Consider the following 60,833-nt stretch of genomic DNA (forward strand, 5'->3'; position numbering starts at 1 on the left):
TTAGTTCAACATACTGGAAATCTTTGTGGCTTTCTAATTTTTGGCATAGGGAAGACATTGTTTCGGTGCACCACCAAATGTGTGAGTGTACAGCAACCATATTTTCTTTTGGCTTTCAAAAAGGACTTGAAAAGGATTGTTCTTCAAGTAGAGCCAAACCGAGTCATTTATTGAATGTCTTTTTCCCTTCTAGAAGCTTTATGTTGTTTTTAAAGAGTTATATTTATTTTTCTCATTTATAGATTGAATACTAAAGACAATGAAAGAACTGGTTTGGGCTACTTTTTGGATCCATCAACTACAGAGGAAAAAAACATAAGAATAGCTAGAGTTCGCACTTCTTTTACTTAAACCAGTATTAAAGATTGGTGTTAAAATGGTGTAAAATTTGTGCAATTAAGGCAAGAATTGTATAGTCCCCTACAAAAGGGGATGTCTTCCTTCTATGTGAAGTTGTCATTGCAGACTATTCCCTGCAGAACAATCAGAGATTTAAAGCTCTGATGAATGGCTGTTTTACAGAGTAGGTGCTTTCCTTCCAGCTTTATCTTTTTAACCTTTGACATTACTTAGATTAGTCAAAAGCAGTTTGACCCTATTATTTCAGGAGAAATCATTGGTTTTCTTTATGACAAATTATAGATAGGTTAAATTTTCAAGAGCTGTTAAGTCCCAGGCTCAAAAGTTACTTGGGCATTTTGCAAAATTTAACCTAAATCTTCTGGGGTTTTTTCATTTCTTAAGAGTTCTTGCAGATAAGGACCCCAGAGCTGATGCTTCATCTTCAGTTTTATTTTGCACTTACAGCATTATATATTTTTTTTAAAAAAGTTGCAGCCTACCCAAATTACACTTTAGTCTAGCAATTTAGTGTCCTTAGGAATGCACCAAATTATCTTAATCCCATTCTTCAATAATATATTACTACCTTTAAAAAAACACTGCTAGCATAAAATTGCAAGTGTACAAGAGGGAGTTAAAGAATAAAGATGTAACAGTTAAAGCAAAAAAGGAAAATTAAACAAAACAAAACTAAACTGTATTTATTTTACAGTACGGTAGTGGGAACCAAATTCTGTTCTTAGTTAAACTGGTGTGTTGGTTAGAACTGGTAAACACTTATTTATTTATAATCAGAGCTTGCTTTACCTCACATCTGTGCAGTAACTAGCAGAGTTAAACTGATGCAAAGCAAGCTCTGATTATAGATAAATAGCTACTGCCTGATGTGGTATTGACAGTGTCTTCACTGAAATAAATTGTCCTTAAAACTATTTTTTGCTGTAAGACACCGTTTCAATCAGAAGTTTTTTCCAAATCACACTAATTAGAACAGTCATTTAACCATCATTAACAAGGTACATATTTCCAGAATTTGTTACGAGAGATGTTGTTGTTTCAAAATGTATTTTATATTTGTTACCCGGTTTAATAAAATTTAAAAAGCAAGTAGATATGATAGTTCATTAAGATGTAAAATGGTCAAATACTCTATTTTCATTTTAGAATGTCATGCTTTTAATTACGTTGTTGCTATTTAGTACCGGAGAAACATCTTATTTTCTAGGTCAATGTTTCATATTTGTGTTATGATTAAAACAGTTTGACATTTTGAATAAAAATATACTAATTCGTTGTATTAATTAAAAATAATGACCTAAAAAAATGCTTCCAAACTAACCTAAAGACGTCAGCACAGTGAGACATGACCGTTGTGTCATATTGTCACTATTAATGACATTTTATTAAGCAATGTAAAAATGTACATAGAAATGAAAAAAAAAAATTAAGAACAATTTTCATTTTTAAAACTCTGTATATGAAATCTTCAGTCCACAGAAAGGGTCACAGATACTTGGGAAGACAAAACCAACTTTCAAAATATTGACATTTCCTGTGAAATGTAAAGGGCAGCTTTTGCACAGGTAGATATTTGTTCCTTTTAAACACGTTAGCCTTCTGCTGCCAGAGCAGGGAGAGGGCAAGTATGCAAGAGGTGAAATCCCAAAACCTTTGAAGTTTTGCCATAGATTTTTAATGATTTTGTTCCCAGGGTTATTCATTTGTACATATAAACTGCTAATACCATATAGTTAATTAAAAGTACCGCAATTTTCATAAATATGTATATGATATATGAAAATTAATGGTCTAGAGAAATGAGAAATAATAAACGAAATTATAATAATTATCTCTCCTGAACCAGTTCAGACACACAGCTCACACTAGTTAGAGACACCAGATTCTACTCTGTGTCATAGGGCAAAATATTGAAGACAAAGTAAATAATCACCAACACTTTTGTTCCTGACGAATGCAAAATAAGAATTAAAAAGACCACAGACAATAAACAGCGGTTATTTCATTTCCAGTTCTGTATGTTCCTTTTTGTAGATTTCATCATTGAATTTAAGGCTGCAAGAAAGCATCTGCCCTTTGAGAGGACCTCATAGGCAACCTTCTTCTCCAAATTAGTAGTAAGCCCTGTTTTAGTATGTCACGGATCAGTAAAAGAGCTTATAGATGGACATCTATTTCCATTTTAAATTTGGCGCCATAGGTTATATTCTAGTTTAAGCCCAAGAAACGAATCAATGGGAATACTAATGTGACTTTCCCTAAGTCCAGTGTCCCAAATAAAGTTTCTACATCATCTATGTCAGCGCGTTTCTGATTTTCATTGTGAGACAGACAAATCAATTCCCATCAAGAATCTTCTATCTAAATTAGATCCCGTTATTTTCAGTTTACCTAAAGCTGTGGCATGTCTCGTCTTGAGAACTGCATGGTTTCAACAATGTCTTTCAAAGATATGTCAGCCCTCGATGTTTCTTACATTTCACTGTCTTTAACGCTCAGATTCAAAACTGGAAACAGTTAATCTTTTACTCTGTATAGGGCTTTCATAACAGTTCAAGTGGCTTTATGGACGGCTGTCATCCTGCAAACTACCATTGGGGAGCTATTGATCTAGTTACTTCGGTCATTAGGAAGAGAAGCTGCTAGTATCTTAAATTAAAATAGATCTTTGATTTCCCGCTAAGGCCTCTGACAAAGAAATTTACTTCAATTCTTTCGTAAAATTTTACAACTTTGTCTTCCCGGTGCAAGCTGGAGCCCTGGTGAGGCTGTCATTTGAACTGAAGCTGTATTGCAGCCTCTTTTGTTCTCTCCTCGGCTTAGATGCCTGCTTGCTGCCTGCTGGCTTGCGGGAGCGAGCGGGATGGCTTGTGGTGACAGCTGTAAAATTGCGGATGGGAGCAGAGAGAGGAAAAAATCCCCTGTTCAGTTAGGAGGGTTCGTGGTTTAACCCCAGCCGGCAACTAAGTCCCACACAGCCACTCACTCACTCCTCCCCAGTGACATGGGGTAGGGAATCAGAAGGGTAAAAGTGAGAAAACTCGTGGGTTGAGATAAAGACAGTTTAATAGGGAAAGCAAAAGCTACACACACAAGCAAAGCAAAACAAGGAATTCATTCACTACTTCCCATCGGCAGGCAGGTGTTCAGCCATCTCCAGGAAAGCAGGGGTCCATGCAATGTAAAGGGTACTTGGGAAGACAAACGCCATCACTCTGAACGTCCCCTCCTTCCTTCTTCTTCCCCCAGCTTTATATGCTTAGCATAATGTCATATGGTATGGGATATCCCTTTGGTCAGTTGGGGTCAGCTGTCCCAGCTGTGTCCCCTCCCAACTCCTTGTGCCCCCCAGCCTACTCGCTGGTGGGGTGGGGTGAGGAGCAGAAAAGGCCTTGACTCTGTGTCAGCACTGCTCAGCAGTAACGAAACATCCCTGTGTTATCAACACTGTTTCCAGCACAAATCCAAAACATAGCCCCGTACTAGCTACTGTGAAGAAAATTAACTCTACCCCAGCCAAAACCAGCACAGAGGGGGTTTATATCTCTCTGTTTCCATAACTACACAGAAGGAGAAAAACATGCTTCTTTCACGCTCGTCTAGATTCAAAATTGCCTGTTGTCATCCTTTCATAGGTTCAGCACCTTTGCAGGTTGATCTTAGTAGCATTTTTGGATTATGAAATGATTGTGAAATTTGTATATTGCCTTCACATTTGAAATTTTGACTTAATCACTGTGTTTTCTGAGGTATCCCTTTGTTTGCATTTGTATTTGAAATGTTTTAGCCAAGTCTTATCAACCATCTTCATTACGTGAAAGCCATTCAGCTCTCAAAATAGTCTTTATAAGCTTGCTTAATTCTTAGAGAGCCCATAAATTTTAATACTCATTAAATAAATCTTTGTCCTTTAATCTCAACACACTTCTTAAAAGTGTCTTTTTTTTTTATTCTGAGTTTTGTAAGACAGCTACTTAAACACGTCCTGATAACTTGTTCCTCTCCGAGTATAAACAACATTTGCAGTTAAATGGTTTCTTACATTATCGGCCAGTCACAGCTCATATTCTCTTGCCGTACTGTACAAACTCACTATTCATGCAACATGGATACTAGGAAGTGACTTTGCTAGGATTTATACAAAAATACTTAATATTAACAACAATACCTTCCAAAAAGTTTGTTTAAAAATCAAGATTTAAAAATCAAGGTTTATTCTATTAAGGGGAAACATGAGTTAGGCAGAATTGAGGAGGACATTTTAGAAAACATTTCCTAAACTGCTACAACACTGTTAAACTATAAAAACTTTACAGTGCTTCTAAAAGAAGGAAAAAAATAAATTATAGTGTCTTTCACATCTTTAGGACAGTATAATCTAGAGATTTGAAAATGTTATAAGTAGGGAGATATTCAAAGAAAATCTGACACAAATTATGCCTTTTTTAACATATGATACCGTGTTCCTAAAGCTAAAAACCACACGGAAGTTGGAGGGCTGTTTCTCTGAGACCAAGCTGCCTCCCCAGCTGCTCCTTCCTGCTCCCTCCTCCCACTTTCCCCTGCTACCACTGCCAGTTTTTCTGCCTTCAGATGTCTCTGCAATCGTGCCCCAGCTCATGGAGCACAAAAAATAGCTTCTTTATTATTTTTTCCAAACCTGTTGTCATTTTGATTATGAGGGAAGTTAACAGCCTTGTATTTATTATTACTATTTCTTCTGTAACCATGAGTGGACATGAGTGGAGCCACTGACACATGCTGAAGCTGTAGAGCAGGGAACCAGTTGTTGAAGAAGAGTTGTTGGGTCGCGGAGTACCCCGACGGAGGTCCTAGAGTTGACTGGCAGTGTTTTCATTCTTTTATTTTACATTATTTGATTACACTTGCCTATTCTGATAGTGTAATGAATCACTGGGTCTCATTGTGGAGAAACAATCTGTACCAAAAGAACAGTTCTCTACTGTATGAGATGCCCACTAGACCAAGAGATGCTGTCACATGCATTTAACCCCATGCATAACGTATGCCCAGTACGAAGCCATCCACTGAGTGTATAGGCCTAAATACTTGGATTTAGTACTTTATTATTTTTAGATGATGTATAATATCTTCTGAAAGGGTGAGATTTCAATGCCAAAGATTTCAGCTAGTTTTATTTGCTTTCATTAGGCATCATATACTGCAGTATATGAATGTTAGAAAACAGATGCGTTACTACTGGTCAGTAAAGATGGATTTATTTCAAAGAATTGTGTTGATTACACTTATGTACATTTTAAGAAAACATTAAGTCCTGCCCCTGTTGAAACTGCCTTTGTTTAAAATGGGCAGAGGAACGCCCCCACTCCTTGCTAATTAATGTATGTTAAGTGCTTTGAAGTCGTTGATTGTCAGGTGTTACATCTTACAGTTGGTTGTTTTGTTTTTTTTTTTACTATAATACATGCAATTTGTCCTGGATGCATCACTGATTTATTTTCAGAAACCTGTCTTTTCTTATTTTCTTATTTTGGAAAGCAAGTGTTTTGTTTGCCGGCTGTACGTATGCACACGCCCGTGACTGATTGCTGTTAATACACAATTCACAGCTTTTGTTCTTACACCACCAAAACTGGTCAGCGTTTGACTATTGCTGACATGTCGGGGAGCCTGTTGATTACACTATCGGTTTCACAGATGGGTGCTTCTTGTTCAAAGCCTTCAAAACTGGGAAACGTTTAGCTAATGCCTTGCACTACATAAAGAGATCAAAAAGGTCTAAAAGCTTTCTGCTAGTCTTCTGCTACAAGCAATTAGGATAATACTGAATTTATCCCAGATCACGTAGTAATAAATATTTTAGCCTTCCCTTAAGTGTGTATTGATATTCAGGGCTGCCTGCTGGTAAATAAAACAATCAGAACTAAATTTCTCTTTGAATCTGGGCTATTCTGCGTTTCCAGCACTCACAGATTTTTTTTCCTTCTTTTTCTGCCTGTCTCTGTCTCTCGTTTTGTCTCCAGAGAAAATTATTGTCTGCCTGGAAATCAAGTTACAGTGCTAACTGAAATAGTGGCATGTTATATATGGAACAGGGGGCCAGGCTGGCAATTTGCTGGGATCCCTTGGGGTTTGTTTGCCTTGGCCAATATAGAACAGGCTGCAGCCAACTTTATATTTAATCAGGGGTGAATCCTGAAAAAAAAACCCAGCAGATCCTGGTATAGGAAGCTGCATCTTTATGCATCTCAGTGGGTATTTTTATGCTGGATCCTTTGGTCTTGCTGCTTGTCCTTGCATGGATCACAGCCTGTGTTGGAAAACTAGAAATCAGATTGTCTCCATATTTTTTCTCATTCTTTCTGTGCATCCATATATGTAATGTAAATGCAGTTCATTTTCAAAGCCAGTCACATACGCTCACTGTGCATTTGTAACCCCGTATGATTATAAATTAGCAGGCATGGATACCATAGAAGACTTGACTTTATAAATCAAAGAAGCAAAGGCATTCTAGCCCCCAAACTCCCTTCTTTATTATTTTTATGCATAGCTGTGATACAAAAATCTATCCAAAGTTGCATGTAAAGTAGATTTTCTAGAAATTATGGGTGTGGTTAATCTTTGAATATGGTCGGAAAATATGTTGAAATAGTTCTACGGCCTAACATAGGGAAATATCAACTCTGTAATATGTGAAGGCATCTTTGATGTACCTCCTAATCTCAGTTCTAGTGATGATAATGCCCTGAAAATTCGTTTCAAAACATGATACTGTGAATTCCCTGAGTTTTTAATATATTTAAAGTTTTTTTATGAGCCTTTAAGAAAGGCTTCATTTACACATAGAGTTACAGTTGTCTTCCTCAAGTGAGTGATCACTGCAGCTGACTTTGTTGACCCTCTCTTATCATAATAAGGTGAGAAGAATTTGTCTATGTGAACAATGAAAAATTACTTAGCGCAATGGAGCATCTCATTGCCAACAATCCTTTGGGTAGAATTACCATAAACGGCCACATATGTGTTGTTCAGTATGGGATTTAAAAATATTTTCCCACTCTCCAGCATCTGTTACTGTTTTCTTTAGCAGCACAGGTGTGTAACAGTGTCAACAAGACTCAGATCTAGACAGGTTGGTCTGCACTACAAAGTCCTTCTGCCATAGCTGTATCAGCCAGGAGTATGACAACTTCACAACTTGCCTTTCACATTGCTGTGCTGACAAAACGCAGCAGAAGATGGCTCTCGTTGCCTTTTTTTCAGAGGTTGGTGTGACTGTGCCAGCAGTGATACCTCTCCATCAGCATATGCTCCATCTTCAGTAGGGAGTGTAGCTGGGTAGCAGAGACTCTGCAGGGCTCGGCCTCGCTGAGCCTGCGCTTTGGGGCTGTAGTGCTGCTGTAGTCGCTATTGAGCTTTTCTCAGTTCATTTTATCTGGCTTAAGGTCTTATGAAAGCAAAATGTTCAGGAGATGGCCACAAGCAGTCGAGCATTTTCAGATGCCTTTGAAGCAAGATGGCATCCTGTGGAAACTCCGTAATGACTGGGAGAGGAGGGCTGGATACACCAGTATCATACAGCCGGTATTTCGCACCTCCATCCCAAGCCATTAGCAGCCTTGGCACTTCACAGTACAGAGGGAGAGTGTTTCACCATTTGTCTGCCTCCCCCATCTCACCGATAAAGGATCCTCATACAGGCAAGTCCCAGCTTTGTTACGTCCCCTTCTCCTTCTGCTCTTGATGAAGAAGTTCAACTGGAATTGAGATCCAAAAGGTACTTATCTGCAAGAGATTAATTCTCACCTTCTCTGCAAAAAAAATGAGTGTCTGGTCTTAGCTAATTATCTAATCTCCCTTGGTAATCCCTGGGGAGAGACGCCTGTGGTAGGGCATCCTACCTGGCTGAGCGTGCAGAAGGGGCTGGGTTGTACATGAGACACATTTCTGTCTCTGTTTGACTACAGAGGCAGTCCAGATAATCGGATGTTTAATTTTTAGGGTCCAGGAAGGAAACTGAAGATTACAAGACAGTATCTGAGACATCCTCATCTGTTAATGATTCCCACAAGGCTTTGCTCATTCCCCTTTTTCTCTATTACTATTTCATTTCAGGCCAAAAGAGAGTAAGGGACCTATTTCTTGTCCTCAGTCCCAAGGAGGAAGCTGTTCTCCAGAGGTGTGTCCTTGTCTTCGCACCACACGGAAGCTGCCATAGATGATGGTGTATTTGTCAACTGGGAAATAACTAACCCCCTGCCTGATAATCATGGGAGACCCTAAGGGATGATGTTCAGTGGTAGTTGGTCCGCAGTATCAAAATGCCCCAGGGGAGTGAAGAACAGGGTCAGCCACTGCAGCACCAAGTGTATCCACATAACTTCATCAGGCTGGCCTAACGAAGCAACTAGGCATTTAGTTGTTATCTCTCTATGCAGCTGCTTCAAGCTACATATCAACAGGACAAGGGTAGATGAAGCAATTTATTGTGACACTCTCCAGGCTTTGGGGTTCTCTGTGTGTCTGTGGGCGTAGCGGTGAGGAGAAAGAGAGACTTGTCAAAATTGGCGAAGAATCATGAGTACTTGTGTGGTTCAATAGGACAGGCTCACCATGGCACATACTTTCCCGTCACTCGTATCTCCTATTCGACTGCTAGGTCTTTTGCTTCATAATTTAATTTCATGTAGCTACACACTCTCTACCACTGTCTATCAAAATGAGCAAGTGTGTTCAGTGCTGGCATTTAATGGTTAAAATGTTTGTTTTACATAACTAGAGCATAACCTTGGAAATTAATCTCCTTACATACTAAGGCAAGAAAGTAATTGGATTTTCCTTCTGGTAACTTTTCTTGGCTTTCCCACATTTTCTGTCCCAATCATGAAAGTGTGAGGCTGTCTGGGCAAGCACTGGTCTCTTGCATATTCTTCACAAGAATAATTAGTGATGTTTCATCAATTAGCCTTTTCAGTTTTATAATAGGTTAGTTTTTCCAAGCAAATTTTTAAAAACACTGTTTGTAAAAAGTGTTCTTCCATATTTCACAGCTCATTATATTTTAGCTCTTGCTGCCCCCTTTTAAAGCCTTATCTAGTAGAATTTAAGTAGAGAGTTCTTTATTGAAAGTGGAAAGAAACCTGAGAGCTTCCATTGTGCCACAGAAACGTGCATTAGAGAGGATCTTTGACTGGGTATGCAGTCTCCACTGTGCTTGAAATACAGAATAAATAAACTTGGGGAATAAGTTCCTAGTTCATTTTTATTTCTGATCATAAGTAATTTTAAAAAAGATTCACTATATAATTTCTGTTCCCTTTATTTGATCTACACAATTACACAGTTGTTCTTGGTCCTATATTTGATCCAATGCTTATGGGCTCTTCACTTCAATTTGTAATTTGTCCATTAATTAAGAGGGGGAAAATGTATGTGATGGGTGGAGCTGGGGACCAGGAATCAAAGCCTCCGAGTTCTTCCTGGCTCTGTTCCTGACCTGAGGAAAGTCACTTACACCTTCTGGCCCATGTTGTCTCTGGGACTCTTAATATAATTGTGTTTAAATGCCCCCAAGCAATATTATGAAGGCTGATAATGGCAAGATAAAAAGCGCTTCCTTTCACGAGCTCTGTAGAGACGTTCAGTTGCAGGTTTCAGGTCAAGTCCCCTTTAGGTTCAACCGCTATGTGGCTCATGTAATTATGGAAGAACATGGGGATGTCTGTTGTGTACTTCTTTATGAAGAAAACATTCAACCCATCTTTGATGGAGAATGTTTTAGCATCAGTAACGATGAAGAAGACAGAAAGGACTGGCTTGGTTTCTGCAGTCCCAACACATGTGTGCACCTGGGGCAGGAAGGAAAATCCTTTGCACTATGGATGCGAGAGCACTTGCTGTGATTCAGTGAGGAGAGGGAACATCAGTGCCCACCCTACTGAAACCTGGCACCTTGACGGTCCTTGCACTTCATCTTTACCTGGATCTCTTAAAAAAAAAAAAAAATCAAATGAGAAAAAAAGCAAACAAAGCAAAAACGCTCTGTTAGAACAAAGAAACCAGAGGAATAAATAACCACTAGGAAATTCCCAGCACATACTTTTCTGAAGCTTTCAGGAAATTCCATTTGTTGGAGGAAACGCTGAAAATTAGGAGAAGCCCAGAAGAGGGTCTAGCACGAGACAGCTGAGATCATTTTTCACTGCCAGGACTGCACTGTGTTGTCTCTCCTTTTACAACTCATCGGCAGGCATTATTACCTGGTGAAAAAATTTGTTTTGCAACTCATCCTGAGTCCTCATAAATCATTAATGCCTGGCTAAGCACAGTGTGAGCATTACAAATACTCTGAGAATGAGGGCCTGTTCTGATATAACCTTGTGTCCAATACTAATGCCTGCTAGTTATTTAGTAATACAAAGGGGCCTCAGCAAAGAAGATCGATGAATCAATGCAGTCTCCTGACTTCCTTCTCCTCTCCACCCGCCTCTTCTCTTTCTTGTTCAGAAACTGAGCTACAAAAAATACAGGACTGTTCATAGTCATCACTCTGTGGAGGACAGTACAACAAGTCAGAGGGACAAGGAGGGAATTACGGTCTCCCAATGGCTATAGGAAAAAGAGGAGCTTCAGTTTCTGATTAGGGCTTGTTCTGATTTCTGTTTTTTTATGAGCCAGATTGCACCACTGCTCCAGACCTGTGTTTTCTGGTTTGCATCCCTTAATGGATGCATGCAGTATAAAGCACACTGAAGTGTGTAAAGAGCATAGATAGAAACCGTGCCCAGGAACTGCAGGACTGGATGTAATTAAAGGGTGCTCAGTAAAGTCCAAGTAATCAGCTCATTACCTGGGGGAGCCATGTGGGGACTTAGATGCTCAAACCAGCCCTCACAAGACTGGAGATAGCGCAGAGAGCGCAGCATCCATCACTGCAGTGGCTGAACTTTGTGTCTTGTTATTCAGCAATCTTGGCCATAATCATGAGTTCACGATGGTCTTTACTATCCTGCTTACCCTGAGCCCACCTCCAAAAACCCCCGAGCCGATTCAGAGTGCAACTAAACTCTCTTTCCTCTCCTCTCCTTTCCCCTCCTGGAGCACAGGATCCATCTATGCAGTTGCTATTCATACAGTTGTGCTCTTGAACGCTAATAATAATTGATCGTGAGCTTTAAAAGGAGGAAACGGAATGAGGTGAGATGGAGATTGACCCCTTGTGTAAGTGTAATCTTAAACTTGTATGACTTAGTCTTGGTTGGAGCCCTTGTCTTGAAAGGCTTGTGCAAGGAAGATTGCAAAGCCACAGAGAAAAGGATCTTGAATAGGAATGTAGCAAAAGTGCAAATGAGGATGGAGGACAGTAGTTGAGCAAATTTGAAAAGGGGAATGACAGAAAACAAAAGTGAAATTAAGTAGGGGATAAGAGAGTATCAGAAAGTTTAGAGGGAAAAGTAACTGTCTTTAAGGCATGAAATGATAGAAAATTGGTCAGGAGGAAAATGTAGTTGCTCTAAGTGAAAGTGGGAAAATGGACCAAGACAGAAAAAAAGTCATTCATATGTGAAAAGGGACGGAAAAATACTTCCTTCACAATCACCTCCAAAAATATGCAACTAAGAAAGCACCTGGTGCTGTTCCTGTGAAACCAAAGACCTTAGTCACTTTAACCCTAAATCAGGTGAAACACCCCTTGTGTCCAAAGCATCCTTGGTCTTTAACCGAGGCCTGAAGTGTTCATGGTCAAGTCAGACTTTAGGCACCACACCTCCAGCAAAAGCCTGAAACTTCCTTGCAGAAGAGTGAACATTCAGATCCCGTTTTAAGTTTTGCTTGAAATGTATCATTGTACTTTAGCTCAGACGAATTTGTTAAAAATAGTCCCTGCTATAGCACCCACCGGACAGACTAGTTTATTTTCCCCTATTATAGATCTGACACAAGCCTGCTGTTATTTCTGTGCCCTCTCTAATGATCTGCTTGCTCTCTAGAGAGCACTGACCCATTTCAGCACAGAATAATTAGCCTTTCAGACACTACTGTGTTTCCATTAAATAGACATAAATGTGCAAGGTGACATTTATTTACTTAGGCCTGAAAAATGTGCGCCACAGATGTTGGGGCTTGGGAGAACTTCAATTTCTTTCATGCAACAGTTGTATATTTGCATGCTTTCATGTTATTTAACCACTAGTGCTTCACTGAAATGATTCCTGTTGAGTTTCATTGGGAAAGCAGGAGAACACAGAGATTATTTGGGTCTTCATTTCACTGTAAGGCCCTTTGGCGATGCTTTGGCAGCCCAGTGCCCAAGCCCGGCAGTGGCTTTAAATGCAGTTATAGTTACACATTCTTCAGGTCCCTTTTACTTTGTGTAAGGAGGGACTCCATGTAAAGAACTGTAGTTGATTTACAGATATGTCTGAAGAAGAATATGTTCAGGGTGTTACACTGAGAAAATGAGAACCTTGACCTATTGCAAACATAAAATAAACCCAAAATCCTTCAGTATTTAAAATCAGCTCTTTTATCATCTTGATCACTGACTTCTGAACCACCAGACTATTGCCCAGGTGAAAAGTATATTATTCATCTTGATAGCCACTTTGGTCTGCAAAGTTGGAGGGAAGTCTTACCCTTAAAAGTCCAGCCAGTATATAGAACATGTAGGTTGCTTAGTAGTTCACATCCACACATGAAGATGTGGCATGCTATTATTTCATTCTGTTAGTACCAATAGGCTTTATAAAAGGAGGCATCACGCAAGGTAGGTGCTTTATTGCAGGATGGAAACACTTTCATAGGTTATTTTAATCATTACGGTTCTTTCATGATGTGTGAAAGTTGATTGTTGCTGTAAATGAAGCCATTCAAGGCTAAAAAATAAAAATGCTGTGATGGTAAAAATCCTTGGAGTGCAAAATATGGGAATTGCTATAAAAGGCAGTAATTTATTCTCTGTGTGAGATTATTTTTTATCATAAGGATGCTTTTAAGCTAATTCTGAAACATATACAATTGTAGTCTATATAGCTGAGGTATATTGCAAGATGCATTGATAATTTGGCTAATCTTTTATGCACTGTAATTTATATATTATTTAGAAGTACTATTTTATTCTGTTAACTGAGAGGCTTAACACATTTTTACTATGTTAAGAATAAGTTATTTTTGCAGGTTTTGTGGCTTTATTATTTTGACCCATATCCAGTTCATATTGCATCATAATACCATATTTTTACTAATATTATTCTAGTATGTTCAAAACTTATTTGCATTTGGATAGAAATTCATTAGCTCTTGATTTTTATTATAACAAATTATTTTAACTTTTCTGTGATAATGCATTCTCTGTGTTTCTGATTTGCTGATGCTGAAATATTTTGTTTTCATTTTTAACCCTTCCAAATTTAGGATCGTTTTTGCTTTTTTTCTGTATATATATTTCAGTTGTTTAGACCTACTGGTTCCTGCTTTTTCTTTTCCTTTTTTTTAATATGTTATGTTTGTAACTTCTGACTGTCTGTGTTGAGCCAATCTTACCAACAAAAATATCAGTTGTTTCCTGTTTCTCTACTTCTTTACAAAAAAAAAAATGAAAAGTAAAAAGTAAAAATAAAAAACTCTTAATGGGAACCCTGGCACTGTCTGTCTTCTCTGTTCTGCAGAAATGTTGAAGGAGTTGAACCAGCAACGCAGAGCGAAAGAGTTTACAGACCTGAAAATTATTGTTGAAGGCAAAGAGTTTGAAGTCCACCAAAATGTTCTAGCTTCCTGCAGCTTGTATTTCAAGGACCTGATTAAAAGGTTTGCCTTCCTTCCAGCTGTGATCTGCTCTGTTCTTTTGTAGGGCGCATTTGTGTCGCTTTTTTTTCCTCCCCTCTCTTGCAGGTTTATGAAGATTGAATCTCCTGTCACAGAGCCAGTAGCCATTCTTTCCACCTCCTCTGAATGTATTTCCAAACTGAGATTCAGACCCATTTGTTACACATCTGACTCGTACAGTGTAATTATTTCTGATCAGTAGAGGCCGGATTTGGCCGAAGAAAGTGTTCCACCACTGAGAGATCTAAGTTTTAAACTCAATTGCTAATGGTGATTCAGACCACAACTAAAAACTATTGCTGTCGATGTTTTCAAGGGATTCTGTCACATACGACAAAAGTCTGTCCTTCGGGCTACAATAAGCCATCAGCGTTCTGGTGAACGATGCTGAGACGTCGTGCTGATAAACCATTTTGAGTATCATGATCCCTTCACCCTGAAATCTTTGTTACATGCTTTTGTGTGGCTTTTATGGGCAAAGGGATTGATATTTTTATTATTTGGGGACTTCTAAAAGAAGAAAAGACTACTGGTGAATTTCTCTAGAAAAGATTGGAAATAAGACAATTTTCTGGTCAAAATATAGCTCAGTCTGCATGTTAGACTAAGGGTAGTTTTTTCCTACAAACACTCTAGCTTAGGGTAGGTACAATATGTACATTTTCTAAACATCATGTCTCCGCCTTCGCATTTTCCCCCCTCTGTTTCTAGCTGATTGATTCTAAACAGTGCATGATAATCTTTTTTTTCCATTACATTGATTTTTCAATTTGTATGCTTCATATACTCACATAGGAATAAATTGGTACTCTCGTATTATTAGTAAGTTAGAGTAGCAAGTAGGGAGAAAAAAACCATAAGGATAACTTTCATTTTTCTCTCAATCATCAGCAAATTAATGCAGCTGCTGATTTTGCCTTGCAGTATTTTCCTGAGCAGACTGAGCCTGGACTGTGCTAAAAAATGGGATTAAAGAACATTTTGCTTGCTTGAAATCCTGTATTTAAATTTTGCCAACTAACACAATAGTGACTGTATTTTATTTCAGGATGGCATATTGGCTGGTATCTCCTTTCAGTGTATTATGTCTTTTTGCGCAAAGCTGGTTTTATAATTATGGATATATATTACATTTCTATGATATAACTGTGCTGACTGCCTTATCAATTATTCATAAAAAATATGTTGGCCTAGGAAGCATGTCTTTTCCCCTCTGTAAATCTAATGATTGCTAGCTGTAGCTATGCCAGATCTCTTCTGTCCTTTCTCTTCTGTCTGCTCATTATCATTTAATTGTTAAGGCTACAGTATATGCTTTTTAGGGTGATAAGGAGTAGAGTCTATAGGGAAAGAAAATCCAATAACTGACTGGCCAAAGACTGTCATTTGGATTTTGCTGCAAAGACCTCTGCTTGTGTGCAGAAGTCACCAGGCAGCATCTATTTCTAGAAGCTGAGGAATGTCGTTGCTTTATTATTTAGTTATCAAATGGAGATATACTTTAGACTGAACACTGCTTTGATATGAACTCATTTAAAGCAATTAAAAAAAAAAACCCAAACCTTTTAAAATGCTTTGAAAAGACACTATGAAAACAAAACCTAGATTTCAGCGTTTACTGTCTTTCAGCTGCTCACATAAGGCTCACGTGTGTTACAAGAAAAAAATAGTGAAAGGTTTAGCACATTTGCCAACCTCACCACTTTATGCCTTCTTTCACATCATCACCAGCAATAAATATTCCAGAGGTCAATTCGTGTCCACAGTCAGGTCTCTCCATCCCAGTTGTCTTCCATGTATAACCTCAGTTGCACACATGTAACCTTGATGAAGGCTAATGGAGTGGCACAGGTGTATCCAGGCAAAAATACCTTTATTACTGATGATGATGCTTAAATAGGGAAAAATCCGGCTTGACATCTAGTTGAGTTTGAGGTGAGAAAAATAAATACTCACTTGTAAACTGAGCAAATGTGTCTTTGCAAGGCAATAAACTCAGGGCTATGGGGTGGAATTTCTAAAGACTTGCTTTTTAGAGGATACTTGCAGTGAAAGCCTAGTCCTTTTAGAAACCCCATGAAGTCAATGAAAGTCAAGGACTCAAGTTGCAAGAGGTACTCAGTATTTTGTAGGATCATGCCCTTAGTAATACAAAATCATTATAGTTCACAGAGTCAGTATGTTTATAAATACAACATGTCTAGAATCCTGTCCTGTTAGTGTCTCCTTTGAGATGGTACTTTAAGCTTTATGTGATTTTTATCTTTGTATTATTAGAGAAATCAAAACAAGAAATGGCAGTTTTTCCTGAAGAATAAAGGAGATCTCTTTATGTTAAGTGTAATATAAAGGCCATTTCAATCAGTGCATGCTAGGGTTAAACTCTAATGCCATTCCAACCGAAGGCACCAATAGGACACCAGAAATGTCAATGAAAAGGTGATCTATTCATGAAGGTGCTATGTGCATCTATATAAACATGCAGAAAAAAAAATTCTTTCAGAGTATTTACTTCAGCTGTTCTTTGCCACAGGCTAGTTTTTGTTAACCTCATGTTCTGCCATTGATTCTACTGTGTGTTGGAGTTAGTATCTGATGGTAGAATAGCAAGTATTGTCTCAAAAGAATAAAAACGAAATGTTCAAAAACAAATAAGTTCAATTATCCCCTCCTCAAAAAAAAACAAAATATAGACAAAAAGCATAATAGAACTAGAGTTATTGCCCATTTTGAGGAAGGCTATTTGATGAGAATTATTCATAGCAGGGAAAAAAATATGTTGTTCTTATTGCACTGTAGTGAAAAGATGATAACTAGGTTTGATTGACCAAAACAATTCAAAAGTTGCTTATTTATGAAACAAATTTGGTAATGAGAGTGCACTTTGAGATACCCTTGGTTTCTCAGAAAATGGTTAATCCTGCAATGTGCCGAGCATTCTGGTCCTCGTCCGGAAAAATTCTCGTTCCATGAGATTTATCTTCTAAATATATGACCATGGCCCTTTTGAGGTTGGGTTAGTCCAGTCCTGAGCCTAAGCGCAGCACCATACCAAGCACTGTGTGTTGGAAATGGGTTAACCAGTCCCCGTCAGGAGCTGGGCAACACTCGAGCCTAAGCCAGGACTCGACGTTCATCTCCCTCCCAACAGCAGCTGACCACAAAAAACACTCTTAGTCCTTTTCAGTAAAAAGGACTGAAATCCTTTTCATCTGGAAAGAATTAGGTGTATCAGGGACAGCAGGTGTGAAATGTTCCTGGCGTCTGTTCCACTTCACTGTGCCCACAAAGGGAGGAAAGTGAGGTGCAGGGGAGGGATGAGGATGGGTGAAGATGGGTGCATGCCCAACGCTGGTCCCACGGTAGGACATATTGCAATAACCTCGCTAACAACCTCAGGAACAATTTTATACAATATTAAACATATTTGGGGACTGCTAAGTTTCCTTAAGTTCTCTTCATAAAATTCCCTTTAAAGTATATTCTTTTTTTTGGTGAATAATCGAGCCTACTTTATGACAGGTATGGGGTTGAGTACTTGGCCTTACTGCTTGCTCCTTCAGGCACAGAGCATATAGAGGAGTTGATATACTTTATCTGTGCTTAGGGAAATCATGTGGTTAGGCAGCTTCTTCAAACTGTGACCCACACAAGATTACTGCGGTATAGGACTCCAGGAGAAAATGGATGATAAATAGCAGCTGGAATAGGGATCTGTCCTCTAAATCCCATCTTACGTATTTTGAGTGCACCGCCAACCACAGTTGCTTCCAGACTGCCTGACTTTGGCCTCTAATTAGCACCTATATTTTTAGGTACTTAAAAAATCAGCCTTCCCAAAGCAAGGGCCTAATTTATGGTATACAGGCAATGAAGTGGTACAATGAATGAATGGTACAATGGCACCTTGAAGACTTCCAGAAGGAGCTTTTCTCTAATTCAGGTACCTATGTGCAGGCAGGTAGGAGATCCCTCTGGAGTAATGAGAGATGCTTGTCTCTTGCTGTTAGTCAACCAACATTTAGGCCCAAGGTTGGCATCTAAGGCGGATTGCGTCTAACCTCACCTTCTAGACTGCTGCTATAGTCTACAGAGAGGGAGACAGATCTCTCCAGGAGGCAAGTCCTCTCATCATAAAATAGGTGTCTAAGATACAAGATAAAGGAGGAGGCCATCGCTCTTTACTATAAATAGAGAGCCGAGGTGATTTGCTTAGACTCTAAACTTATGATGGGTGTTGCATTGCTTCCTTCAGGGGTCCAGCCTAAGCTGGTTATCTAGGCTTCCTCGGTAGCTGTCAGGGAAGACAGGAATATCCGTAGGGCAATTCATCCCACGTTATGATAAATAACGTGAATTGCCTTATGGAAGTGCTCATTTTTCATTGCCCACGGAGAAAAGCTAGTCACCCAGTTCCGATTAGACACCTGAATTGTAGTTGGCTAAAAGTACATGAATGATTCCTTCCTGAAACTAGTGTTTGAATGTCACATGAATATGCTTATATATGTACACAGAAAGAAAGAAGTCGATCAGGATCCATCAAAACCCCAGCATCTAAAATGCCCCTCTCTCAGAGCACAGATTTTCTTGTAGCCAATCTTGTAGCTACAGCTCCTTGGTTTGCAGGGGGAGAGAAATGAGCTCTGTGTCTTTGTTTCATCTGCCCTGGAAGAAATGGTGGAAGATGTGTGTGTGTTCTAGAAGGAAGGAGGGAATGGAAAATCTCATTAAGAGGCATCATTTTTTTCCAGCTGCGTTTGGGATAGACAAATACAGCTGCTGGATAAATGGAATCTCTGGTATTTCCATAACAAAGAGAGTTTCACCGGAACATTTTAATTTGCTGCTTTCTTCTTCTTAGTCCAGCCCAAAGTGCTGGAATCTCTACCAAATATGACATTAATAGTAGGAAGCACTTGACATAAAGGTCTCTTCTTGGCTGAAATGCTGGCTTTTATAAGCAGGCTTTAGTTTTATTTCTCTGTGGTCAGTTATTAAAGATACTCAGATCCTGTCCTACAAGCTTTATCTTTTCAAGATTTGATTTTAATGATGCTTCCTAATCTTAAAGTCATCCTGGCTGCCTAATTTCACTAGCACAGAGCAGTCAGTCACATACACAAAGGGATTTGGTCACAAGAAGCAGGCATTTTTGATGCAGTGTAGTCGGCAATGTTGTGTTCATCCTTCTTTTCCTAAGGAGCAGAGCCAGTGACTTCACGGCCAAATTGCTTTTCCACGATGCCTTGCCTCTTTTTGCAAGTGTTCAGATTTTTTTTCCTCCCCCCCCCTAAAATAGGGTGTATATAGTCTTTTAAGGCTTGAAGGCAGGGCAGGAAGGCGGGAGAAGTAAAGCATTTAGGGTGAGAGGACCAAATTCCTTTTGTTTTACACCTACACTGAAGACAGAGATGTCATTCTGCATTTTTACACCATTGGGTGGAAAGGCAGCATTTGGATGCAAGACAGAGAAACCTGCCACTATCCATCTGAAACAGTCTGACAAAACTGCAAAAGCATTTAGGTGTCTGGAAAACAGACTGTCTGGTTTGTGTTTACGTTGTAAAAAGCCCAAAATGAGAAATAGCAGATGAAAGAAAAATCTACTCTTAGTGACCCCTTCGTGTTTTCCTGCTTATTAAGAACCTTGCTTTTAACTCCGGGAGAGAAGCAGGCAGAATTTCTACATCTGCATGCTTCAGCTCCGTTGTAGAACAGAATGAATGTGGAAACAAATTATAACATTTCTTTGAAAACAGAGAAATAGGGATTTAAAAATACGGTATTTGTTTCAGGTGCCAGGAGAGGTATATTGTGCCTAAACAGACAGCGCCAGTGGGTTCTGCTAAACTATTTAAAGGAGTCTGTGAGAATGGGAGGTTGCATGGGAGTATAAAATATTCTTCACCCTTTATTGCCAGGGCGCAGGTGTAAATTACGCTATGGATGACATTTTTCTTTTAAACGAGGGACTGATAATTGCTGTGTGTTGGGTGCAAGATCCTGGCACAGGAAACAGCTTTCTGCTTTCGGTGGCCCCTTTCCGTGAGCGCACTTCGCTTGCTCTGCCTGGCCGAGCAGCCGCCCTCCCGCCCGCCTGTCGGAGCTGCCTGCTGGGTTTCAAATTTTGCAGCTGCCAGGCCTTGGAAAACATGTTTTCATCAAGCAAAAATGTATGGTCTTTTACATAAATGAATTGCAGCTTACAAATATTCAGTGGTGTTGCTGCGCTGCCAGGCTAAGGAACTGCCACAAAACCCGTAGCAGGCGTCGCAGCCCAACTATTTCCAGCCTGGCGAGCGTGGCCATGGATTAGGAGGGTGAGTGGCTTGGGCTGGATGCTGCTCTGAAAGGACAGGCCGATTGAGGTGCCCTGCTCTGAAGAGAAACCATGGCAAGGAGGACAGAAAGGCTCCTTTTCAAGCCTCGAGGTGCAGCGCAGAAATGAAGTTTCTGCCTCATAATGGCTGCAGCTTGCAGAGGCACTGAGCAGAATCATTTAACCTCTCGATCCTCTCCCTCTTTGGCAGCATCTCTATTTACTGTAGTTTGGGCTTCTCGCTCACATAATTTCTAGACACAACTACAAATCCTGCAAATCTTATCCAAGGAATGACAGACTAATAACCTCTCTTGCTCTGGCTAGACCTATCTGCAAGCCACGCAGCTGTCTTACAACCACTCATAAGATGCCGGTGCAGGTGACCTACCTATATTTACTTACCTCTCACAGCCCTGTCTAGGCTTGACTGTGTTGAAATTTAGGGGTGAAAGGGAACAGTTATCTGACGAGGTGCAGTTCAAGCTAAATGGATCAAAGACAACGAAAAAAACTTCCATGGCATAGGAACTGGAGTCGTGTTCTTGAAACCTGTCATTTTTGGGCCACTCCCAAAAGCCAGTCTTGCCCTAAAATGAGGGTAATCAAGTCTCCGACTCCAGCGTGCTCGCAGGTAGCTCCAGGGATCAGCAGTTCACTTCCTTTCATTTAAATCATCAAGGATTAGCCACTGCTGGATTGGGATAATGAATTTGAATTAATATGACCAGCTTATGATCATATCAGATCACGATCCCCTCTTTTCATTGCATGGCACTAAGCTTCGGTGACTGAAATACTCCGAGCTGTTCTGCGGGGTGGTGTGGGCAGGGACTGATGGGGTGAGAAGAGCTACCTGCCCTTTCCTACATATACTGTGGCCATAGGTGGTGCAATATATTACCTTTCACTGATGTCCAGAGCACAGGCTGGTTCTACGTATACCCTAGAAAAGCACTAGCAACACCCTGTAGCTGAGTGAGAAAGAACCAGTGCCTGACAGAATTCATTCTAATTTCTGAAATGCTGATTGGGATCTTTGGGCACTACCAAGTCATAGTAGTAGTAATAAATAATAACTGTGGTTATCATTATTTTATTATTGTTTTCCCTCTAGACATTGCAATGATGAGAAAGAGCCTTGGATAGACTTACCTAGATAATTACTTGTATAAATTTCACCACATTCCTAAGAAACAGATTTATTAGCTGCATAATGCCAGCTCTCTGCTAAGCTGGTTTTTGATGGTGTAATAAATATCATTAAAACAAATCAGATAGGAGTTGGTTAAGGGGGCGAGCTTCAAGTTTGATGAGAATAAATTTTTTATTCCGTCATTTTATTTTTAATCTTCCTTCCCATATAATGCACCAAAACCTGCTGCATCTTTTATTTACCTTTAACAAATAGTAGCTCTCACCTGTCATGGTTTAACCCTAGCTGGCAACTAAGCCCCACACAGCTGCTCGCTCACTCCCCCCCAGTGGGATGGGGGAGAGAATCAGAAGAGTAAAAGTGAGAAAACTCATGGGTTGAGATAAAGACAGTTTAATAGGGAAAGCAAAAGCCGTGCACACAAGCAAAGCAAACCAAGGAATTCATTCACTCCTTCCCATCGGCAGGCAGGTGTTCAGCCATCTCCAGGAAAGCAGGGCTCCATCACACGTAACGGTTAGTTGGGAAGACAAACGCCATCACTCTGAACGTCCCCTCCTTCCTTCTTCTTCCCCCAGCTTTATATGCTGAGCATGATGTCATATGGTATGGGATCTCCCTTTGGTCAGTTGGGGTCAGCTGTCCCAGCTGTGTCCCCTCCCAACTCCTTGTGCCCCCCCAGCCTCCTCGCTGGTGGGGTGGGGTGAGAAGCAGAAAAGGCCTTGACTCTGTGTAAGCACTGCTCAGCAGTAACGAAAACATCCCTGTGTTATCAACACTGTTTCCAGCACAAATCCAAAACATAGCCCCGTACTAGCTACTGTGAAGAAAATTAACTCTACCCCAGCCAAAACCAGCACACACACCCGGCTATTTTGCCACGTATTTGCTGAATTAAGCTGCCAGAGATACTTGCAAACAAGTTAGATCCCATGCTGTTAATAAGTTGGCCCAGTTTTTTTTTACTTCTCCACTAGTACCTTGTGAGATTCAGTTTATTCTCCGTCCCAAGCAAAAGCCTACATCATGAAATGCTGTTCTTCCAAGGGCACTCGCTATTCACTTCTTCATTCACTTGCTAGTCATTTTAAGCCAGCATCTTCAAACTCGTCATCTTCTTTCTTAAATCTCAGCAGGGAGGCAGATTTGTGCCTCCGGCTGTGATCTCCAACACTATAGCGTTACAGGCTGCCGTTGATCCCACGCCTTTAGAAACGACTTGACCGAGCAATTAGATTGTGTTCCATCGGTGAATAGCATTAAGGGTATATAGAAGACATGGCTCTTTTGTTTGTTTTATTTTATTCTGGCCATGTTGTCCATGAACAAAAGCATTTGCCATTAATCCCATTGCTCGTCTTGGTTTGTAATGATCATTTCTGTGACGGTGAATTAGCAGGAGCTGCTAGTGCATGCCTGAGCTCACAGCCATTAATTTTCCTGATTTTCTTCTGATAGAGTAGGTACAAACTGGTAGCGTTTGACCCTAATAAGTTACACTAGTCTTGCCAAATTTTGTTTGCCTGGAACAAGGAAGATTATTTGTATCAACATCCTGGTAAAAAGTGAGCAAATGGATTTGTTGGTCAGGTAAATTTTTGTGACAAATTTGCAAGCCTGTGTTTAAACAATGTAATTTATTTAATCTTGTGATTTTACTAGTTCTTTATCATAATCATACAATAGCACATTACAGTATATGTTTTCTTCTCTCATGAGACAGATGGATAGTGGCTGAGGTTCAAAGATAATATTTATCTACAAGATAGTATAACGAAGGCAGAGATTTGCAAGTTAATACATTTTGAGCTGATAAAATAATTCCAAAGGAGAAGCAATGCTAGGGTGTAATTTATTTTTTTTAAAATCCTATTTAACAGAACATTCAGTGCCTTATGACATACATATTGCAATGATGTTGCTCTATAAATGTCCCTTCCTGTCATCATTTACATGATCGATTACCTTGCAGCTGCATAAACTTGAATAACTCAGTAAATAACCTGTTACCTCAGTACGCACATGCATCTTGGTGCGTGTCGTGGAAATGTATGTTGGTATGTTTGGGCATCTATGCTTTTATATCTCATGAGCGTGTAATTATGATAAATCAAGCTCTTCAGTATGAAATACGACTTTCCATGTAGAGTGTCGTGTCTGCTCTGTTCATAGCTGAAGGTTGGCTATAATATAACTAAGTTTCTTTGTTGCTTCTCCCAAGATAAATAGACATCTGGGTTTTGAACCATTAATAACTCTGAAGATGATGAAAAGCCCAATAGTGGACAGTTAACATGCAGCAACGTTGCACTCTCTTCTTTGCCTACAGTTTCAATGCTTTAAGGATTATGTTCCACAGTAAACAACATGTTCAGTCTAAATTGTATAGACTTGAATGGGAGTTTTTAATGAGCACATAGCTAACAGACTCTTAAGCCTCATGAGAAGCTGCCTATCCCAGTCTGGAGTCTTTTCTTTGGTAATCAAAATAATTTGACAGAGATAAAAAGAAGTAGCTTCTCTTCATTTAAGTGCTTCATCTTACGTAAAAATCTTGGATTTCCTGTTTTCTGGAGACCAAAATACTGTCCAGGGAACAAAGCAATTTTTTTTTGTCCTTTCTATCTTGGTAACAAATATTTTGCTCTATTGGAATGAGAACACAACTAACGTAGGGTAAACATTTATGTTCCTAATTATGAAAGCAAGCCAGCAAGATCAGCATGCCGAGCTGATGGAGCAGATCCTGGCGGGGGCGCGAGGTAAAGAGGCCAGGAGGCAGCTGGCCAGTGGGACAGGCCGTTGCTTTGGTCCATGCAGGGAGGGACCAGCCCCAAAATATGGGCTTCAGATGCCTCAGCCGAGGGTGGAGCTGGAGCTCCCGCCTGCGTGCAGGCAGTCCTGTAGCCTCCCGTTGCTCAAACATGTGCTTTTAGTGGAGGGTATTCAAATTCCTGTGTTGTATGAGATCCTGAGCAATAGATAGTCTAAGGTAACAATTTTTTTATTACACTATCAGAATCAATCTGATTTCCTATTTGTTAAAAATAAATTCTGAGTATAATATGAACAAAATTGAGGCTGTATTATGGAGCTAGCTCTTCACCGTTGTCTTCTGTTGGGACAAGCAGGTAATGGCAGTAGGCTCTCTGTTCACAAGCAGAAGTGGTGGACCTTGGGGAGGCAGAAAGAAAAAGACACACACCAAGTCCCACGTGCCTGGGGAAAGATCACAAATGATAATTCTGAAAGTGTCTTTATTTTAAAAGATAACCATTTATTTCAGTGCCCTTTTGGAGCACAAAACTTAAATATACGTCATACCTTTGAGTCTGCGGCACAGTGAGTCATATGGTTTTGAATGTAAATAGGTGTCACAAACTCTGTCGGTCCTGCTGTTCCCAGGCAGTCTGGGAGGAAGCTGAACCAACTGTTCCTAGGCAGTAATGTACATTTACATAAAATGTTTCACATTTTTCATGTTTATTCTGTGCAGATGGCTCCATTTTGAACATCCAGAATTTGTTTTGACTTTGTGACTATAGCTTGTAAACAGAGAGTTGGCTGGCATCCGTACCGGGTATAGGTAGCTTTTCCTATTTGATCTAAAATTGAGTGAGGCTGTATCCAACCCATTAGTCAGTCAAAATAATGTTGCAAGCCGGTTAAAGGCAGCATATCCAAACCATGAGGGAAGCCTGAATTAGAGGCGGTAGCGCTGTCCGTAAATTGACAAATTGATGCGCTAGCAGTGTTTCACTTACACAGCTACTTTAGCCAGATTCTAAATGTGGCTTTGCAAATCAAGGCATCTCACTATTAAATGTTTTGAACTGATTCTCACAGAAGTTCTCTTATAGTGAATGTGTTGATACAAATAATACAGGGAAAATGCATAGATATACATATATTTATAACTCAAGATACAGAAAACTTGGTTGCATCGCTATTAAGCATGAAAACACTAATGCTGATGCTTGTCTGTATTACATGTATGGAAATTATTTTGAAGAACAAATGAATACCAAAAATGCAAAATTCTCTACTTTTTCTTTTGTTAGACCCACTCCTAATCTTGCAGATGAGGTTTTAGGGCTATTTTTCCTGCTATCAGTATTTAAACGCTTTAGCTCTTTTCTATGTATTAGTTAACAGAAAGGGACACCGATTTTGATTTATTTGAGAGTGTAGTGCAGCCGTCTTTTGCTTTAAAAGGTTCCCTGTGCCTTTGTCTTCTCTAGTTTAAGTCATGAAGTTGAAGGACAAGTAGCCAGAGTATGTTCAAAGGCCTTGGCTTTATTTTGTTAGACGTAATTATCCCAGATACAAAATATTTTTCAGTAACTCCCCTTTACCCGTTCAGAGTGTATCTGCGCTTCCAGCTTATCTGCAGGTTCAGTTCTGCTTGCACGTTGCTCAGGTCTGTCACCTTGCTGGAGAAATACATGATTTGTAAATCTGAAAGAATTCCCCAACAGCTACCATAAAATTAAGCTGTTAAAGAGCTCTTGGAGCTTGTTTAAATGTAGACCTAAACAAACCTCTTTGCTGTTTAGCTCAAGATAAATCTTTTTAAAAGTCCTGTTCTAAATCACTTCCTAATTTTAATGAGTTTATGTATCAGCCTTTGCCAGATTTTTACTGTAGCTGTTCTCCAAGATTACAGCCATGATAAAGTAAGGACTAAAATTGTTTATTATATATTATTCTTGAGAAGCAAAACTTTTTCCCCCAGAGGCTGTTGGGAGAGCTATTGATTTTCTGCCACAATGTGAAATGTGTGACCTTTATAATATGAGCAATGATTACAAGGCCAATAAAATGACATCATTCCGTTTAAACTTTAGAGTTCGCAGGGCAAATAGCAGAATGTGCCACATTTAATGATGTCCACGGACGGTAAGTGTACATTGCCTGGCTTCAGGTGAGACTGAAAAATGATGCAGGCAGGCTCTCCATTCCCAAAATACCCCATGTTTGTGCCAGGAGTGGGGGAACAGGAGTGTGTGTACCAGGGAGAGCTGTATCTTTTCCCAGCTCTTAAGGCAAGAAGTCACTGCTTTTCAGAGAGCAGACTTCTCTCAATGTTTGCATCTACCGGTGCCACTGACAAAACTCCTCCTGATGTGATACAGGATGAGCTATTTGGGGCACAGCTGTATACATTCGTACAGATTTTCCCCGATCCAATGCATATGCAGGTCTAAATACTGTTCTTGTAACACTGCTTTAGCCACTTCATTGCAGTTCCTCTAGAGTATCTGAGAGAAGGCTCCATCCCAAATATACGAAGTATAACCACGCAGAGCATATTGATATTTTAATACATGTGAAAGCAAGGAACACAGAAGGCTTTAGTCAGGTTTGGAGGAGGATGCCACAACCTGATTCACTGAAATAATTTCAGAGAAGAAATTTATGGAAATTTATCTCTGCGTTTCTCACTTCAGCCACAACAGCCTGTGTCCCCGTATTATTTTTTTCCAGTCCTTCAGAAACTCATTTTTTGATCCATTGGGACCTGCTTCAGCCAATTCCCCATCCATTCTCCAGCCCATACCAAGCCAGATCCCCAGCATGGAAGCCAGGGGAGCTGTGATTTCCCTTTGGCTCAGTATTTGGTCCAGCTAAACATGAAGCCAAAGTGCTCGTTGCTTAGAAAGCACAGGCAAAGCAGCACAACACATTCAAGGCATCACAGAGGAAGGAATAGGGGTAATTTTCTTTCCCATTTCTGGCTCATTGTGTAATACCAATAATCTCTGTAGCTTTGTATTATACTTGCCGTAAGTGGCTCTAGTGATTGATTAAACACCTTAGCTTTTCTTTGGCGTTTAATCAATTGCAGCAGCAGTTTATTGCGCGGTGTATTACAAAGTAAAAGAGATTATTACTTAATTATTCTGAAAAATAGCAGCTTGCAGTTGTTGCTAACATGGGTATGTGTCTACGCTGACACTGATGTCATGTCATCCTTTCCTTTGTGCCTCCTCGTCTCTGCGCTGGGAGAGAGCACACGATTCCTGCCAGGTCACGTGCAGGCAGTCCCGCAGCCATCGCCAGCACAGTGCAATTAGTGGCATTAAATAAATAATTGCTTACGGTGGGACTTCCCACAGTGCAAAGAGTCTGATTCTGTCGCTTGCTGGGTACCTCCAAATCTCACTTAAATTTTAGGCAATGTCCTTATTAACCAGCCCATGTGAATATGAACTCGCTGTCAGGTACAAACTGCTTCTGGAAACAATTCAGCAAGAATTACATCGGTACCAGGAGGCATTTTGATAGCCCAGGGTGCAGCACCGGATGTGTGCACAACTGGAGATAAATCAGATTCGGGGAATGTTATCGGTATGTGAGTGTGAGAAAGAAAAAAAAAAAAAAACATTTTGTGACATCCTCTTGAGAATCTAGGAAATGGCAACTCTTCTGTTTTGACACCTGAGGTTTTCTGCCTTGAGTGCAAAATTGAATCCATATGCAAGAGTTCAGAAAGAATATTGTGGTGTGATAAAGCATAAGGATTCAGAGTAGCGTACACATCTGTGCATGTAGGGATACCACAAGTATCATGATCAGTATGTATTCTTAGCCATCTGCCTGTGGAATAGGATCTAACCCACCTGTATTCCCATGCAAAGGGATAGTCGAATATTCAGAATTAAAAAATGGGGGTTTATTCCTTGCTTTGCCCCGACTTTCTCTGTGATCATAGGCAAGAGTATTTGTCTCCTTGTGTCTCAGTTTCCTTTTGTGAATGGGAGTAACCGTTGTTCACTACCTTAGAGAAGCATGTGATATGAAGGACTGCTAGCTGCTCCTCCATTGTGATAACGGACACCATCTAAATACTTTCAGTAGGAAAATGAAACATCTTTAAAGCTTTGATCCTGCAAAGATGCATTTAAATTAAAGCTGTGCCCTTGGCTTGAACAGGGCTAGTCAATGGAAGATCAGTGACAAAGCGTCCACTGCAAATTTCAAGCATTTCCCCAGATGATTTTTGGGGTTATTGGGGTGGGTGGGGTGGGGTGTCATGTTGTTTTATGAGGGAACAAAATTGAACCTCTTATGTTGTTTACTTTTCCTCCACTACGGTAGTAGAGGTCTGACCATCACCTTTCTAGGCAGCTTTGTGAATCCAAGAGGTTGGTAGTGCTCTTGCTCATGCTTGAAGCTGGCATTGCCTGTGAATAGTGATGCTTTGGCCAGTCCATATAAGTCACGCAGCATCATATGCCGGTTTTGTGTCAATCGTGCAATGGCTTTTGCAAGTACTCTAGCAGAATTGGAGCGAGCAGACGTTGCTGTCCAGTGACTAGGAGAAGTTCATGTTTCTTTGAGAAGGTGCTGGATGGTCCTAACCATTAAAAGAGTTTATTTTCTTACTCCAACAGATTTCCCCTCCCCTCCTTGATGTTACCAAATTTATTATCACTTTTGTCTTTCAGGTGTAACCTGTCTTTAGTGTTGCAGACACATCAGCCAACCATGCATTAAGAACTGGGCCCTTACTTGAATTCAGTATAATTTTCTTTTTGTCCAATAATTTCACAAGCACTAATCCACACTTCAAATGCAGGAGATACTTTGATCCCCAAATTGTTCAGCACTTCATGCAGGAAAAACCGTAGGCCACAGTCATGAAACTCCTAGAGGATGGCTGCTGGCTTCCTGTGGCAGAGCTGGTTGTTGTTTTCCCCCCTCTCCCTTCTTTGCTCTAACCATTTTGTCTGTCTATCTTGTCTTGTATTCAGTTTTCAAAGCAATTGCCATGAAGGGCTTCCTTTTTTTAGTGCCTAAAAGGGAACAATAGATTTTTAGAATAAGCGTATATATATATTTTATATGACCATCTGTATATGCATATCATATCTATCATATCTATACTTTAATATAACATACTGAGAAGTTCAAGCTAAACAGAAATTAATATTTATTATTGTTATTTCTTATGAAAAGGTCTTTAAATGCATCCTTAAATGCACATGACATTTAAAGTTATTCCAGTGCTGGATTCCTGAAAAAACAGACGACCTTTTCTCTTGAAATTGGAGAGTGTTTTTTCCTTAACAGTTATATTATGCACAGAAGATGAGATGTTAACCAAGATGTTAAAATGTATTGTTTCCCTTTGAAAGCTAATCCTGTTCCTCATTTTCATTAATGTTGCTCATTCGTTTTTCTTTTTCTTTCTTTCTTTTCCTTTCCTTTTCTTTTGCAACTGTTTTTGCATGAAAATGCAGAGTAGCAATAAACAGATTTTTCGTAAGACTTGCTTTAAGACTCTTCTCTTTCAGATCCAGTTAAAGTTTTTAAGTTCAGTTATTTTAAAATTCATATTCTTCAGTTCCGTAAACAAAAAAAAATGGAGAAATATAATGAGGTGCAAAGTGATTTTTTAGCCCTCACTAATCAATAAATGCCAACAAAATGGGGGTGGTGTAATGTCCATAATTTAATTGTCTGCTGTTACCAGGTCACCACGAGACAATAGCAGAAGCGGGGAGAAGCTGGAATTGGCCATGTCCAACCTCACTGCGGATGTCCTGGAATTACTCCTGGAGTTTGTTTATACAGGTTCTTTGATCATAGATTCAGCCAATGCAAAAACCCTACTGGAAGCTGCCAGCAAGTTCCAGTTTCATACTTTCTGTAAAGTCTGCGTTTCATTTCTAGGTAAGAATCACTCCATCTAGTGAGGTTTTAAGATATCATTTTAAGGTTTGTAAGCCTTTCTTCTAACAACTCTTGAAAGATAATTAGGAAACCCGAGATTAAATATAATAAAATAAAATGTAAAATTTATTTGGGTTAAGATTCTGATTTAAAATGCTGACATGGTGGCCAGTGGAAAACGATCTAGAGAAGTGTAGCCTGTTGTTTGAGTGGCAACTGCTTTCACATCTTGGGTAGACTTTTTTGTTTAATCTTCTTTCATACGTGGTATCATGGTGACATTTTGTTTCCCAGAGGTTGATCTCTGCACAGATACCAGGCTGTAACGCACAGGTTGCTTGTAATTGTGACAGCAAATGTTGGGTGCTACACCAGGCCAGCTTGGTCAAGCACTGACAGAGTTGGAGGTGGACTCCCATAGAGGAGTCAGGATCTGCAATTTTCTTGCATCCATGAGAAAATCCTTCACATGTCCAATGTTCTTGTAAACAAGATCTCGTTGAACTACTTCAGGCTGAATCTTTACGGGGTTTGTTCTTTCATACCAAGTTATGGTCTGATGGGTATGCGTCATACAAATGGTGGATGGGAATGAAAGGTTGCTGTGCCTCCCTTGATAACTGGTGTGCCCTGCGTGCACAGGGAGCGTTTGCCCCAGCGAGGGTGTACAGATCAACATCATCACCAGTGGCCACATGAGAAGCCCATTCCTTCTTGTCCAGAGCACCGTGTCATCCTGCTCCTTGCATTTTCTGTATATTTTCCAATATAGACTATTTCAAAACAGTCCACGGTGACCAGCTCAGTTAACTAAGCTTTACTGGTCTGAACTGGAACCATCCAGCCCCATTTCTGTCATGGCAGAAAAGGAGCCAGAACTGGAGCTCAAATGAAACACATGTTGGTTCAAATTCCTGCCTGTATCACATGCCACTCCTTCACTAACATGGCTATAATATCAGTTAATGAGACAGTAATAATTTACAAATTATTAACACAAACATTAATACAAAAAGTGTGAGCTTGATCTTATATGTCTTACTTCCCATGTCCAAGTTCCAAGTATCTTTTTTGGACATCTGATTACTATTCAGGCTCCCTCAACTTGGTATGGGAGAGGTCATTCTCTCTGGACCCTAAAAATGTCTACAATCCACATGAACTACAGGTTCCTCTTGGGCACTTGTCATTTAAAATTGACATCTAGAATTACGGAGTGTGGAAGATGAGAGTTTAGAAAATGCACTCATTAAAAAGAAAAAACCAAACCCCAACTCAGATGAGTCCAGTGTACTGCTGTGTTAATTTTCACTGCTAAGCGGACCTGCTGGCAAGATGAATGGTGTGACTATGCTGGTACAATGCAGGCATCAGTAAAGAATCTGTGGTATTGTATTCTTCTCTTCTTTCCAGCTTTTTGTATGTCACTTGTTTAAGAGTCTATTCTCAAATGGGTGGGTAATGGGGAAATGAAATCTATGCTTTGCAATCCCACTGTGCTGGTTGTGCAACTTGAGTGAGGGCTCTGGCTCTGGCATTGCTTTCCCCCAGCTTCCCTTCACCACCTTTTAAAGTGATGAGATCTTACGGCCTTTCCAGGAACAGATATGTTTAAGTTGTGCTATCTCTAAAGATTCAGCCACACAACCAAAATACATTTATTTCACTAAATCAACGTGAGATTTCTCTTTTCTGATAGTTAATATTTGAATTCAGTGAACCATGTTATGGTATGAAATAGTAGAGTTGGTTATAAGTTCAGTGATATATGGGGAGTCACTGGAATTTCGTATTCTCATTTGGAGAATTCATGGGGTGTAATTGCTTATTTTTATTTATAGCCGTGACTGGATTGCTCTACAGAGATAGTAGAGCATTTGCCATCTAAAAAGTTTAGGGACAGGCATTTTTTCTTCTCTGTGGCTGTGTTTTTCTTTTCATCCCAGCCACCTCTGCTCCCCACAAAGCAAAAATATGGTAAAAATCAGGTTTTTTCCAGGTTTCTGGAGGATTCTCCAGTATAAACTGTGATTCTTTCCCATCAGTGGCCATGTCTAAATAGTGAGAGAAGTGGAGGGAAGTCCAAAGAGGCCCAAAGAAGTAAAAGGCCCAAATTAATAGGTCTGTTCAGCACAGCACAGCACCATCTCAGGGGAAATTCAGGTCATCCTTTTTCAGCCATGAAGCTCCAGCAGGGTCCTAACTGGTTGATGTCCAGGCAGCTCTCGTGTCTCTATCCTGGGCTTCTCAGCAGCGTTGGGCAGAGGCACCCCAAATCTGCTTGCACTTTCTGGTGGAAGCATGCTGCAAATGTGTCAGGAAACACAGGAGATTTCTTAAGCAGCATCACTGGGCTAATTATAGCCACGTTCTATATGCTGCCTCCTCTGCTTTTGTCTAGACCTTGAGAAATGACAACAGTTTTGTGCCGACTGATGCAATGATGCTGACAAGTTCGTGCAGGCGCCATATGATAACTGGGCAAATGTTTGCAAACTGGTCAGGACATCATAGGTATTTCCTCCATCCATTTGGCTGAAGACTTGAGGTTTTCTTCTTTTTTTTTTTTTTTCTTATTTGTTTTATGCTATCATCACAGTCATGGCTCAAATCGGATTTCAGGAGATTCATCAGTATCATGGTTTGGGTCTGTGGTGCAGGGATCCCCATCACAGGAGTGAACAAATTCTGAGCTTGTACTTCAGCCTGCTGCTGATAAAATAAAAGTATTCTTCCTTAAGTCAAAGAAGTTGGTGGAACCTGTTAGATTCATGGAGGAGAATAGGAAAGAGCGGGAGGTCTGAATTTTCTTAGTCTCCTGGGCAGAGGGCACAAAGACACAGTTTGCAGAGAGTGTGAGAGAGCTATGAGAAAAACTGAATGACGGACCAGTGATGAGACCTACATGAATAGGCATATGCACCTGAGGGAAGAAGGGACCTTTATGGTCCTTATGAATTGGAGAGAAAGTATTATGGCTAATTTCTTGTTCATCCAAGGTGGAGCATTTTGAGCCACACTGGCCAGCACTGGAGAAACTGAGGTGTCAACCATATCTGGAGATAGGAGAAATGAGGAACACTCTCACAGGGGAAATGAAATCTTTTCGACAGTGAATGCATCCAGAAGTCTTCCAGCTATCACCCATCTTCACATGCTTTTGACACTAGTAGGAGTACCTGAGGAATAAGATCCCCATCAGAATATACACAGAGTATGATGAGGAAATGCATGTTTTATACTAATTTTAGTGATATCCAAGTCATCATCTAGAAAGAATCTCTAAGGGAAAATACAGTACTTAACGTGCACAGAGGGGGCTTACATCAACCACTGGGCTTTCATCATACTGTTACTGCAATCTCGCTGAGTAATCCTTCCTACATACCATCTATCTCTGACTTTATCTCAAGTCGTCCCACTCCCAGAAGCGCAGTCTTAGCACTCTGCCTGGCTGATTATCTCATGATGACTCTGCACAGGATCCCATTCCAAAATCACGTCTTAACGCAAGTGGAGAATACCAGCTGCTGATCTGCAATATTGTGACATACATAAGAAACAACTATGCTATCCAGCACTGCCTCAACCCAGTGAGAACCTAATAGATTACATCTGATATTCTCAAAGTCCACGCATAAGTCTGTTATGAACTGTCCTTGAGCACTGGGAATAGCTTAGTAGTTAGCAGTCATGTTCTGAATGGTCTCAAGGTGAAACTCCACAAAAATGTGTTGTTACAAGTCCAGTGTCACTGTGGCAAAACCAGCAATTACTGTAAACACGTCAGCGTCCAAAGGAAAACGGCTCAGGAACAGATGGAGCAGAACTGGTCCTTAGGTGTCTTTGTCATGTCGGCATCCAGAAGTGGCCTCGGATTGCAAACAGTCATTTGGGGTGGGCTATATTATATAGCAGAAGTCTATATCTAAGTAGTCACGTAGGCTCCCTTTATAGTCAGTGAAGAGTAACAGACATTGGTAAGGCACGGCTTTGCTCATCCTGAAGTTGTTATCCAAAATATTACCAGATTGCTTCTTGGAATTGTTTGTTTATGAATGTACAGGGATACTAATGTGATTGCTCAGTTGCACCATAGACAGCTGGAGTCAAGTAAGATCAATCTTGCCCCCAAGTTTGGAGTCAGAGATGAAAAATGGAGGGTGTGTTTTTTCTGTTCACAGGATAAAGATTTTTCGTACCTCCTATAGCTGTTGCCCTAACCTCTGTCTTGCTCACGTGCAGTGAATCCCTCTAGTTCACATGCCAGCCCTCATCTTAAAAAGACATCACTGTGCCCACCTTGCTGTGGTGCTCATCACATCAAAAATGATGAAGTGCATCAGCAGCCTCCTGAACATACCACATCTCCCCAGGACCCCTCTCTAAATGGCCTCATCATACTTGCTGAATCAGGCAGGGATAATGCCACTTGGGTCTGCCACCGAGCGGTTTCTCAGGGAAGAGGAAGGAGGGAAACTCAAAGGGACAACATGGAGCTGCTTGGACACCAGTGTACCAAGCTGCATCAGTCACCCAGCATTGTTAGAGGTAGAAAAACCTGTCCAGCTCAGAAGAAACCAGTCGTACCAGTGCCTTCTCTGCCGCACGCCACAGGCTCAGCTGGGATGGTATGGGAATCTCTCCTGATAGAGGCAGACCCAGTCCCTTGAAGGCGAAGACTCATTCTTACCAGTCTTTTCCACTGTGTGCTAGTAAACGGCTGCTTAATAAGTCAAACTTGGTTATTACCTTTATTATAAACCCTATGAGGATAAAGTGGAGCAGTGTCAGATTTGTCTTTGACTTGAGAGTTTGCCAAGTGATGATGAGAGTTTTGGGCTCTGTTAGATGATTATTTTACCCCCAGCCGTATGTGTACATGAAACTCTGCCAACAGACAGAACCAAGGAACCTGAAGAGGGTTTTGGTTCTTTTTTTTTTTGAAAAGCAGAAATTTTGGGAGCTTTGTGCTTCATAGCTGTCAGTTTGCAGGCTGTCTCTGGGCAGTCTTTGAGTGACAAAATTTACTGACAGCAAACAGTGCCGCCGCTCCAGTCTGCTTGAGGAAATGGGCTCCTTGGAGTCAGTACAATCAACTGATGCAAAATGAGATAACCTAGTTTCAAGATTGGTGGATCTGTAAAAGAAAATAAAAAGAGTGAGGAGGAAAAAAAAAAAAACAAGACACAAAACTCCTAATCTCATGCCACGTTAAAAAAAAAAAAAGTGGGTCGTAATCCCATTTTAATAAAAGCCACATATAGATTTTGTGCAGGTTTTAAATCTGATGAAGGCAGAAGCTGGGTGTAGGGAAAAAAACATTTCCAGCAGAAGCAATCTGATGGGAGTTTAGTTTGAAGAGATGTGGGGCTATCACACACTCCTGCCCAGTGCTCTGAAATAGTGCACTAGGATATGACACTGCCCAAATGTGATGTACTTCTCCTCTGACAGTGCAGAAGCCTGCCACTGGTACCGATGCTTTTGTGATCTATTGCAGTCTGTGTCTCTCTCATTTATTTTTTTTCTTGGTCCTATATCTTAAAAGAATATACTCTGCCTTTTAGTAGTGGCTTGGTTAACAAAAGCTGAGAGGAATCTGAGAGTTCCTCTTATAAATGTCTGAAATTGGTGGGTTTTTCTTCAGAATAGCTGAAAAGGAAAAAAGTACAGTCAAATGTATGGTGTAGCACACTTAACGCAAAGCTACACACTGTGCTGTTACTTCTCTTTGCTGGGTAGGAGATAATGCTGTCTCCTCTGTGCATGATTTTCTTTGAAACCCACTACACAACATTTAACAGGCGGCTTTAGTATAATCTGTGTTTTGCATAAGGGATGTCATCACATTCAGCAGCAACAAAGTTCCTTTGAAAAAAAAAGGGAGGGAGGATTTTTTTTTTTTTTTATTTGAAGTAGTTTAGTAGCTGAACAGGGCAAAAATTATCATAAAGCAACTGCAGCATCCTCAGAAATATCCTCAGTGCTGTTTGCATTTATTCTTAAGTGTCTGCACTGGCGTTTACATCTTTGCTATTTCTTAAAGCGACATTGTAGGCGGTAGAAATAGCAGCAGTCTCTTGGCTGGGTTCCCGTCCCTTGGGAAGCCCCAGATACTATTATGTCAGTAGGTTTCCCCAGTGCCTTGTGAAGGCTTACACGAAAAGCAAACTCAGAAAGTGCATTTCTCTCCCCATCCCCAGCTCAGTTGTTAGACAGCCTTTGATTTTTGTAGTTTAAACCCCAATCCTAAAATAACCCAGGGTGCTGCTTCTAATTAACTCCCTGAAATTAATTAGGATTGGAGGTTTGTCAGTGGCACTTATTTTTTCATGATCTCGATAAAAATGTGAATCTTGCTTTTAATAATTCTCACTTGCCTTTTTTTTTTTTTTCCCCTCCTTTTAGAAAAACAGCTGACTGCTAGCAACTGCTTAGGAATATTAGCCATGGCTGAAGCCATGCAGTGCACTGAACTATACAACATGGCCAAAGCATACGCCCTGCAGATTTTCCCAGAGGTTGCAAACCAAGAAGAGATCCTTAATATCTCAAAAGACGACTTCATTTCCTACATGTCCAATGACAGCCTGAACACCAAAGCAGAGGAGCTGGTATACGAAACAGTGATAAAGTGGATTAAGAAGGATGCTGCAATCAGAGCTCAGGTAAAAATAATCTCAGCAGCCTCACTCTGCTCCGTTCCCATGAATGCCTCTTTTAAAATAGAAACCATCCAGTGCAATTTTAAACATGAGGATGGGATGGGTAGTTCAGATAAAAAAAGAAAGGGAATGAAGGCTATGCACAAAATGTATGTAATTTCAAAATCTGATCCCTATATCTGATCGTTTAGAATCAAAATCTCATTTATGACATGCATGGTACAAAGACAGGGCCTTGAGTTGTTGGCTGCAGGCTTGGTCGGAGATAAATTGGGAAGGATTAGAGTTGTGTGAGATGCTGCTTTAAGAAGGGGATGCATTTTAGTAACAGTGGGAAATAAAAATCTCTCAGAAAATCTGTATTTCTTTTGATGCCACATGCTGAATGAGTGTAACTTCAGTACATAAAAAAAAAAAGATTTTGTATCTTTATTGGCTGCTTCGGTAACCCCTTGGGTATTATATATTTATTAGAGTTAGCCTTTCCTCAACCATCTGGGCTATGCAGTCTGCTCTTGACTCAAGAAACTAAGTGTATTACTTTGCTCAGCACTGTCTCCAGATAAATGCTAGAAGCAGTGTCTGTTTGGAGGCTGATAATTGTCCTTGGGAGCAGAGGACTTCCCTGGTGATATTTAAAAACCTGCCACTTGCCTTCGGTGCAGCCTTGCAAGTCAGCTTTTGTGGGTAGTGAATTGTGGTGGTCTGAACCCCAAACCTCTCCCTTTTGGAGGCCAGTTCTGCCCACAGCCCCCAGAAGGGGAAGGTTGTTTTCCCCCTTTCCCCTCCTTTGGAGGTCAAAGTTGCTGGTGCATCCTGGCAAGGCCAACTTCTGTTGATCCCCACTCACGGTTTTAGTTAGTTTAAGGAGGACGGTCCAGTTGCTTATGGACCAGACTGGGACTCAGGGAAACACTTGGCCAAACATTGTTGATGCCATCTCACATCATGAAAGGCTGTACCTTCTTGATATAAATGGGAATTCAAGCACCTGGATGTGCAATGGGATATTAAATGTGTAATTGGATGTGATCCGGAGCAGCTGCACCTCCGCCTCTCATCTGGAAAGTGGGAGAAATAGCAATTCCTGACCTCACGGGGCTGCTGGATGAGGATAAGGGCATTAAGGACATAACGGTACTCCATGCCAGGCCAAACCTTCCTGCGCTGCCTGCGCTGCCGCTGCCAGCTCAGGCCCTGGCCCCCGCCAGCAGCCTGCAGCCCCCAGGGCCTTTCTCCGAACTTGTCCTGCCCTGTGCGAGCAGGTGACATCGCTCAGCAGGGCAATCCCGTGCTGGGGACCCGCCGCCCGCCGACCTCCTCTGTGTGCCGGTGATACCATTTAGTATTGCCCAGTATTATCATTGCCTAAAACATTTACACAGTATCATTGATTTATTGAAATGGGCCCCTTTTTGGCTCTTACTGGCCTTGAAAAACACACTGTTTTACAGAGTATTTCCCTGCTTGCTTAAAGTTTGGTGACAGCAGTCAGCTCTGTGCAGCTCTGAGCTCTGAACCTAACGCAACCTCGGGGATTATTCCGAGGGGCCGGAGTACGGGAGCCCGGCGGCAGGAGTCTGTTTGCCTGGTGCAAACAGAAGGTGTCACTCACCAGGCGGTCCAGGTTACATTTTCAAAATTGCTGGTTTAAATATTTCCTTCTGCACCCTGCTGCGGTGATGTTATGAATTTATTTTTTTAAGTGGTGGCTTTTCTTCCCCCCCCTTGCTGCCACCACCACCGCCATCTCCTCCTCTCTTCCTTTCGTGTTGCGGTTGGGTTGGTTTTCTGGGTTGTTTTTATTGCCAGGATGCCTTCCCCTCTGCCCTGCTTCTGCAGTGCCTTTGTAGTTTACGATGGCAGTTTTATTTGCTTCTCCAAATTTCTCTGTGGTGCTTTGGTTTCATGCATTACTTTACAAGGGCTTTTAATTTTTAATTTGTATTTATCCAGAGATGAGGGTCTTGAATAAATTAATATTAAAGATACCAAGCAGATAAGTATTTTCATCCCAATCCTACCACTAAACTAGTTTCTTTGGATCGTAGCTCTCACTTTTTTTGTATTCTGTGCACTGCTTGATCTATTATAAAGCTCTTAGTTAAATAGGTACTTACTTTCTAAAAGTAGGAACTCATACTTACCATGAAGAGTACCATCTTTATAATAATGACTTACGCATTTTCAGAGCCCCGGAACAAATAGCTCTGATGGTGGATAGGAAGGAAGATAGACCTGAATAATCTTATTTCTGATAAAGATGATGAGTGAAAATCTGTGCTTGGTGTGTGGCAAGGCCCACCGTGCCGGGAAGTGCCCAAGTTCCCATGAGATGCACAGGCTGCTCAGAGCTTTGCAGAACAGGGCGACCATGGCAATAGCAAACGCCGGGTGGATCTTCTTGCAGGAGCTGTGCATGGATATTTTGACTTTATTCACAGCTTGGTGAGATGGATTCATTCAACTCTTTTTAGACTCTCTGGGGTGGGGAACCAGCACGTGGAGGACACCAATGCAGCAACAGGATTGTTGCTTCTGCACCCAGCCGGTGGGATCTGTTGGGAGGGTTGCTGGAGAGGTTTTAGCCATGAATTGCAACAGCCCCAAGACATCGCTCCTGCTCTACTGTACTCCTCAGGTGACCGGTCTGGTTTTATTTCTCTCTCCCAAAGGCAGTCCTGGCAGTTAAATCTTTCAGGGCCTGGATTTCCAGGGCCTGCACTTTCTTCATATCTCCCTTCTCCCGATCTCCTTTTGCCTGACAGGCCAGGCTCTATCGTCACGTTTTTATTTTCAATAGCTCCAATGGCAGGTGATTAAAATGCCTCTTTGGCAGCTTCTTCCAAGCACTGAATTGGTGATTCTCCCAAAGGTGGATGTCTGGTACTAACAGGGAAAGGTCTGTGCTCTTCATCTCACCTGTACGTCCATCTTCCCTGGGAAAGCCTGGCAGGGGCTTGCTCTGCGGAGACATCCCCGCAGAGGAGCTTGGAGAAGGAGCCTTGTCTCTAAATCAGCACCCTCTGCCCCCGGGGCAGCTGCAGCCCTCCAAAACTCCTTGTGCTTTAATGGCTTTGTGGAGTGCAAGCTTACGCCTGGGGACAGTAAATCTCACCACTTGTGTTCCCCACACCGCAGCTCCCTGTGCCACGCTCTTAGACAACTTATCCATCACTGCCTCCCCTCCTGTCCAGATCCCTTTCTGAGAGCCTTTGGGAAGGAGATTTTCAATGGAGCCTCCCCTTCTTCTGGAATGGTGTTGAGTTTGCTGTCTTCCGGCTCTTCTCTGCCTTTCTAAAAGCTCTTCTTTGGGTATCTAATTGTTTCTGCTTTTGTTAATTCTTTCCCCACCAGGCTGGAGGGCAGTGGCAGGGAAGGAACCAGGATTTGCTTGCAAGGCAAGTTGAAAAGCTGTGCTCTTGCAGACTTTTAATTTTGCAAATTGTGCTTATACAGAGTCTTACGGTGCTTATAAAAGTGCTCTGTGGCATTACAAAAAACAGCATCCGAGCCTTGTTACAAAGAGGGAATAACAGTGCTTTAAAGGTTACTGATCCATCTACGTAAGACAGAAAGGCAGTTCAGATAATGACATACGTCTTAAGCTAGGATTTGGTAAATAACTGTATCCAGTGCGTTGGAGCAGCGTGCCAGCTCATATGGTAATGTTTATGGAGCTATTTTAGTGCTGCTAGTAGTGCAGTCGCGTAAAATTGGTCTAGCCAAAAGAAGCAACCTGTGATGTGAGGTCTGGACTAGGTAGGTAATTTCCTGTACCAGGGGACACAGAACACTGGTTGTAGGAGTCCTCTTGATTGCTTGTCACTGAGTGGGAAGCCTGCAGTGGACTGACACATTTGGAAAAGCTGAATTTACTGGTTTTTCTATTTATTTCTCCTCCTGACTGATGGACAAGATTGTAGGGTTTATCCTAACAGTTATCCCCTTGATAAGCTTATTACAACTCCAGCAAACTCATGCAAAAAATATATTGTATAATGGAGGCTTTACTGTCTGGAAACCAGGACAGTCTGAGCCATCCGAACAAGAAAAGATTTCTGCCAGGCCCCAAGCAGTCTTCACCTGAGCTCATCCCCCAGCTCTCTGCGTGGCCTTGGGCAGGTTGTTTCACCTTTCTGCCCCCGTTTCTTACACTATAAGCTGGAGGGAAATGATGCCTCCCACGTGGGCTGTTGGGAGGATCCGGTGGATAACAAGCTATGTTTTCTGCTAATACTAATCACTGCCGGAGCTGCGCAGAGCTGCAGTCATGCCCAGCATCAGCATGGAATGGGGAAGATGTGAAGTTGCTGGAGTACTGGATGTGCTGGATGTGCGTCCACACCAAAGCTCACTGGAAACTTTCCCACTTTCTGTTCCAAGTCCAAAGTTGTATCTCTTTTCTCTGACATAAAAAAACATAGCAACATGTTTATTAATAACAGAAAGCCTGGGAAAACAAGACGTCCAGTTGCATGAAGCTTCCCTCTTGCCCCATGGAGGGACAAGAAGTGAGGAGAGGACAAACATTTCAACAAGTTGCCCGGAGTAGTGCTGGAAGAGAGGCAGGTACCGCAGCGATGAGGGACAGACAAGAGGCTTGGCTGAATGGCAGTCACCTTTTGTTGCACTCTGCATAATCGTGTGCCCTTTTTTTAAACCCTGTTTAAAATCACGGTGTCCAGCAGCAAAATGAAATATCTCCAGCATAAAGGCATTAACAAGCCTTCTATGAACTTGTGTCCTCAGAGGCAGGTTTGTCTAAACAGCATCTTCATGCTGCCTGAGAACCAGAGATGCGTAGACAAATTGGAGGTAATTTAGAGAAGAGCAACACAAATTATTAAAAGACTGAAGGAACTGATGTGAGAAAAAAAAGATTAAAAGATATGAATATGCATGACTTGGCCTAATGACAGCTGAAGAGGGATAAACGCCTACAAGTGTTTGAAGCCCCAAGGAGAGGAGTTGCCTGGAAGGATGCAAGGGGTGTAACAACAGTAAGGACCACTGGGATGAATTTGAGATTTGGCAAATTAGTCTAAGCAAACACAAAGCCCACCTGAAAGCCCTGTATCTGTCAGCGAGGGTAAGGAAAGGTGATAGAGAGAAAGAGAAGAGGATTTATGTCAAAAATGCTACAAATGCCCATGAGCTATATTTTGGCAGTGACAGAGAATAGCAGTTCAGAGGCAAGATCCTACAGAGAAGGGGTTGGTAACCGTGAGAGAGCAGATGGAAGATCCTTGGTCTGCGGTTAGGCTGTTGAGATGGTAGCGTAATTTCTCAGGCACATTTTAAAGAGTCTCCAAGGTTATGCAGAAGAGCAGCTTGCTCCAAGAAAACGGAGAATCTGACAGGGAACAAGCACAATCCCAACTCTGCTCTGTGGTGACAAGGAGGTAATAATATATTCAGAAACTGATACCCAATACCAGCATATACAAATTACTGAGGTTCATCATAATAGCATATTAATTGATCAATCAATGTACTTAAGGGCATTAAGCTTCAGGAAAGGAGTGTTGGAATAAGTATGAAAAAGAAGCTTCCAAGGGAGCCTAAGTGAATTAGGCACTAACACTCTATTAGGGTTCAATTAGGCTTCTTTGAAAAACCCAGACTACCCTGATGCTTTGAAATCCATTTGTGGGAAGAGCAGACAAATTCAAAAAGGTGCCATAATGAAAGTGCAAGAAGCTCCAATTTCTCTGAAAGAGAAAAACGCAAGGGTTGAGCAGTAACCCCTGTGATTTCCCAGGGACAGGCTGCTCAAAGAGCTCAGATTTAAATGAGGCTTTTGCAGACGCACTCAGAGCCCGTACAGGCTGAGAGAGGGAGAAGAAAAGGCAGCAGCAGGAGCAGAATCAGTGCAGGAATATGCCCTTAGCTACATATTGGAGGAAGAAACTGCATTAAATAAAAAAAAGAGGATGCAGGTGACATTAGCTGTTCTTTAAATTCCCCCCGTACTAAACTTCTAGGGTTTTTTAAAGGGATACCCTTGACTGAAAATCTGCTGAATTATTTCTCAGAAGTTTAAATTGGTTTGAGGAGCTCCCTTGTCTCCCAATCCTCCCAGTCTCTTAATTTGTGGCTTTACCAATATATTTTCCTGGTTTTTGCAAAATATTTCTCTGCTGTTGCTGAAGCGTTGGCCTTACAAAGACACACATCCGCAAGCAGCTCCTCACACATGCTCACTTGCGTTGCCTCGTGCTGCTTGGCCCCAGCACTCAGGATGGACCTCCAGAAACAAGATCGTTTGACACTGTAGGCGAGAAGCATTTCGGAGAATTATTGCGCATGGATTCATGCGTCAGTGCGTTGTAGAGATGCATGTATCAGGAGTTACTTGGTTTTGTGAAGCATCTTACAAGCTTCAGCCATTTTGTTGTTGGCAGCCTGCTTTTGCGGTGCATCTGTGTTCATACGGGTGTTTGAATAGGTGACTGCCCATAATCAAAAGCAACGGCACTCACCGCTGTAGTAACCTTTGGGGGAATTCAGGGGGTTTATTTGATAGAGTTTAGTCAGCAAGACAGAGACTGCCTCTAAGAGTGGAGTTTTTCTAAGCCTCAGTATCAGGTAAATTCCAAGTATGATGGATCAGTGATTTATCTTCCTGCGTATTTAGAAAACTCTCATCGTGTTACTGCTAGAAATACCTACCTGTGTGCTGCTTTGCAAACAGTTCGGAGAAGAGGACAGCAGTTCGCTTTATGCGGCGCTGATGACATTACAGTGTTTAGTCAGCTGTGCTGCCATAAAGATGTCACGTTGAAACCTTATTTCAGGAAGACAGAGGGGCTGCTCTTTCCTTCTTGCTAGGCATGAGATTTATGCATGTGGCATCCTGCCACCAAGCCACCGGCTGAACCCAGCGCCTGCGAACCAGATTTTCTGCCACGCGTTTATCTCATGATATTATGAGGCTATCAGCTGACATCCTACCAAGCCTTTTGGTTTAATCTGAAGGCAGCCTTGCAATTCCATGAAGTCAATACAGGTGATTAATAAATATACTGAGTGCACCAGAGAGCTTAGGTTGGGCTTGAATGCGACCTTGGGTGTAGGAATGTGCAGGAGGTTACTGGAAACACAGCATGTCTTTGTAATGCCCAGGGGTTCGATGTATCAAAGCAAGTACCTTCATTATCAAGTAGCAGGGCAGCGCCATGAAAATCTAGCCGAAAAAGGCATATTTCTGAGAATGGCAAAGCAGCGCACCAGCAGCTTTGGCTTCCCCAAACCAGCCAGTTCCCTGCTGGGCTTGTACTTGGAAACTTGGAGCTGACAATATTTTGAACATCAGGCTGCATAACCTGCTGGGGAAGCCTGGGCTGGGCTGGAGATGGCTGCGGGGAGGGACCGCTCACGTCACCACTCCAGTGCGCCTTATTGCTTGGCCACCATGCCGCATCCCCAGCCATCACCGTCACTGTCGGCACGGCCCGTTACCTGGCCGTGGAGTAGGCACCAAAGGCTAGCATCTGCCGTTTTGGGGGTTTGGGGTGGTGTTTTTTAATTAGAATGCCCTCTTCTCGTTTGAAGGAGTTTTATGCAATGGGGAACTGATTCTGCTTCAGATCTGTCCTTGATGGCTTCCTGCGTCCGAGGAGGTCCTTGCTGCAGCTCTCAGATCGGGCCGGTGCAAGACATGGGGCGAGTCTGAACCCAGGGTTTATGTGAGACGACATAAATCTCCTTTGTAGCTCTCAGATGAATCGAATATATTCCTGCTTCATAATGTTTTTTAAAACTCTATTGGAATTATGCACAAAGAGCTGAAACAGCAGTTTATTGGAGCAAAACCCTATCGTAATGTGGGTAGTCTAACTTCTGTATTTGTATTTCTAGCTGAAGCCTGTTTCTTTAGGCAGATAGCACAAAGGGTCTTTTGTAGGAAGAATAGTAAACTAGAGAGACAGATGAGTTATAAGGCATAAGGGAAACATTATTTTAACCTCTCTGGGCATTACTTCAAAAATGTTAAAAGTCTTCAGAGCTTTCCAGTGTAGCATTTAAGGAGCAGGAAATTTGACTCCGTAGCAGTAAACATATTTCCTTTTAAAATTAACTGTATACTGTTGTAGCCCAAGTCTATGCAGGAGCACACTGAGAGTCCTTTTGGAGAATACCTGTGAGGATTTTACTGGATTAGAGACTTGGGAATAAAAAGATTATTTTTGATGTGATACTGAAGAGGGTTTTGTAACTGAGACTTAGAAGATAGCAGAACAAAGCAAGCAAGCATTCATAATACTGATATAATTAGTAGGAGAAGAAATGTCACAAAAAGTTTAGCAAAGAAAATGTCCTCACTCAAACTACCAAAAAAACCGCATTCAACTTTTTGTAATCTAGTTTGCTCAAGCTCTGGCCTGCCTACCGAGATGGGAGTCATGTATGTATGAACAGATTATTAGGGAAAGTCTTCAAAGGGTCAACTTCAAGGTATAGCGGATCATGTTGATCATATAGTCCTCTGAATCAATGATAACGTTTAGGCTTCCTGGTAGCGTGATCATGACCTTCCAAGCACAGCGCCCAGGGCAAATGGATGCGAAAATTCCCACCAGAGGAGAGAATTAATCACCCTCCAGTTTGGGTTGACGTCTGGTTGTAGACATCTCAATGTGGCATGGTCTGAGGCACGGTCTGAGGAACACACTCCCTTTCCCAGGAGCTGATGGCTCACAGTTTTAGGCCAGAAGGGGACACCGATATTCTCTGCTTCCCCTGGTGTGTGGCGCATCCTCTCAGCTCAGATTGCTCTGGGGACTGTGTTAAGTGTGACTATTAATTATAACATGAGTTTACACATGTCTAGCTGACAAGTAAATACTTGCTTGTATGTACCTATTTAGGTGTCTGAACCTAGAGCTGAATCTCTACCCTGAAATGTTTAGGTAATTAAGGAAAGATAAGATCTCCAAAGATTTTTCTTTCCCTGTTTTTTATGAAACACGCTTGTGATTGAAGGCTGGTTGAAGACCCTGCTTTCAGTTCAGCCGCTGAAATCCATATCGGTGAAATAGGTGCCTTGAAGCAGGCCAGGTAGCATCTCTCAAAAGTCACTACTCTACTGTGTCCCCAGTGACTGTCCAAAAAGTCTTTGCTGAGGTGGTAGCCTCGGCTCCTGCAGAATCACCCCGGCCATGCACGGCACCGCAGGGGTGTCCGGCAGCATCACCGCTCAGCAAGGAGTTTATGGCCTAGATCTTCTGCTGGTGCAAAACCCGAGCAGCTCCCTTCATCCAACGGGAGCTATGCTGAGATTCACGTCACCTGAAAAACCAGTCCTGATGGTGCTCAAAAACTTCCCTAGCATTTTAAACAATAAATTCGTTAGATTTTTGCATAATGGCATCCATTTTCAAGGAGCTGAGGCATGGTCTCCCATGTTTATGAGTTGATAACTCCTAATTTTAGGCCAGAAGGGTCATTAATATTCTCTGCTTCACCCTGTCATGTGATGCAGGTTGTAGAGTAGTCATAAGTGATTCCCAGCAAAGACCTGAGAAATATTTGTACTTGTCCAGCCAGCGCCTGCAGCCAAGTAGCAAGAAGAAGACATCCTCGGAGTTACAGGCGCAAACGGCAACTCCAGGAACCCGAGGTTGTTGTCTGCTGAATTTGGCAATGTGCCCTGCACAGGTATTCTGCTGTTTTAATAAAAACCAGTAACATCAGTAAGTGCAGTAGATATTTCATAGCTGTATAAGGAACAACGGAAAGACAAGAGAGAATGGAGAGCAAATAACAGATGGTAAGGAGGTTGAAATGCTTTACGGTGCTTATTGCAGTCTTAAATGAAAAGGATAATAGTAACAGGATATTTAGTACAATCACAGCTAACGGAGCTGGGAAGCCTTCATAAGGGAGAATCCAAAAGAAAAAGGCTGCTGATTGCCTAAATCACTTGAATATTCTTAAATCAGCGAGGCTAAATGAAATTCACCCTTGACTACAGTGCTTAAAAGAGCTGGTATGAAAAACTGTTGGTTTATAAAAGCCTCTCCCGTCTTCTAGAGATGCTGCGATGGTACGTACTCGTCAAATCCCTTGGTGAAAAACACTGCGATTGTATGTACCCTTAATGCCATCAGTGACGAGCCCAAGTCGCGACTGCGTGCAGTCGTGCGCACACACACACAGAGCCAGCTTTTTCTAGCTGTTTGAGCAAAAGGAAGAATAAGAGTGAAAAGTGACATCGGTTTTGATATGTGACATTAACTTTCAAGCTGATGAAAGCGAGCAACATGTTCTAATTATTATTCCCCTTCAAAATAAGCCACGAGCTCAGACAAAAGAGGAGAGCAAGGGGGGAGAAAATCCAGGAGAGAAGCAGAATCACATTTTCTCACTTATCTAATTAAAGCAAGGTGGGCAAGCCAGAGGGAGAGCTCGCTGTGCTCAGGCAGCAGCGCTGCCCCGTTTATTCTGGGAAAGGTGGGAGATGGAGGCAGTCACTCTGCCGGGCCCGTGGGAATTGTCTGACCCTACCGGAGGGGAGTTCTCTTCCCAATGTGAATTCACACTTGACTTTGGGGACATCCTGGTGCATGTTGAACTCTGTGTCCTAATTTAGTGGCACAACTGTTTGCACCTGTGTTTTGCGTTGGTTCATGGTACAGATGCTTCCAGCGCAGACCTGCCTCGGGAGCATCAGGGGAAGCTCTGGCATGTCCCACCGTACTGAGGGAAGGTGCTGGCTCCGCTATAGACTCTGTATATTTTACAACTTTATTTAAACTGCCCGTTAGTGACTCGTTCTGCTTCCTGAGCAGCCTGTAGTGGAGATTAACCTCCCCTGCGGGAGTTCTCTGGCTCATCCCCAATATACCCGCATTATTCCCGTGTCCCGATGCCACGTTTCATCTTGGCTCGTGTGTAAGGTTAAACGCCCCCAACCTTCTTAAAAAAGGCACTTCCTGAAATCAGAGCTTTGCCACCCACTGCCATATGTCCACTGCTCCCTCTCCTACAAGGTACTGTTTAATGACATTAAGATATCTGCAGCCAAGTGCCTGACATTTGTGACTCCGGGGAAGGGGAGCAGCCGTTTTACCTCCTAGAAAGCGCCTTAGAAATTAATTTCAGCAAAGGAAAAGAGAGGAGTGTCTTCTTTTCTGGTTTGGAGGCTGATGAAGTGATCCCAAGCCCTACTTGGCCCTGTGCCACGCTGGAGGTAATAGCGAGGAGCCACGCACTTGCTGCTTACATGTTGGGGTTTTTTTTCAGAAGAGGAGCGCTGTCATTTTTCCATCCCTTTTGCATCACCCAAACAACTTTTTTATCCCCAAACAACTGCAGGGTGGCCAGGCCTCAACACTTCAGGCTGTATCTAAAATTGCCGGCCCCGAGGAGGACTGGTGAGCAGGGGGCTGGGGATCAGCCTGAGACCCTGGTCGTCTCCCTGCTGCCGTGGCCCCGCAGGCACCCCTGGGGTTCAGCTTCCCATGGGTGGTTACATCCTCGCTTTGACAGAGCTTGCACCAGGCTGACGTGGCTCTCCAACAAGAAAGCAGCGTGAATTCCTGCTCCGAGGAGAAACCCTCTGTTTTCCTCCCAAATGAAGCCTGCTTCTTCAATTTGGGTGGGGAAAGGGGAAGCCCTGGAAGCAGTCCCAGGTCACTGCATCCTCCCCTGCCTGGCCACCCCATTAGCTGCCCTCCCACCTCGCTGTGCCCCTGCCCCATTCCCATCCCTGCTCCTGCTGTGACTTGGCTCTCGTGCGCTGCAGGGACAGGCACGCTGCTGAAAAAGAAAGCGAGAGCCAAGTAGCTTCTGGAAGACTAGAGGCATCTGCAGGCCAGCAGATGCTGCTGGCACCCAGCGTTTCTCAGGACCGGTGGCACGGACCTCAGGAATATTTATTTGCATCCTGGCCTCAATCCCAGTTGGGATCTTTGGATGCTGCCGCTATATGAATATTTATTACAACAGATGATTATCTTTTCTTGCTGCGCACCCTTAGTTTGCATCCTGTTTGTGTGCATTTCTTCTCAAGAACCACATTTTCCTATTACTCTGCTTTTCACTGTACTCTTGTGCTGTGTTGTGATATAACCAATTATATATAAAAAGAATAATCTGGGGATGGACTCTTGGTTTTTCGATTGCAGTTTTCTCTCTTGGGGTTTTGTTCTCCTTTAAGCCGTGTTCAGTGACAGACAGCTTCATTTGCTCAGATGTCCTTTGCCCTCCGAGGTTTAATGTATTTATTTAGAAGATGAAACTTGCTGTCAGTATTTGTACAGCACCCTCTGGAGTCTGACTTCCCCAAAATCTAGAAGTACATTATTTGTTTCACCAACAAATAAACCCTATTAATTAGAAGTTTTTTAGCAAATTGGCTGATATTATTCAGTCTCTGCCATGGCAATTGTTGAAATCCACCCTATTTACCAGCTTTTATTTATTTTATAGTGCCAGAAAAGACTTGTTTTGGGGTTTTTTTACAGTGCAACATCCACGCTCACATTTCAAGGTTAATTCAGAAAACACAAAAGCTTACTCCATGTCTCCAGTGCACAAGGTGTTATATTCAGCCTGAGTTCAGAATGAGCTTTTATTTCAAAAATCCCTCCATACACTGCTATATAACAAGAGTTGCCACCTTTTGAAGATTATTTTCAGTCTCCTGGGACCAAAACCAGCCTGGGTCGGGGAGCACTGAGGGCTGCGCTATCTCTGCCCTACCCGATCGCCAGGCAGGGCTTGTATGCAGCATCCATGACAAGTGTCCTTTACAGGTTGGGTGATAGGGGACGGTTTGCAGGGAAGGAGGAGGAGATGTCGAGCGGCTGAACTACAGCACAAAGGCTGCAGTGTGTTATTATTTCCCCCCTCACAGTATGCTGCGGAGTTGCTGGCGGTGGTGCGCCTCCCCTTCATCCATCCCAGCTATCTGCTAAATGTTGTTGACAATGAGGAGTTGATAAAGTCTTCGGAGGCTTGCCGGGATCTAGTGAACGAAGCCAAACGTTATCACATGCTGCCGCACGCTCGACAAGAGATGCAGACGCCGAGGACCCGGCCCAGGCTCTCTGCAGGTAAAGCAAAACTTCCTTCAACGACACCAGCTCCCTGGTCCAGTGGTTCCCGGACATGGCCGGGACATGCCCTGGGATGGGGCACGGACCTCAGCTCCTTCCCTTGACTCCTTCTAGGAGCCTGGTGATATTTCAAGGTTAATTTTCCATTTCTGCTTTGCTCAAGTGTTTAGGAGCCTCTCCCAATGGTCAGACGTGGGTGTGGAGATGTACGCTCCTGAAACTAGATTTTAAGGAGCCTAGTTTTTAAGAATTACTAGTTTTGGCAGAGACCGTGACATTCCCCCGTTGTCCTGAAAGTGAGCCCCTTGCCCTCTGTGCCTCAGTTTCTCTAGCTGCAAAAATACATGAATAATGACATTTGTTTTTTGCCATTCGGCCTCTTGCAGGGAGCAGCTGATTAATATTCATAGAACAGCTTCACTTTTGCAGCCCTATGTAAATACATTATTTTCACACAGTGAGTCTTACAGTGCCAGTTCAGGCTGTTTGCGGCCTTCAAAACAAATGGATCACAGACGATACATTCCCTTTTAAAAACCCAGCAGCTATGCAGAACCGTGCCGCTTCAAGAAGTTTCTCACCTGAGGAATGGATTCATTTTCCTTCTTGGAAAAAACCATGAAAAAAAAACAAGTGCCCAACTCACCAGCAGAGCCTGTATCATGGTAGTGTGAGAAATAATACCCTAAATATTTGTTGAACAGAGAGTGGTACAAATATCTGCATCCAAGGAGGAGTCAGATGAAACAGGTGAATTGTTTTAACGGGCTGCCTGTACTTCTGCCTCTCGTAAGTACAATCACAAAGCCAGGCAAAACTTTCTGTCACTGCCACTAATGCTAATGTGGCACAGAGATGGCATATCAAACCACGGCATTTGCAGCTTCTGGAGACTGCCTCATCAAGGCACCTTTCAGAAGGATGAAGCGTAGAGGACTTTCAATAACAATCTATCCTAAAAAGTCTTTCATTGAAGACAGCTAGTGGTGTGATGTTTGAAGGGATTTTTGAAAAGTGCTTATTTTATGTATATAAAATTGTAGGTGTAATATGAACCATTTCCAGAAGCTTGTTGATGAGGGAAAAGTGATTCTCTCGGGGTAAGAGAGGGTGATTATAGTTTTTTAGGTCAGAGTCTAATTATATAGAATCATGTTATTTTGCATATCAACGGTATTCATGTAGGCACAAAGGATCTCTAAACACCCTTTGTGAACTCGCTGCAGCATGTCACGTGCCCTCTCGAGGTCATTGATTATAATCAAGTTATGTCTTGCACAGGTGATTAGATTTTCTGGTATGGCGCAAAAATAACGATCTCTTGTTACTGAGAAATACTTATTTAAAACTGTACAGCACTTTAACTTAATAACTTTTAAGAGAGTAACCTTGCTTGAATGACACAAATGTATTTTTTGAAAACGCTAATGAAGAATGGCGATAATCCATTACTCTGAAGACGCATTTCTCTCGGTTGCACCTCCTAATCTCTCTTGCTGGCAAACTCACTTCTGCACTTCTGACCCCCCTGGGCACTGTAACATGTCACAGCAACGGGTCTGGCCACGAGCACAGCTCCCGAAATGGCGATTCCTTCCAGCTTGTGGCCTCATGGTCCTGCTTCTGAGCCTACCTCTCCTGGCAACAAGTTGCACTGGGGCTTACAATTGCTGCAGAAAGATTTTTAACACTTCTGCAAAATCTGAAATCCAAACTATCCCCAGCACTTGACTCTTGGGGTTGGAGCCAGCAAACGTCCCAGAGTTAAACTGCAACTCATCACCGTGGAGATGACTCTGGAGTAACATTCAGATCAGATTTGACTCAGCTCTGGCTGTAAAGTGGGAATAAAACTCTTGAGACGTGGATTGCAAAAGTTTTGTCCATTTGCATGAACAGAGAATTTGGCTTGCTGTACACTCTGCATGTTATGGGCTTGAGGGAGCTGTTCAAGCACAGGTTAATCTCAGTTAGTAACTATATTAGGGCAGGGGCTATCTCCGTCGTGTTTCCTGGCACCTAGTAGACTAAGATCCTGATCCATGGCTTGAGTATGTGTTATCTACATCTGGAAAACCTGCTTTCTCTGGGAAAAGCACAAAAAACCCCACCAGAAAATAATCTGTTCAGTATATGAGTATATGGAGAGAGAAAATCAGGATGAAGAACAACAACCATAGCCTAAATCTCCTCCAGACATTACCTTTTAGCGTGAGAACACCTTCTTTAGCGTGAGAACATCAAACATACTTTCCCTGGATAAGCTCCAAAGCTATCACAATCCTTGACAAAAATTCCCATTTTCTTCAATGGAAGGGGAATTCACTGCATGCAGGTCTCACTCAAAGACTATTGAAGTCAACAGACATCTTTACATGGAAAGGCCTTTTTATTTCTTTCCCCTTCATGTTTTGCCCAGATGGCATGCTCCCTTCCAAGTTCTCCAAAGCACGTTCATAGTGTTGTTCCCCACCCGCTGCTCTCCACCCCCCACACAGTCCCTTTTTCCTCACCCTTCCTGGTTTGATTGCGCAGTCGAAAACAGATTTATATATGATACATTAAAATTACCCTGACTGCCGAGTATTTTTTGATAGGCTCCTGCCTGGTTGAGAGATGTCACTTTTTATTATTTTTCTTACTTGAATCCTAGGTGTAGCTGAGGTAATAGTCTTAGTTGGGGGTCGTCAGATGATTGGCATGAATCAACGTGCTTTAACAGCAGTCACTTGCTTAAATCCTCAAAACAACAAGTGGTACCCATTGGCCAGCCTGCCCTTCTATGATCGAGAGTTTTTCAGCGTGGTCAGCGCTGGGGACAACATCTATCTCTCAGGTAAGCATCAGATTTCAAAGAAACATAGAATCACAGAATGGTTTGGGTTGGAAGGGACCTTTAAAGATTATCTAGTCCAACCCCCCTGCCATGGACAGGGACATCTTCCACTAGATCAGGTTGCTCAAAGCCCTGTCCAACCTGAACTTGAACACTTTTAATGATGGGGCATCCACAGCTTCTCTGGGCAACCTGTTCCAGTGTCTCACCACCCACATCGTGAAGAATTATGTCCAATCTAAATCTACCCTCTTTCAGTTTAAAACTGTTGCCCCTTGTCCTTTCACTACAGGCTCTGGTAAAAAGTCTCTCCATCTTTCTTACAAAATCCTTTTCTATATTGAAAGGACACAATAAGGTCTCCCCGGACCCTTCTCTTCTCCAGACTGAGCAACTGCACCTCTCTCAGGCTTTCCTCATAGGAGAGGTGTTCCATCCCCCTGATCATTTTTGTGGCCCTCCTCTGGACCCGCTCCAACAGGTCCATGTCTTTCCTGTGCTGAGGGCTCCAGAGCTGGACGCAGTACTGCAGGTGGGGTCTCACCAGAGCAGAGCAGAGGGGCAGAATCACCTCCCTTGACCTGCTGGCCACGCTTCTTTTGATGCAGCCCAGGATACGGTTGGCCTTCTGGGCTGCAAGCTCACATTGCAGGCTCATGTCCAGTTTTTCTTGCACCAGTATCCCCCAGTCCTTCTCCAGAGGGCTGCTTTCGATTCCTTCATCCCCCAGATTTACTGAGCTGGGAGAAGAGTTTCCTGCTTACAACATAGGACATGCAGGAGTTTTACCCAACTGCTCCTGGGGAAAAAAAAAGCCAAGTGGGAGGGAGGCTGGGGAGAGGGATTTCCCTGCTTTCATTATTCTCCATTTCTCTGCAGCGTTAACATTCTCTCAAAGCAGTCAACAGCAATATTTTGCAGTTGCAACGTGAAGAAAATAGGTCTGACAACCATCAAGCATGCAAAGAGGTTTCACTGCCATAGAAACACAATTTAAAATACTGGCTGTAGTTGAGTCTAAATGGTGGGTTATGGAATTTGAGACAGACAGGCTGAACTGCTGAATATGTGACCTACACTTACAGTATTTCCTTACAGGAGCATTCATGTTTTGTACTTGTTGTTGAGACCTCTCTTTTGACAGTAGTCACTAGCCCTATAATCTTCTTAGTTTCGATGAAACTGAGACCACGCTCCTTAAAAGGCTTTAACTCCCAACGTAGCTCTCTACACTGCGCCCGTAGCATCCCGGTGTCTGGTTTTTTGCAGTCTGGTGGTACCTCTGCTTGGCTGGAGGGGGAAAAGCAATTCCCACCAGGCCATGCAAGGATGCTCTGATGGCAGCTGAGTGGAGGTTTGATGATAAAAAGAGGCGCCTGGGCAGGGAGGTGTGGATGTGTGCGATCTGAGGAGGTAGTTGGGAGCGCAGATGCACCAGGCAGTACCAGTAAGGGATTACAGCTGTTGCCTTTCCCTTGCCGAGTTCCCTCACTGCATTTTCTGCAGTAAATTGCTGCCTCTGGTGTTAAATTCCATTAATACTGCATAGAGGCCCTAAGGATTGATTGGAAATTATTTCTTGACCTTTTTTTGCCCGTGCTCGTTCTGCTGCTGGAGCAAAAGCCTTCTGTGGAGGCTTTTGTGAGATGTTGACTTTTAGTTATTCTTAGCTGAGCTACTTTCCAATATGTAGAGCCATTTTAGGCTGTGCCATTCCTGTTAACAAAAACCATTGAATCCTAAATTCAAAGCTTATTTCAGCTCTTTCCGACCTGATGGTATTCAGTGGCTACAATAGGAGAGCTGAAAGTCCCGCATGGCTGGAAACTTAGCTGAGTGTCGGTGGATATTTTGCTTTGCTCAAACTTACAAGACGCAGGAAAGAGAGAAGGGGAACCAACAGAAGTGGGAATGAACCCTTGCAAGCTCCAAGTACTGGACTCCACACCGCATAGCATAGGTTTGGAGAGCAAAATACCAAGGAGGAAACCTGCTTTTCTCATTAAACCACAGAACTGAGTCTAGTTTCTTTTCCTGGCTCAACCACTGACTCCTAGTGTGGTCTCAAATAAATCATTTCACCTCTTTATGCTTCAAAATGGGGACAGTAAGACACCCACTAAGTGGCTACCTTGGAAGCTTCAGTCAGAAGTTAAATAATGACCAATATAAGTATTTCACTGGAGTACCTTGAACTGTTTTACAGGAGTGGTACAGCTGGTTCTTTCCTTTACCAGCAAATGAAAATAAAGAAGAAATTTGTCCCTGAAAATTAGACATTAAGGCTACAGTGCAAGCACTGACTTTATTCTGCCCATGTATGTGTTGCTTCAATCCATCACTGTATTAAGCATTTTAGATTTCAGACTGGCCTGTGCCTCGCAAGCCAAGCTCTGCCTCCTGACACCTTCTTGCAAGTGTTGCAGTAATGTAATAGACTGGAAGTTATTTATGAACACTGAAGAGGGTCTATCCCCTTATGTACATGTCCCTCGTAGTCTGACATCTTGATTTCTTCATGTCATCTTATTAAAAAAAAAAACAGCCTTTGGGGCACATGAATAAATGACAGAGATATGCATCATCGGAACAGATGCTCAGTATTGAGGGTGATTTATTTTAATTAGTCAAATGTCATTTGAAGAGTTTTTACTTTGTAACTGGCTTTGATTGCTGTGTGCAAAGCTGCTGCCGTTCCAGGATCTCACGTCATTCTCCCCTTTTCTTTCCCTCACCCGCACGTCGGTGCCAGGCGGCATGGAGTCGGGTGTCACGCTCGCTGATGTCTGGTGTTACATGTCCTTGCTCGATAACTGGAACCTCGTGTCCCGCATGACGGTCCCAAGGTGTCGACATAACAGTCTGGTGTACGATGGGAAAATTTATACCATTGGAGGAGTCGGTGTGGCAGGCAACGTTGACCATGTGGAAAGGTAAAAAAAATACCAAACCCATGCTGTTTGCTGGAGCTTTTTCTTCATGCTATGCTAAAAGACCATTTCCTTTTGAAAGGACACATCAAATGGGCTGTATGTGTTAAAATAAGCTTTTATAACAGCTAAGAAAGGAGGAAACTATGCAGGATTAAATTTCTTTTTAAAGCTTCAGTGGAAAGCATTGTTTCAAAACCAAAGACGAAAGCTGCCAGTTTGTTTGTCGGTTTGCTCGGGGGAGGGAAGGGAGGAATTAAGCTTCTTTGGACACTTTACACAGATTATGCAACGAACTAATAAACTTCCTTTGAATTTAGTACTGATGAAAGTCTTTACAGAGCACAATAATCTTTTTTTTTTTTTTAAACCCCAAAAAAGCGTGAGTTTCTCACGTGTGCTCTCCTGGTAGAGAACCTCAGCCTTGACCCGGCTGGAAGGAAGATCCTCCCTTTGGTGCTCTTGGCCTGGGGCTGGGACCTGCCAAGCTCCGAGTAAAACAACCGGTAAATGGAAACAGTTTTGAATTCCTGGCCGAGAGGGGCTGAATAGAGATGGGAGAGAATGGAAATTTCTCTTTTCAAGAAGACTCCAGTTATAAAAATTTTATATTTTCTCACATGGAACTTAAAAAAAAAGGAAGGAACAAAAGCACAAAAGAAACATTTCACAAAGTGGAATTCCAAAACCAACGAATTCCATGTCAACCATAACATTCAATAAAACCATAAATTTTATATGCATATCAATGTTTTCATTAAAAAATAGAAATGCAGTATATAAGAATATTCCATTCCAAAAAGATCAATACAGCCCTAGCCTTACCCAGACACTTAAAAATGCATTGTGGCAATAGATTAGTGATGCATTTTTGTGAAATGTTTTTTCTTAGTGAATCTGGCAACTAAAAATAGGAATTTTTTTTCTTTTTGTCAGTTTTAAGTGCTGGATTTGAATACTTCTTCAGCAACATTTTGAAGTAGAAGTAAAAGTTGCCTTAACAGGCGAGCCAAAAAGGGATAGGTCATTAAGAAAGATTTGCAAAAAAAAAAAAAAGAACATTTTTCAAAAGGTTAGGATTAAAGATGCTTTCAACCTGTTATTTCTGGATTTTGGTGCTGCAACATTTATGTTCCATTTATGCAGGGGGTGTTTTATTTTTTCATTTATGTAGATACTGTAAATACTATATACCAAAACCTGTATTAAAAGTTTATTAATGTTTCAAAGTCAGACACACAGGAAATTAGGAAATGCCAAAAATAAAGTTTCCTTCTGCAGATCTACTTTTTGGTACAATCTTTAATCGTGTGATGACTTTTTCTTCCCCAAAGGGCTTCTGCCTAGTTCAGTGCATGGGACAGACCAGTTGTCTGTATGCATGGCCAGGGAGATCCTATGTGGTGCTGAGTGATCACCATTCACATATAGTTTTGTGTTCCTCTGTGTTAACAAATTTGGCACTATTTCGCCTAGGAGACAAGGATGTGACAAAAGGAAAGGACGTGTGCTGTGGGACAAGGTCTGCAGGTAGCCTTCCCTCCCAGCCCAGGCACGGGCTGAAGAACCGACATTGGTGATGGTGCTCTCAGGAAGTCAGGGAAATGCGGGCAGCGAAGAATGAATGATAAATAATAGAAGTGAATGCAACACGTGAGCGTTGCTTCCCTCCTTACTCTGAGCTTAAGGTGGGCACTGCCCCTGGGACTTGCTTTGAAGAAAATCTCACCATTTTATGCAGGGTTTTTTTCTGATTTCTGAAGGTATTTGTCCTGTAATTTAAGTCAGTAAATTTTTAACTAACAGAAATGGTTTTGTGAACATGGGAGGGAGTGAGCCCAGGAAAGAGATGCAGTCTTTCATTCCATCTCTCGATAAAGAGGCACATGGAAATAACGCTATTGCAGATAGGTGTCTTGGTAGATGTCATTGATTGAATGATCTCCGTTAATTTTTCCCAGAGTCTCATTTCTTTCTCTGGTCTGATTCTCGTGGTCTCTCTTTAACAAAGCATCCAAAACATTGGTCAGTTGAATGAACCCCAAATCAAGCAAAGGCTCCCTGCTCCTTCCTTCTCATCTCAGTCACCCAAGCCCTTGCCACAAATGACATTGCAGCCTGCAAAGTCACGCTCAGGCCCTCGGCGTACCCCGCATGGCACAGTGAGAGCAGCCGTGCTGGTTTTCAGTTGTAACAAGGCCACCAAGAGACTTCTGTGTGGAAAAGGAGCAGATTTCCTCCCTATCATTTCAGCGCACGCTGTCTCAACTGCAATAAGGATGTCTTGTCATGGGGATTTGCTAAACCCGTGGTTATAATTAATCTGCTATTGTCTATAAAGTGACTTGTGAGACGCAGCCATGGAAAAAGTGCAACATGGCCTCTTCTGGGTTATGCCAAGAAATGAGAGAGGTTTTGGGATGTTTCCTTTTTTATTCTTTGTATTAAAATGACAGTGAGGATGGCAGAAGCAAAGCATGGCATGGCTGAAGCTGTGCATTTTGGGAAGGATGTTTCAGGGTCTGCTGTTAGAAATGCAGGTGAGAAAAAGCTGAACCTCATAGCTGTGTGGAGCAAAGTCAGGACTTTTCATACAAAAGCATTTCCCATTTGGACCAAGCAGCTAATTTGTGCAAGTGTTCAGGAATTTAAACCACTGTACCTGCTTTTGCAAGCAATGAGGCTTTCTGAATTTGGGTTGCAACTTAAAAAAAAAAAAAAAAAAATTAAAATACAAAGAAAAGCCACTAAATTGCTCAGTTGTCTGTGGTCATAAGCACAGTTAATGCTAACTTCTTGACTTTGCCCTCTCTTTCTTTCACCCCATCTCAAGAGCTACAAGCGACCAGCCTTCTCCCACCGTATTTCCGTGTGGGCTGCACATTCCTCTTCAAATATTGTTTTGCTTTGGATGGGACACTGAGAGACCATCTCTCAGGAGGGTGGAAACCTCTCTCTCATTCCAACAGGTCTTACAAAAGGGCTATATTAAAATAATAAGGTGACATGTTCACATGGTCTAAGTCAGGTGATGCCAAAAATTGCATTTACCTCTGCGATTAACATTGTTCCTCTCAGTGTTAAATTTCAGGGTCACACGCTCTCGGGTTTTGGTTTGTTTTTCAGCCCAAAGGAGGCATCTGAGATTAAAGCCCTGTTACCCACCCAGATGGAGGTACGGGGGCTCATCCAGGCCTGACATGGTGCGGTCCTGGGCTGTGCCACCAGTGTGAAGGACAACGCACTGGACACCCTCCCTCGCTGGGCCACCTACCACTTCCCCTCGTGCACGTGCAGCTTATCTTTCCCAACCGCGTTTTGCTTTGTGCTTGCTCAGTTAGCTCAAGCGTGACCATGCCCAGCTTTGGCCAGGTTTCGATGCGTATTCGCTGGCGTGGTAGAGGGCACGTCTCCGGTCCCTGACCTCACCAGTTAGCAGCCCCAGAGCATGGAGACTGCAGGGTGTCACCACAGAAGGTCTTAGAAGATGGAGAAAATAACATTTTCTCCCAGTTTCCTTCTTGTGCTCCATCTGTTTTTCCTGGAATTCTTGTAATATTTCACCCTAAGTGGTTAAAATCTTGCAAAGATGTTTTTATTGCATTTTATTTTTTAAAAACCAGATGTCAGACCATTTTAGCTATACATGCTACCACTTGACTGCACCTAATACATCTGCGGCACCATTAGAAAGCATTAAAGCAAGTAGGGACCACTGGACTTCTAATGATTTATGGCATCAGCTCCTGTGCTCCTCTCCTTGCTTTCAGTTGTGTCACTGATGCTGAAGGGTGTAGCCTCACCAGAAATTCTGGTGCCACTTAAATCAGTGGGTGTTTTCCCATCAACTTCAATAGGGCTGAGATTTTTTACTCTTTCTCTGCCATTTGTCTGTAAAAAGACAGTAAGAATTCTGGCTCGATGGGTAATATTACGGGACTATCACAAACAGACAAGTAGGAGTCATTCGTTACTCATCTTAAAACAATATGCATGTGCCAGAGGGTCTGAGTTATAAGTCCATTTTTGTGGCTGTACATGGGTATATGTTCAGGGAGAGTTATGTTTTTGGAATGAGTGTTTAGGGAAATAACGGCGCGACTGCAGTTCTCCATCAAGCCCCTCTGGCAAGTTTCTGTGTGACAGGGAGCGAGTCATTAGGTGTTAGGCGAGAGGGTATTACACTTTCTGTCTTCTTCTGAGATATGAGTTGAGTTGGGAGGCGGCGAAATGAAGTGGATCCATGAACTAGGTTTTTAGATAATGGATGGGCCCTGTAATATATGCAATTTGAGAGCTGAGAAGACTGCATATGCTGACAAGACAATGTATGTGACTAAAAGTGTGGAAATGTGGGTGCTTTGTGGTTATTATCTGTTTGAAGGACAGAAGAAGATGAATCCCCTTGACCTGACAGCACTTCTATAATACGGTTGTCTAAAATTGGGAGATTACTTCGGCTGGCAGTGTGTACTTGGAAGAGAGTCTAAGAAGTTCCATGTAAAGAATAAGCTTTCTAAGCTTTAGAAACTGCTTCAGAACCTACTGTTTTATTGACGTCTTGAGAAAATTAAATATATAGCCTCGTCGAAGGATAGTTTCTTAAGCTCCTTAGAACAGTCAGAAGAAAATTAAAAAGGCAAAAAATAGTAATCCATTAATGTGATTTTAAACAACATGTGAATCATGTGAAGAGCAGTTCAATATGACACTGTACAGCTTTATTTTAAATAGCAGCTTTCCCGCAAACAGAATTAAATAATGTGTAAGAAACTGGAGGGTGCATGTCTGTAAGTGACTGACCGTGATGTAAGGATTATATAATGTGAATAAATGAAGATACTCGTAAGGCTGTTTAACCTAGAAGGAGAGAAATTAAGAGACTGAGGAGAAAAAAAAATACTGTGTTCAGGTACTGAAGATATCGAAAGTCAAGAAGGCAGAGAAGCAAGCTGCACAGCTTGAAATTAAGGCGTTTCTGCTGTTAATACTGAGGTGGTAGGGAA

At 42.0% G+C, this 60,833-nt stretch overlaps 1 protein-coding gene across 1 annotated transcript; it reads left to right on the top strand.

The window, feature by feature from the left end:
- The first annotated feature begins 14,014 nt into the window (after positions 1-14,014).
- On the top strand, positions 14,015-55,834 carry KLHL29 (kelch-like family member 29). Its single transcript, XM_009582038.1, has 6 exons — positions 14,015-14,151; positions 30,127-30,326; positions 36,738-36,997; positions 49,860-50,058; positions 52,715-52,897; positions 55,650-55,834. The coding sequence occupies exons 1-6, from the start codon at positions 14,015-14,017 to the stop codon at positions 55,832-55,834; spliced, it is 1,164 nt and encodes a 387-aa protein (XP_009580333.1).
- The last annotated feature ends 4,999 nt before the right edge of the window (positions 55,835-60,833 follow it).

Source organism: Fulmarus glacialis, unplaced genomic scaffold (genome assembly GCF_000690835.1).
Source record: "Fulmarus glacialis isolate BGI_N327 unplaced genomic scaffold, ASM69083v1 scaffold3800, whole genome shotgun sequence".
In the NCBI taxonomy this organism is placed as follows: Eukaryota; Metazoa; Chordata; class Aves; order Procellariiformes; family Procellariidae; genus Fulmarus; species Fulmarus glacialis.

Excerpts from the sequence above, each read along its gene's own strand:
- KLHL29 (XM_009582038.1), top strand. The coding sequence starts at position 14,015 with ATGTTGAAGGAGTTGAACCAGCAACGCAGAGCGAAAGAGTTTACAGAC. Across the intron at positions 30,327-36,737 it reads AGTCTGCGTTTCATTTCTAG|AAAAACAGCTGACTGCTAGC; the intron begins GTAAGAATCACT and ends CCCTCCTTTTAG. Across the intron at positions 50,059-52,714 it reads CCGGCCCAGGCTCTCTGCAG|GTGTAGCTGAGGTAATAGTC; the intron begins GTAAAGCAAAAC and ends CTTGAATCCTAG.